Source organism: Puccinia triticina, chromosome 4A (genome assembly GCF_026914185.1).
Source record: "Puccinia triticina chromosome 4A, complete sequence".
Classification (NCBI taxonomy): domain Eukaryota; kingdom Fungi; phylum Basidiomycota; class Pucciniomycetes; order Pucciniales; family Pucciniaceae; genus Puccinia; species Puccinia triticina.
Genome location: NC_070561.1, coordinates 7,670,394 through 7,740,160, shown reverse-complemented (window position 1 = coordinate 7,740,160; position 69,767 = coordinate 7,670,394). Strand labels below are relative to the sequence as shown.

At 47.7% G+C, this 69,767-nt stretch overlaps 11 protein-coding genes across 11 annotated transcripts in view; 8 read left to right on the top strand and 3 right to left on the bottom strand.

Annotated features, from left to right (window-relative positions):
- Window positions 1-9,236: 9,236 nt before the first annotated feature.
- PtA15_4A820 (uncharacterized protein) lies at window positions 9,237-14,546 on the top strand (the record flags this gene model as incomplete). Its single annotated transcript, XM_053168744.1, has 3 exons — window positions 9,237-9,275; window positions 9,344-10,217; window positions 14,353-14,546. The coding sequence occupies 3 exons, from the start codon at window positions 9,237-9,239 to the stop codon at window positions 14,544-14,546; spliced, it is 1,107 nt and encodes a 368-aa protein (XP_053019922.1).
- Window positions 14,547-16,767: 2,221 nt separating this feature from the next.
- PtA15_4A819 (uncharacterized protein) lies at window positions 16,768-18,814 on the bottom strand (the record flags this gene model as incomplete). Its single annotated transcript, XM_053168742.1, has 11 exons — window positions 16,768-16,776; window positions 17,010-17,027; window positions 17,127-17,136; window positions 17,234-17,244; window positions 17,316-17,354; window positions 17,423-17,563; window positions 17,642-17,832; window positions 17,930-18,274; window positions 18,372-18,528; window positions 18,596-18,658; window positions 18,722-18,814. The coding sequence occupies 11 exons, from the start codon at window positions 18,812-18,814 to the stop codon at window positions 16,768-16,770; spliced, it is 1,077 nt and encodes a 358-aa protein (XP_053019921.1).
- A 4,661-nt stretch (window positions 18,815-23,475) lies between these two features.
- PtA15_4A818 (uncharacterized protein) lies at window positions 23,476-24,686 on the bottom strand (the record flags this gene model as incomplete). Its single annotated transcript, XM_053168741.1, has 5 exons — window positions 23,476-23,681; window positions 23,764-23,925; window positions 23,993-24,035; window positions 24,118-24,517; window positions 24,634-24,686. The coding sequence occupies 5 exons, from the start codon at window positions 24,684-24,686 to the stop codon at window positions 23,476-23,478; spliced, it is 864 nt and encodes a 287-aa protein (XP_053019920.1).
- Window positions 24,687-24,733: 47 nt separating this feature from the next.
- Window positions 24,734-25,621, top strand: PtA15_4A817 (uncharacterized protein; the record flags this gene model as incomplete). The annotated part of the gene is made up of 1 exon (XM_053168740.1): window positions 24,734-25,621. One exon carries the CDS (start codon window positions 24,734-24,736, stop codon window positions 25,619-25,621), a length of 888 nt encoding a protein of 295 aa, XP_053019919.1.
- Window positions 25,622-32,973: 7,352 nt separating this feature from the next.
- Window positions 32,974-35,878, top strand: PtA15_4A816 (uncharacterized protein; the record flags this gene model as incomplete). Its single annotated transcript, XM_053168739.1, has 10 exons — window positions 32,974-33,890; window positions 33,966-34,049; window positions 34,119-34,274; window positions 34,354-34,569; window positions 34,658-34,831; window positions 34,906-34,987; window positions 35,053-35,188; window positions 35,262-35,352; window positions 35,445-35,619; window positions 35,735-35,878. 10 exons carry the CDS (start codon window positions 32,974-32,976, stop codon window positions 35,876-35,878), a joined length of 2,175 nt encoding a protein of 724 aa, XP_053019918.1.
- Window positions 35,879-39,689: 3,811 nt separating this feature from the next.
- Window positions 39,690-40,919, top strand: PtA15_4A815 (uncharacterized protein; the record flags this gene model as incomplete). The annotated part of the gene is made up of 1 exon (XM_053168738.1): window positions 39,690-40,919. The coding sequence occupies one exon, from the start codon at window positions 39,690-39,692 to the stop codon at window positions 40,917-40,919; it is 1,230 nt and encodes a 409-aa protein (XP_053019917.1).
- Window positions 40,920-48,552: 7,633 nt separating this feature from the next.
- On the top strand, window positions 48,553-49,224 carry PtA15_4A814 (uncharacterized protein; the record flags this gene model as incomplete). Its single annotated transcript, XM_053168737.1, has 1 exon — window positions 48,553-49,224. One exon carries the CDS (start codon window positions 48,553-48,555, stop codon window positions 49,222-49,224), a length of 672 nt encoding a protein of 223 aa, XP_053019916.1.
- A 7,559-nt stretch (window positions 49,225-56,783) lies between these two features.
- Window positions 56,784-57,711, top strand: PtA15_4A813 (uncharacterized protein; the record flags this gene model as incomplete). The annotated part of the gene is made up of 4 exons (XM_053168736.1): window positions 56,784-56,849; window positions 57,073-57,208; window positions 57,302-57,425; window positions 57,513-57,711. The coding sequence occupies 4 exons, from the start codon at window positions 56,784-56,786 to the stop codon at window positions 57,709-57,711; spliced, it is 525 nt and encodes a 174-aa protein (XP_053019915.1).
- A 389-nt stretch (window positions 57,712-58,100) lies between these two features.
- On the top strand, window positions 58,101-58,763 carry PtA15_4A812 (uncharacterized protein; the record flags this gene model as incomplete). The annotated part of the gene is made up of 1 exon (XM_053168735.1): window positions 58,101-58,763. The coding sequence occupies one exon, from the start codon at window positions 58,101-58,103 to the stop codon at window positions 58,761-58,763; it is 663 nt and encodes a 220-aa protein (XP_053019914.1).
- A 6,959-nt stretch (window positions 58,764-65,722) lies between these two features.
- PtA15_4A811 (uncharacterized protein) lies at window positions 65,723-66,706 on the top strand (the record flags this gene model as incomplete). The annotated part of the gene is made up of 1 exon (XM_053168734.1): window positions 65,723-66,706. One exon carries the CDS (start codon window positions 65,723-65,725, stop codon window positions 66,704-66,706), a length of 984 nt encoding a protein of 327 aa, XP_053019913.1.
- Window positions 66,707-67,395: 689 nt separating this feature from the next.
- The window catches only part of PtA15_4A810 (uncharacterized protein), a gene marked incomplete at both ends in the record, with an annotated part of 2,402 nt that continues 30 nt past the window's right edge, over window positions 67,396-69,767 (bottom strand). Inside the window, 5 exons of the mRNA XM_053168733.1 lie at window positions 67,396-68,358; window positions 68,437-68,616; window positions 68,683-68,792; window positions 68,870-69,401; window positions 69,507-69,767. The exon at window positions 69,507-69,767 is cut by the window's right edge and continues 30 nt beyond it. Of these exons, the coding sequence (XP_053019912.1) occupies window positions 67,396-68,358; window positions 68,437-68,616; window positions 68,683-68,792; window positions 68,870-69,401; window positions 69,507-69,767 (2,046 nt within the window). The remainder of the gene's footprint in view (window positions 68,359-68,436; window positions 68,617-68,682; window positions 68,793-68,869; window positions 69,402-69,506) is intronic.

Below are 69,767 nucleotides of genomic sequence, written 5' to 3'. Positions count from 1 at the left end.
CTCTAGGGATACCCCCCATACACCCCGCCCCCGTCAGGGGGGCGGGCGGGGTGGCGGGGTATATGGGTTGGGGTGGCGGGTTGGAAATTGGATAGATATCAGCAATATCCCTTCCTTCCACCAACCTCCACTGACATATCAACCACCATGCAACCAACTTGCAGCCAACAGAGGCTCCAGAAATCAGGAACCAGTTTGAACTCATCATCTCAAAATCCCCTCAAAAACCTAGACGACAACAACCCAGCCACATCAGGAGGACTTTGCCCAACGATGGACAAGGAGGAGTTAAGTAAGTAGGCTGATTGATTCTTTTGAATATCAAACCCGTTCTGACTGTTCCCATTTCCCGATTCTGATAACTTAGATCAAGCCCGGAAAGTTGCCCAGAATAACGTCAGCGTATGCTACAAATCTTATGGAATACCTGAGCTTTCCAAACAAAAAGACAAGTCTGGCCGGCAGATGATTGCATACCCCTGCATTGTGTGAGTTTCTTCTCTCTTTACCTCTACAAGACTGGCAGATTCCTGATGGCTCAAATCAGGTGTGGAACTAAGATTAGCTGGCCAACCTCAGACTCCTCATGTAGTAATCTCATCAAACATGCATCCAATTGCATCCGCAAGCAAAGTGAAACACAAAAGAATCACACTTTGGGTGGACTTGGGATTACAGGTACTGGGTCAATTGACCCAAAGGAGGTATGTTTGTTCTGATCATTCCTTTTGAGATCGGACGCTAAATTTTTGATATCCCTCAGGTGCCACAACTGTGCCCAATTTGGTGCGCTGAAGCTGCTTGGCCCTTTTTGGCACTTGTTGACGCTAGCCATAAAAAGCTCCTCCATCCAACTGTTCTCAAGAATTTACCAACCAAAAAAGCAGTTTTGAAAGACATTCACTTGCTCTACTCAGCCATACAAGATAGCTACCAATTTACTTTGCAGGTCAGGGCCCCATCTTTCTCCATTTGAGTGCATCTGATTAGAAATATACTAATTTGTATATTTTATTAGGAGCACAAAGGTGCCTTATACTTAGGGGTCGATGCATGGCAGTCACCGAATGGTTTTGACATCTTGGGCATTGTTATATATCAATTAAAAGAAGAAACTGATAAGTCTGAACTAGAGGCAATGCCTCTGGACTTCATTCAACTTTCACAAAGGCACACTGGCAAGTACTTGGCCCAGACCATCCGACTACTTGTAGAGAAATTTGGCATTCAAAACCAGGTAAGAGTAGTAGTTTCTATCAGATTCACGTTTGGTTGCTTCCAAGCCTGAGGAAGCTGTTTGATTATTAGATTTGTGGGATTGTGAGCGACAATGCCTCAAACAATGAAGCAATGGTGAAGGAGCTCAAGCGGATGAAGTGGCCACGGCTCAAGGGCGATAGCAAATGGATTCGGTGCTTCGCTCATATCCTGAACTTGATTGTCCAGGGGATCCTTTGACCGTTTGGAACTCATAAGACAAAGGGGAAAACGGGGACCAATTCTTCAGTAGATCCTGATGCTTCATCTTCTGACGGGGACAATACCAAGGCACAAATTCAAATGTAAATCAATTGGTCTCTCAGTTCTCCAATTCTCTGTCAAAATCTTTACTGATTTAATCTTTTGTATTTGTTTACTGATTTAATCTGTCGTATTCAAGCCTTGCCTGTGGCAAAGTGGCCGCCAAACCATCTGATGAAGATTCCAGTGATGTTGATTCAATCCACAACGCAAAAAACGACAATTCTGAATCCCTCAGTGAGGAGGATATTGAAAATGGTAGTGATGAAGATGAAGAAGATCTCTATACAACCAAATTGTGTAAACAAAGTTAGGCAAAATTAAGTGAAGATCACCAAATTAAATGTGCAAAATTGTGGGACTGATCTTTCATGTGGCTGCAGCTCTGCGCCATAGCCAAGAAATTAAGATTCTCGCCCAACTCTCAAGCTGAGTTTGTCAAGATATGTCAAGAGAAAGGGTGTGATACCCCACATTCAATTGAAATAGATGTGCGTACAAGGTTGAATTCCACAAACGCCCAACTCAAGAGCATAATCAGGTGTGAAGCTGCAATGTGAGTTCCATTGCTGATCTCTGTAATCATCTCAAGGCCTTGAATGGCAGCGACTTAAAAGGTATTGTGTTGACCGCAAGTTTTACGTGGACGAGTCCGAATTTTGCTTGGCACACCATTTGGTCAAGGTCCTCAATCTCTTCCATGAGATCACTTTACAGGTATCTGTGTCTGGTTTGGCACGTTTGGCAAATACAGTTGTATTCATCAACCAAATCACTGAACACTTATCAACAACTATCAAGAACAACAAGGAATTTCCTCCAGCTTTGAGGAATGCATGCCAAATTGGATTGAAGATAACAAACAAGTATTACAGTTTGAGTCTGACTGACTCATCTCCTCTCTACAGAATCACGATTTGTAAGTCTCTTCTTCCTTGCTTATTTGAAGGTATAATATTTATTGACTTGCAGTTTTTTTTGGCGGGGTTCAGTCCTACACCCCTTGTTTTGGGACAAGTACTTCAAATTAGCAAACTGGGAGCCTGATTGGATCTCCAAGGCAATACGCCTTGCACAGGACATGTGGGTTTCTCATTACAAGCCACAAACATTACCGACTCCCTCTGCTACAATGGATCCCGCCTCCAAGGTAAGTCCCAAACTTCATTCTTAATTATTTGTTGAACAATTGATCTAACATCATCTAATACTTCGCAGCCTGGGACTGGTATGCTTTCTTACCTCAGTGAAGCTGCGGCGGCCTGAGGCGGCAATAGGTCATCCGACGCATTGGACATGTTGCTTGCTGGAGGACTTGTCTTGGGAGGTAACAAACCTGTAAATCCACTCCAGTGGTGGACCCAGAAGAAGCGTGCCGGCAACTTGCACGGTGGTCTTGTCCACATGGCACTGGATGTTTTAAGTTGCCCGGGTAAGTTTCTCTCTGTTCATTGTGGCTTTCATTAACTAATCTCGGCACTTCTCTCAACCTCTCAGGAAAATCTGTTGATGTCAAGAGGTCATTCAGCTTTGGAGCCAGTTATGTTACATCACGCAGGCACAGGCTTACAGCGAAGTCAGTCAGTCGCGGGATGACTGTTGCCTTCTACTCAAAGAACAACAAAATCAATCCAGGAGCTTTAGCCAATTGGAAAGGAGAAATCACTTTGAAGAAAAAGATGCAGCAGAAAGCAAAAAGAAAGGTGGTAGAGGTAGATGACAATTGACTGCCAATGTTTTTTTTTTTCATTTTTTTTCTATATATATGAAATTAAGTGCTCTTTATGCAGTAAAAAGTGGGGGGTACCCCCCAAATACACCCGCCGCACCCGCCAGGCGGTGCCGGATGTGGTGCCGGGTGTGGGGTTTGGGTCAAAAAACAACCAGGTACCCGTGTTCTCTGGGGCATTCCTTACTAGTTAAATATGTTTGCCTTTTGATGGCCAGAACTGACAGGCCATTGAGAGCTGTATTTTCTTCCCTGATCAAACAAGTACCTGCAGGTTGCTGGTGTCTGTTTTGGCCAAAAAAACAAGGCGGCACACTCACCAGCCGCAGATACCCAGGTTCACTTGGTGATCCTCAGTTCCAACTGGTCATCAAGAGAAAGTATAAAGTCTCTTGATTACTGGTTTTCCCTGTCATCAAGAGACCGTGTAAACACTCATTGAGGACTGTTCAACCCTCTCCATGACCGGTGGAGAGGGGCATTCAATGGCAGGTACCTGCAGGTACCTGCTCCAACTGCCTCAGTGGGTGTGGGTGTTCAATATTTTCCGGAAACGTTTGCAGTTACCGTGGCTCACAGCGGCCATCTCTAATATGGCCGCTCCTCCACACAACCCCCCCCCCCCTGCCCAATCAACCCAATGCTGCACATGACGTGACCATGCACTATTGTTTAGCCCAAAGACACAATTTCAATGTGTCTGCCTGACAGACCAAATGGTATACCACCCTCCTTGGTTTTCTTTGTTTTTCTGACCAACTACAGTTGAATGTGGCATTCTACTGTATTGAGCTGCCTGCAAAACTGGGGTTGCACAGGGGCTAAATAAAACACACACCAGGGGGCAATCTGTGGCACTTCCTACAGAGTGTCATACCGTAATTCCAACAGACCCAGTGACTGAATTCATGCTAGAGTTACCCATAACCCTTGTGTAACTTTTTACATTATCCCAAAAATAAATGTAGCCTAATGTATGAACAATGGATTTGTTGATCAGATGTTGAATTAGTGATAAGTTGGAGGGGACCATGTCTTTATGTCATGAAGATGCCCATTTCTATCCAATGATGAGATTTATTCTGGGCCAACTTTTGTAACATGTAAATGTGCTTGATTCATGATCAAACCAAAAAAAGGTGGATCAAAAACTTCTCTGGGAAATATGGTAGATACATTTGCAGATGGCATATACCTGTAAGGAATTTTGGGAGGTCTGGATTGATACAGCCTGATTCTTTTTCACAATTTTGTCTGGGTCCAAGGGTTTTTCTGATTTTTCCTGATTTTCTCCAGTGTAGATACTCCATATTTCTGTATTTCCAATCACCTCCAAAATCAAAATAATGTGTGGCCACAATTGGCTTTGGCCTCTTTTCCAGCAATCAGCTTGCCTACATACATAGTTATATTGCTCCAATCCCACCTGCCCATATTGTTGCCATTGCTGTATTCCTTTCCCTTCTGGTCTCCCTTCACCCCCTACTAAGCCCGCCACACTACATTTCATGTTATCATGACACACTATTGCCAAGAAATTTATGGCGCGGAGAATATCCACAATGAAAACATTTCTGAAATTTTGGGACTGTTTGGGTGTGTAACAAACAAGCTACACAGTTAGCAGTAATTTTCCTACTAAGCCTGCCGCGCACCCCTTATCTCTCATTTTATAATTACACACTATTGCTAGGAAGTTCAGGGAATTCATTTGAAGCATATTTCTCTGTGCTCTCAAATTTTGTGCCTTTGGTGTGTGTAACAAAAAAGTTATACATATACGCAAAATAATAAACGCAATACCTATTTGAGCTACAAGAAAGCTGGTCAAAATTCTGAAAATTATCAGGTTTTGAAATTTCACATGCATTATTGTACTGTTAAGTTTTTGTGGCTACTGGGTTGCAGGAAGTGGCTTTTTAAATGCTTGTTGCGTTAAAATATGATTTTTTCATGTCAATTTTCTCTAGGCTCAAGGAGACCCCTAAATGACTTGATTATTTTTTTGGGGGATCATAAAAAGCCATTCTATTGATTCATCAAAAAATATTTCAAGAAATGCAAGCCGATTTTTCAGGGGGAAATGCAGTGCGCAAAGAGCCATGGCAGAAGAGCGCTGTGGTGTTCCATATGCGTGACAATGCCAAAAGCCCATTGCAGAGGTATTATAGTAGAGGGAGTGTGTAATACGGTGTGGGGGAAGAAGGGAAGAAGGAGAAAGATGGGAGGAGAGGCTTTGACCCCCAACATTGGGGATGGGACAGGTTAGACAGTGGATGCAGAGTGTGTGGAAGAGGATGGAAGGTGGCTTGGTTGCATAGCAACACATGACATCATGTAGCACAGTACATGCATGAAAGTGCTGTGTAGCTCAAGCGCCTCATGCATCACATATCCCTCATTGTTTGTACATATAGTACAGCATATGCAGGTAGATAAGCTGTACAGGAAGTGTCTCCTGTAGCATAAATCCATCATTGTTTGTACATCTAGCACATCATGTGCAGGTAGATAGGATGTACAGGAGGTGTCTCCTGCAGCATAAATCCCTCATTGTTTGTAAGGCAGTGCAGCACACGCATGCAGATGCTGTGTAGTTGAGTGTCTCCTGCAGCATAAACCCCTCGTTGTTTGTACATGCAGCGCAGTACATGCATGAGAGGCTGGGTAGTTGAGATCCCCTGCAGCAATAATCCCTCATGAGGAGCTTTCCTGGAGCAAAAATCTCTCACCCTTCAATATATAAGGAGGCCCTTTCTCCCCTCATCAGACTTTTGGCCATCAGCCTACAGAGGTTTGGTCACAAGTGGTTAGTTAGTTTAGTTAGGATCAGCCTACAGAGGTTTGGTCACATACGGTAGTTTAGTCAGCAGTGTGGTTATTAGTGGTATTAGTGGTTAGTACAAGTAGTGTAGAAGTTTAGTAGCAGTATTAGTGTTTTGGCAGTAGTAGAACCAAGCATAACACAGCAACAAGTTCTCATTAAACAGCATATTAGTAACGTGTAGTACGAGTATAAAAAAGTAAATATATTGCCTGCGAGCAAAGAAGTTATAACAGATTTGCTAGCCTGTTGAATCAAGTGATCTAGGTCTGATAGAGATTACTATATGAAAGTAAGATCTATCTTGGAATCAGCCGTATCTTTATAAATATTGATTACAAGACTCTTAGATATTTGCATAGTATTATTAGAGGGGCAGGTCTTTCAAAACACCCGTAAGTTGTAATAGCCTTTCAACCTATTAAGCAATTTATTTCCCCCCCAGCGGATATTTCACCAAATTATATTTAGTGTCCCACACGAGTCCTACAGCGCACTGGGGGCTGGGGGCTGGACGTTGAGACGACAACCCCCACAGTGCGCAAAGAGTTTTCCGCAGTGTGCAAAGCAAGTCCAAGAAAATATTTGGAATTTCTGGGCAATGGGAACCTTGTTTTTAAGGCCCCCACATCCTACTTTTGTTCTAGTTTTTCATGATTTTTTTAACACAGAAGAATGCTTCAAAAAATTCAGAGAGGCCAATTAAAAGCCTGTCTATTGATTGGTCAAAAAAAATCTTGAAAAAGTTGTGAACTTCACCCGCAGTGCGCAAAGTAAGTCCAAAAAAATTATATCTTGTCACCGTTGTACCCAAACACCCTAAAGGTTTTACAGCAATATGAATACACTCTTTAGAGAATATTGTGAACTTCACAGCATTAATTGTAGCTGGGGGGTGGATTTGGCGGATTTCCTACTAAGGCAAACCCCCAAAACCTTATCTACAGTGCTCCAAACAGCCCCAATTTTTTTCTGTTATAATAATAAACTCTTTAAAACAATGTTAAGCTTCACAACACTAGTACTCCTTAGGGAGACCCTGTGTAGCCAGGGTGATAATTTGGCGGATTTCCTACTAAGGCAAACCCCCAAAACCTTATCTATGGTGCTCCAAACAGCCCTAAATTTTTTCTGCCATAAGAATACACTCTCTAGAAAAATTTTTAAGCTCCAAGGAGGTATTACACATCAGGAACACCTTCTATTGACCGTTGTGTAGCGTAGCGCAGTGCAAATGTGCTATATTTTAGTGTAGCGTCAGTGCAATTGCGCGTATCTGCGCTGACGCTAAGCTAAAAGATAAAATAGCTTTGCACAATGAACAGGGTCAACAAACCCCAGCAAGTCCGTTGAAGGGAGCAGGCAGGCATGCAGTACAAAGTTATCATTCTGTTCCAGCAGATCACTGCTTGGACGGATTCTGAGACGGAACTGAGGGAGTCCATTCAAACAATCACTGCTGCCGTGCTGATTCAGAGACGGAAGAGGGAGTCTAGGGGAGTCTGTTCAAAGTTGAAAGTTGATCAAGCAGTCTGGTTCAAACCAAACGGTGATGTCTCTCACCCAAAGCTGCATGAACAGGGTTGAACGGACTTGTCAGTACAAAAAGAACATCAACGCCGGTGCTACTTGCATGACAGAATTTGTACAGGATATTGAAGCCGGTGTTACTTGCATTGACAGAAATTTGTACTGGTTTTTTTGGCCCCCAGAGGCTATTTCTTTAGTTATATCTAGATTGAAAGCCTATTAACTGGTCCGGGGCGGGAGGTATGCTATACAGAACTATATTTATTGGATTTTCAAGTGTATTAGCAGAGGACAATAGGCTGATGGACTACGGATGTACAGACTCTCAACTCCAACGGGCAGGTCTCTGGGCCACTGAAGCCCTAAGTGGAAACATAATGGGATGATGCCCACGTCATTTTACTGGCAAGAAAAAAAAGTATCATGACCCGGGGCTTCAGGGTGCCGGCATATCCGGGGTCTGGGGGTTGGGTCCCGGGCTGACACTCATGCCCCGTCCCGAACCCCGGGTCACAGACTTAAGAGAAAAATGACAAGCCAACCAAACCAATCAAACATCGGAATCAACAAATTTGCAAACTGGCACCCTAAGAGCATCTCCACCCGGAGAGGTAAACTCAGGTTGCTAAAACACCGCAATGGCAACTCATGTTTTGCATATAGCAACCCGCGCGGCTCTGGCACGCACCCGTGGTTGCTATAATATTTACATACGGAAGCACCCCAACACACTCCTTCATGACCCATTAAAAGCCCTATATATGTAGATGGTCATTGATAGCTTGCAAAGCCATCCATGACTATTATAACCGGTCGTCGATAGCTTGCAAAGCTATTGATGATATGACCAATTGTTGAGTGAAAACTATTGACAACCATTATAATCGGTCCTCAATAGCTTGCAAAACTATTGATTACCGTTAAAACCAGTCGTCGATGGCTTGCAAACCTATCGATGACCTTTATATCCAGCCGTTGATAGCTTGCAAAGCTATGGAACCAGTATAACTGGTTGTCCATAGCTTTGCAAGCTCTCGATGACCGGTATAACTGGTCGTCCATAGCTTTGCAAGCTCTCAATGACCGGTATAACTGGTCGTCCATAGCTTTGCAAGCTCTTGATGACTGGTATAGCTGGTCGTCCATAGCTTTGCAAGCTCTCGAACCGGTCATCGATAGCTTGCAAAGCTATGGACAACCGGTTATACCGGTCATCAAGAGCTTTACAAAGCTCTTAGTGAGCGGTATAGCTGGCGAAGCTTTCGATGACCTGTAAAGCCAGTCGTCAATAGTCAAGCTCTCAATGACTGGAATACAGTCGTTGATAGCTCTCATAGGTTGATTTTTTTTTTTTTTACTTGTTGATGTAAAACTTACCTTATGGGTTGTTGTATGACATGTCTATGCACTTGAGTTGATGAGTGTTGAGGGGGGATGAGCCAGGAGGAGTTGCTATCGAGTTGCTATTGGGTTGCCATATGTAGCAACCCAATGCCGATTTTTACCTCCGGAGGCAAAATAGAAACTCATTTGCCACCCCGGGTGGGTGGTGTTTTTTGGGTTCGGGTTGGTAAACGCGGGATAGCAACCCGGTTTACCTCCCCGGGTGGAGATGCTCTAAACTCAAGTATCATGGACCCCGGCTTCTTCCAGCGCTCTAAGGACGGTAAAGTCAGGCCTGAAGTTGAGAACTTGCTGGTACAAAATATTAGTTAATTGAAAAAAATGGTTGTTGGCAGGTCTGCCTTGAGCTCATCGCCACCCCACTCAAACCGCCCAACCACAGCCGGTCCAGGGTTTGTAATGAACCGCAAACGTCCGCTGGCGAACCGGTCCATTCTCCGGCTGGCGGCCCCCCAATTGGTTCAGCCACAGCAGCGGGCGCCGCGGAAGTGGACACATTTCGCACCTGTGATTCCGCCGCAGTGCTTGAGGCGTCAGACGAGGAGCTTCAACTTGCCGGCGCCAAACCCGAGGAGGAGGGTCTCTTTCCCGCCCTCACCCCAGTCAAAGTGGCGGATTATGAGGAGATTGACAAGCAGATCTGGCTCGACAAGGTCAAGGGTTATCTACTCACGGAAGAAAGTCCATTTCCCCTCTTTGATTCCTCCTCGGTTATGGCGGTCCTTGACGCGCTAGCCGAGAAGCTTCAACTCGACGACTCCGAACCCAAAGAAGATAGTTCATTTCCAGACCTCACCCCAGCCGCAGTGGAGGATTACAAGGCCATCGACGAGCAGCTCCGGCTCAACGAGATTGAGGAGGATCTAATCACAGAAGAGGACACATTCACTACCGTTGACGGCGCCGAACCCGAGGAAGAGGGACTCTTTCCCGTGCTCACCTCAGCCGCAGTCGAGGATTATAAGGCAATCGACGAGCAGCTCCGGCTCAACGAGATCGAGGAGGATCTAATCACAAAAGAGGACACATTCCCCACCGTTGACGGCGCCGAACCCAAGGAAGAGGGACTCTTTCCCGTGCTCACCTCAGCCGCAGTCAAGGATTATAAGGCAATCGACGAGCAGCTGCAACTCAACCAGATCAAGGGAGATCAAATCGCAGAAGAGGACACACTCCCTACCATTGACAGCGCCAAACCCCAGGAAGTGGGTCTCTTTCCAGCGCTGTGGTGGTCAAACTGGTACAGGGCCTCAAGATCAAGATTTCAAGATTTTAGATCACTCATCAGAAAATCCTCAAGAGAAGAATTATCCAGCCTCTCAAGACCCTTCAGCCTCAAGATCCTCAAGATTCATCTTCAAGATGATCCCCTCCCTCACTTTCTCACTTCCTCAAGATTCTAAATCCCTCCCAGATTCTTTCTTTTCCTTTCTTGGTCCTAACACATGAGTCATGTGGGTTTTGTTTTGGTTGTTTGTGTTGTTTGTTTTTCTCCTTTGCTCTTTCTGTTCCTTTCCTTGGTTTCTTCCTTTCTTATTATGGTTTGTTTCTTGTTTGAGTGTTGTGGTGTTTCTTCCTTTTCCTCTTTTCTTGTTTGATGTTTGTAGTTAGGGATGTGATGACATGTCCTGTGACATGTCACTCCCCAGAGTCCAAGTTCGAGTTCGAACTTGGAGGATGGGACGGCATGGGACTTGCTCTGATCCAAGAGAAATTCCATCACCCTTTTCTGATCCGCTGGCAGTATCCCCAGCACTATTCTTGATCCTTTATCTCTGATCCTGATCCCTTATCATCATCTGATCCTTAACAAACCAACCACCGCCGACGGTATTCCATCCCCGTCGTCTCTCAAAAATCCCCCCCCAACGCTATCACTTTCTGATCCTCATTGCTCTTCATCCGGACCACCACGAGGGCAGCCTCAACAGCACCTTTCCCCTCGACGCTCTGCCTACCGCCTGGCATGGTAGGAGTTCCACATTTGGTCCCCCGAGCCGGGATCGAACCAGCGACCTCAAGATTTACAGTCTCGCCTCAGGATTTTGAGACGGACGGCGATCAATTAATTGAGGATCTCTTTACTTTTATTCGGGATTTTTCTTAGCTACCTTTTTGCTGAAGAGTCCTCTGTTCAGAACTTCCAGATCCCTTTCTTTGAAGATCAAGACTCAGTCTGCTCGCTATCTGTCAGGATTCTCGTTGAGTTGGACGCAAGACGACCAATCGGACAGCGCAAACGGCCTGTGTTGGTGGATATTCCGCGCGGACGTTCTCAGGATTTTCGTCTCATTGCTCGAGGATCAAGACCGTGGTTCACACAAGGAAGACGAGGTGTTCATCTGCATTAGTGGAGGAGTGTTTAGGTATTTTGCGAGGCAGGAAGGAACAAAAGTACGTTCCCTCCAGTTGTGTGCCTCCAGGGTCTCTCTACACCGTCAAAGCATCACTTCAGCCACATACGTGAACCTCGCCGTACTATCTTTCATCCTTGTCTAGGCTCCGGCTCTCCTTTTCCTCGTTGTTTCAGGATTGTTCCGAGATCGTTTCAGGACCCGAACAGCCTCAGAAGATCAAGCCCAGGCGGATTGTTCAAATTGTGTCTCTTTGTTTTCAATCTCGATCTCTAGCTGCTCTTCTGCGCGGCCGACCAATTGGAAAGCACGAATAGCCAGCCCGGAACAATCTTTTAGCTCTCCTCCCTCCGCCGATCTATACAAGTCCACTCGATTGCTCCCAGACGGATCGCTCGCCGGCTCACCTCTTGCCTTCCTTCTGGTAGCAGCAACCAGGGAGTCTGAAGACCTCCCCACCAACCTCGAGAGGCGACCGGACCATCCCAGATCATCTATCGAGCCCCAATTGGCCCTGCCGATCATCTAGACAGCCTACCAAGTCCCTCCCATCATTTGAAGAGCCCTCCAGCTTGTATACCTCTCTGGTGGGGGAATCTTGCTGTCAGACGTTTCGAAGTCGTCTACAAAGCCATCCGAGTCTTCATCCAATCCCCCAGGCTACGAGCTCTTGCGCAAGATCCCTCTTCCACCCACAAGCCAAGTCTCTCAGGATTCCCGAATTCATCAATTCAAGACTGCTGAGAATTCAATCCAGTTCAATCTTCTCAGGACCCGACTGCTCAGGATTTGTGTTACCAGCGGGGCACAGAGGTATAAAAGTAAGTCCCCTCCACTAGTAGCACCTCCGAGGCTCTTCTACGCATTATCAAAGCATTACATTTGCCACATACGTGAGCCGCTGTGGTGTGCCAAATCTGTTTCAAGTATCAAATTACATAAAGTGATGGTTGAATACATGAGAAGGAGATATATTCTTAGATTCATTATTGCATAATTAGATTCTGAAGGTCATTTAACCCCTAGTCACTCACTTGAACCACTAGGATAGCTCCACTCAGTCACAAGTTATTTTGGTTAAATGGTTTTTCATCCAACATAAGTACATAGTATAGTAGTACATTGGTAGTACATAATATGGTATTAGAGCCAACCACAACTGGGTCATATTTTTTGTGCATATTCAATTAGAGTTAGGGCTAGAACCACAAGTTGGCCATATTTTTATGCATATTCAATTAGACTTAGGGCTAGAACCACAAGTTGGCCGCCTTGTAGATAGACTATATAAGGAGCCCTTCCTCCCCCCTCATTTGAATTCAGCATGTGAATAGCAACCACCAACCAACCAGTCACTCATTCATTTAACAGTGTGATCTCAAACATCCACTCACCCAACACCTGTGATCATAATCAGGTTCTTAAATAGCTTGTGTCATTGCACATCATCTACATTGTTTGATCTAAGTCTGATAGAGACTACTGCACATAGTGATCTCTATCAAGGTTTTGCCACAACAATAAATAAATTTTTGTTGTCAGAATCCTTGTGTAGTACAATAGAGGGGCAGGTCCTTCAAACCACCCGTAACATAAATATTGCTTAACTGCAAATATCATATTTGTTATCTCCCCCTCACAGAACTGCCACCCGTCCCAAAGGAGTTCTCACACCGCGAGGAACGTTCCGATCTTTCTTTTAGTGTCATCGTCCCCGCATTCATCTCCCCCTCTGCAATTTTGAGGATCAGCCGGAGCTTCTCGGATTGAAGATGGTATCCTGGTGCGACCTGGACGCGGTGATCCAGTCTTGGGTGCGGAAAGGTGGAATCTCTGATGCCGTGGAATATGAAGCATTCCAGAGAGTTTGGGATCCGATTCAGTCTGGACTGCTGCGGAAAGGACTTATCAAGACGGTCGACGAGATCCGCTCGTGTTTTTATCAGGCTTTTTCATCAAAGTTTCAAGAGAAGATTCAGCTCATCCTGTTCAAGAGCAACAAGCTGATGTTTGTCAGCGAAAAGTTCTTCAAATTCCCGCCTTTCGAGGACATCCGCGCGGCAGCGGAGGAAGCTTTGCTAGAACAGACTACCCCAACTATCAAATCCCCTAGAAAATTTGATCCTGTCCCTGTGACCCCGCCGACTCGACTGTCGTCTATTGTAGATGAAGTTTCAAGGATGCTGCGGTTGTTGGACGACCGCCTAGAAAAGCTTGAGTCTTTGGAGCAGCGACTGAAGAGGGTTCTTTCCTCTCCCCCCGCCTCCGCCTCCGCCGGTAAAAAACGAGTGATTTGCTTTTATTGTCACGTGGAAGGCCATGGCACGGCCCGCTGCGATGCGCTTCAGAAGGACAAAGAAGGCGGCCTCATTGATCAGAAGGGGCACAACTACTTCCTTCCGAGTGGAGCTCTAATTCCTTTTGATCCAACTCGCCCGATCCGGAGCATAGTGGCGTTATTTCGAGCCTCGGGTCCGTCTGCTAGTCCTGATCACGCGACATATAGGAGTGGTTGTGGTGCTCTACAGATGCATTTTCCGCCAGCGGTTCCGGCGCAGTCTCTGTCTCAATCTCAGGCTTTTCTTTCTCGTTGCATAAACATGTTTTTATTCTCTCTCACAAATCACAAGCTTTTGAGAAATTTAAGTTTTATGTCAATGAAGTCTCAAATTTTCATCGCAAAAACATCATCAATGTTGTTACTGATGGGGGCGGGGAGTTCTGCTCCACTGAGTTCAAAGCATACTTCAAAGAAAAGGGCATCATTCATCACATCACCACTGTAGCGGCGCGCTAACACTAACAAAAAATTGGCGCGCTGTTAGCGCCGCTGAAACGTAGCGCAGCGTAGCGGCGCTAACAGCGCGCTAACGCTACTCAAAATGGGCGGGCGCTTTTTGCCGCTACGCTAACACTAAGTGGCCCTGTAGCGTAGTGTAGCTTGGCGGCCCACCCTTGCCAAGAGGGTCTCTTTCCCGCGCTCACTTCAGCCGCAGTAGAGGATTATAAGGCCATCGAAGAGCAGCTCCGCCTCAACCAGATTGAGGGGGATCTACTCACAGAAGAAGACACATTCCCTACCGTTGACGGTGTCGAACCCAAAGAAGAGGGATTCTTTCCCGCGCTCACCTCATCCGCAGTGGAGGATTATGAGGCCATCGACGCGCATCTCCGCCTCGACTAGATTGAGGGGGATCTAGTCACAGAAGATTACGAAATCCCTACCATTGATTCCTTCGCAGTGGCGCCCCTTGACACGTTAGGCAGGAGGCTTCAACTTGGCGGCGCCAAACCCAAGGAAGAGGGTCTTTTTCCCGCGCTCACCTCAGCCGCAGTGGCAGGTTATGAGGACCTAGACGAGCAGCTCAGTCTCAACGCAATTGAGAGGTATGTACCCCCATTGCCCACTACACATGCATCTGTCATCTACCCCCCGCCATCAAATACTCACGCAGATGGTCTTCTGCAGGGCTGGATTGTAGCTGGATTTATTGATTGAATTGGACATGCATGGTAGCCTTGTGTAGTCTTAAAACCCTGAGTAATAGTCTTTGTTGTCACCCTTCTTTAATCACTTATTTTTATTTAGTATTGTAGTTCAATCATTATATTTCATTCATTCATTGCCTGGTTCACTTTGTGGCACTTTAAGTCATTGACTAGAATCCCAAGGTAACTTAGAATAGGTCTTGGAATTGAGTTTTTAAGCTCAAGTGATAGTCAATAAACCTAAAGCGGTGGGGATTGAATTGGGATGCTATTTTTGAGCTATGATGTGTGGCGGTGTAGTGCACTGTGTAGTGTAGTGTAGTGTATGGGTTTCACAGAAGGAACACAATAGTTCTGATAGCATCTGGCTGCTAGATATGGCAACTCAGTGAACAGTAGAAAGATGGGACAACTTGCATGGTCCTGAGAATGAAAACTAGACAGGAATTGGTTCAGACATTCATGTGTGTGAATGATTGTAAAAAAATGTTGATGAAATTGCTGAATTCTGTGCTCCTGTGGGGTGGAAATGGCCCACAGCCTGGGCTAAGCCTCTAAACCTAATCTTCAAGTTAGGTTTGGAGGCTCAGCTGAGGCTGTAACAGGGCCTTCTCAAGTGAGGGACCTGTGTTAAGTGAGGGTTCCCTGCAAACTTAACTAAGTCCCTCCTCCAAAGGACTTATGAAGCAATGGTATTGTTTGGCGTGAGAGGTATGCAGAAGTACACCTTCTTTGTTTGGCCATATCTTTGCCAAAACTCATCCAAAAAAAATTGTAGCCAAGAAGCTCAGCTACATTGTAGAATTTTTCTTTTGTTTTTTAACCAATTTGTTGCCACCAAACAACCCAAGGAATTTGAGTTTCAGTCTTTTCCCATGCGGAGGTATGCATTTTGCGGCCCCATGCGGCCAGACAAAAATGCTAAATGATGGACTTGGGATGCCGGCCATTTTGGAGGGAAGATGGAAAAGGATGGTCCCAAAATTGGTGAGGAGAAAGGCAAGATGAAGGCCTTTGCTCTCATCTTTTCCATGCCACTCTACCTAGTGTGGTTAAAAAGTCATTCAAGTTTTCAATTTTTCCCTGCCAAATTCAAAAAACTTGTCAGGCCAAAAAAACTTCAATAATTCCCAAGTCCCTCCTTTGGAGGTGGTTGCTTTGCGCCCAGGAGGGACTTAGCTAAGTATGGGTTCCCTGCTAGTCATTGAGGTTCCATAACTTTGCTAGTTCAAAGTTGAGCTTTTTTTGGTCCTGGCACTAGTAGCTTTTTTTTTTTTTTGTACTAAAACTTGCATTTTTTTTTCACTGAGAAGATGGGCTTGAGATGCCCTGAACATTTTCTGGGATGGTCATCAGGACCCCTTCAGAATTGAGCTTACAAATTTGTGTGTACACTGCCAAAATAACTGGGTCAACTGTAAGCAGTTGACATGCAGGGACTTGAGGGAGGCTTGTGGTGTGACTCCAACCTTTCTCAAAGGGTTTAATTGACCAAGCTTCAATGCCCAGTGACTGCACAGATTGTACAGTGACTGTGCCTAAAAGACAATTATGAAATTACAAGTGTTTTTTTTTGCAGTGTCACTAAGTTGCCTTTTTGTTCAGTGGAAGCAGAGAAAAAAGAGCACATGCCAGTAGGACTGATGACTTGTTACAATTTCTTGTCTAATGATAGCCAACAATCCATCTCCAGCCAGATGGATGCGTTGATAGATAAACTTGCAAGTCACACAATCCATGAAACAATCACAACAATCAAACACAACAAACATTCAACCAAATCAAATGAGCCAAGATACATGCACGCAGCGAATATGTACATTTTCTTTTTCTTTTTGCATATATATACTTTCATCAATTATTTATTAGTGTAGGTCTTTTTTTGTTTGTATGGAGAAGGGTGGGTGGATGTGTGTTCAAGAAAACTGTCGCCCAGACCATCCCCCAAGCACGATAGAGCACATTGATAAGAAGAGACGACGCCAAACAAAACAATCCAGAAACAACGGGGTGGTTGTGTGTTTTTGTGGATGGGAAGAACAACGTGGTTAGGAAAATGATGTGAGAGGAATAAATAGAAGTGCCAAACGAGGGGAAAAAAGAACGTTAGTATGCGTAAACGCCCCCAGAAACACCCGCAAAAAAACAGAAAACAGACCTTCCAGCGACAATTACACTGTGCCCAAAGAAGCCCCCGATAAAGAAAGAAAATGAAGATCAGTCATCTTTGATCCATCTTGGTTTCCAAAAGAAAAAAAAAGTAGAAGAAGCGCACATTAACACAGCTGTATCAACGTTTCCAATCGCATACCGCCATCGATTTTTTTGTTAGAAAACGTCAGTTTTTTTATTGGATTATAGAGGATAAAAAAGGGACTCAACGTGACGAAAGTCTAGAAAACAGCCAGGAAAGCGTCAGCAACCACGGCCCGATACCAACAAGAAGGAAGAAGGGGGAGCTTACAGTCATAGGTTCATCAGCCGACCGGGTCTGCATTTGATACTAGAACTCGCGATGCGCCACATCAGCACACATACACGACCGAACAAGGCGGAGAAAGAAGGGCATACGTAGGTGCATTTCCTCTGGCCACACCGGGCACATCTGAATGCGTCTGTTTCCGCCTGCTGAGGCCCGGCTCCTCGGGCTTTGAAGAGGTTCTCCTCGGCCAACTTGCGGTCCTGGGCTTTGCGTTCCTCGCTCGCCATATCCTACAAACACCCACAAAAACATCACATTTTCTTTCCCCTAATTTATCGAGAGTGTGTATGGACATATAAGGGCTTCACCTGTGGGCCCATGACACATAGTCTGCTGGCCGAGATCTCGCCCGAAACAACGGATTCGCGGAGCCCCGGGTTGTTCTTGTCACGCAGGTTGAAGATCAACGAGCGCATTTTGTTCTTGTAGCCGGCCGAGTCGTGGGATTTGTTGACCTCGAATTCGATCGCCTTGGCTCTATCGTGTATCAGATCGGCGGCTACATCGATCCAGAGGGGGAAAGTCAGTTATCTGGGTGTGTGTGTGTGTGTGGGGGGGGGGGGGGGGGGGGAGGGGGGAGGGGGGAAGGAACTGACGCGCATCGGAGTCGAAGATCAAGGCATCGAAGACGGCTTTGAGACTCCCGTTCCGGACCTTCTCGTCCTTATACAGCTCGAAGTTCAACCCAGGGTCCTCCGTCTTCGAGCTCCGAGGGCCCGTCCTCTTGACCTTATTCGCAGAGAATTGGGGGGTGGGTTTCGGCTGAGAGGAGCCCGTTGCCGGCTGTGAGGAGGCGTTCTGGGCGGTGCTCGAGGTCGTCGTGGAGGAGCTCGTCGGGGGTGGCGGCTTGGCGGGGCTCGTGAGGGCTGTTGGTTTGGCGGAGGACTGGTCTGGACGAGGCGACTTGAGAGTAGAATGCTGCGAACTCGAAAGACTCGGGCCTGTTACACGGAACCAAAACCGTCAGCTCAATTGCATTTTTCTCATGGGAGGGGGGACTCGTTCGCAGGGTGTAGATCGTATGGGAGGTGACTGAACTTCCGGCGGGGTTGTTGTTTTTGGAAGAGGATTGGGATGCGGAGGGCTCTTTCTTCATGTGACTCTTCCAATGGATGATGATCGATTTCGCCAGCTTAGCAATCTCTGGATTCGCGTTCTGTCTCTGTTTTCCGACGGTGATTCCGATCTTGGTTGCCTGATGGGAAAGGCGGCAAAGGATCAGACGCGATTGATGAAAATAATATGTAAAAGGGTGACTCAACTCGGATAATATCTTCGCTGGGGATGACCTCCTTTTTGATGCGCTCGAGACATTCTTTGATTTCCTGATAAAGCACCGATCAAGATCAGCATTTCGTGTGGTGTGGGTTGACTTGGGTTGTTCGCACCTTCTCGTTTGATGCGCTGATTGCTGCCGTGAGCTGTTTCTTGAGTGCGTTTGCGGTTTCGAGGTTCGATCTGTTCGGCTGGCTGCTCGTCATCGTCGTCGTTCTCGGTGGTTCTCGTTGGTTTTTCTTTTTTTTTCTTTTTTTTTCTTTTTTTTTCTCCTTGGCGAAACTTTGGCTGCGGGATGTCACAGAGACCAGGGGCCGGTGTCTCAGAGATAAGGATGGATGTCACAGACCTCCCTTTATAAAGCAAGACTTGTTGGCGCAAGATATGCAAAACACCATCTTTCGATCGGGTCATTGGTTTGCCAAAGATCATTCAAATGCTTCGTTAGATATCCAACAGGCAGGGCTGCCCCTGCCAAACAACATCCACTCGCGTGGGTTCTCCTGAATTGATCCTCCGCTCAAGAGGCTTTCTCGAGCTCAACAATCACTAGTCTACTCATGGCCAACCAGTGCAATCCAACAGAGACAACGAAACTTCGGGTTGCTAAAGCTTTTTGGGAAGTCAACGGACGACTTCCCATCACATCTGGGACCCTCAAAGTTGGGGATGTAAAGTTATAGACCCAAAAAGTCTAGATTCTCACAGGTAAATCTAGCTGTGGGGGCTCCAGATCACTTCTGGGAGGCCTTCAGATCTTGAAGGGAAGTCACCCGCTATTTTGAGATTTTAGAAACCACTGCGCAGATACTCTAAAATGCAAAGCAGAGCAAGAAGTTATAGCCTGCCACTGGCCAAAGGTTACAAATTAAACAGGGCAGGTGTTCTCTTTGTCCCCCACAAACCCCAAAATGTTTTGAGCAAGAAAAGGTAAAAGTTGAATCTATCTGATGCCTTCTCAATCCATCCCTATCATCCACCCAAAGCAACCTCCTCATTTTTTTTAGCATTGTTTTTCCAAAAAAAAAATGGAGCTCCCCCTCCCTTCATCTGATTCTGTGGGAAAACTAAAAGTGGAAGACTTCCCGTGGGCTCTACGCCCTCTCACAGACTGAAATTCTACAGATCTGCACCCAAAAGATGCCTTGACAGATCTGTCCTCCTGTAGTTAAACAACATGTAAACAGGTTTAAACCTGTATTAGATCCAGTTGCTTGCTCCAATGCCACTTCAATGATTGTCCAACAGAATAACACTGGAATTACTGGGTGTGTGTATGTGTGTCACAGGTCAGAGCAGTTTGATGGTGCTGCCTGGTAGACGTCTGATCTACCAGGCCCTGGTAGATCTGTTGGTGACAAATCTGTGAAATTTTATTCTGTTAGGGGGGTGTAGATCCTGTGGTAAGTCTTCCAGTGTCTATTTCAATACCACCACCAACAAAAACAGAAGACTGATTTTTTCAGAAGCACAAGAAATCTTAATATGTACTAGTTTTAAGCCACCATCATTAAAGAATCAAAGAGAAAAAATGACCTTGAATATAGACCACACACTCCAGTTTTTTGAACATTGTGTTGTAACTAATAGCAATGCATGTCTCTAATTATATCTGTATCTGTTTTTTGTTGCCAGTCCTGGAGTCCAACTTTATTCTGTACTATATGGCTGTGCCTTGTACATTCCATCACCACCTCTCTCTTCCACTGACTTTCACAATCCACTGGTACAAAATTCTCTGCTCAAAAAATTCATTCTCAAATTCAAATTCAATCAAAGTCATGCTGATGAAGAAATTCTACTTTATGAATACTAATAGTGATGGCACCTTGTAACCAGGCAGGTACCAACCTGTAATTCACTGGGTTTGGACACCCTCCCAGCCCCGGCCTCACCATTGGGTGCTGGACGGGTTTACCGCCTGCTGGGTACCTGCAAGCAGGTATCCAAGTGCCATCTCTACATGCAGGGTCAAGTTTGGAAACAAGATCATACTTCAAACTGAATGAATAAAAAGAAAAAAAAGTGTGGCATCCAATTTGGCTATGATCACTGAGTTCCAAAAGATGAAAACTAAAAAAAAAAGAGACATATGTATTCCTTCAAATCAAAACTGATGGTTTTTTGAGTGGAAAGAAAAACTGTGTATGAGATGCACTAGGAGAGTGAGAATTTAGGCCCCATTTGAAGCCAATATAATTGTGTGATATAATGTGGAAACGTGTGACATCTGATCAAGTTTTGGCAGACCTGATCAGATGTCACATAGGATGTCATACAAAAAAAGCCATATATTGCCTGGATTATATCGGCTCCAAATGGGGCCTTATGATTTTAGAGGTTTCTTTTTTCATAAAAACAAGTTTGAAATACCCTAAATTCTATTTAACATGGATAAAAGGGACAATACCAGTGTTTTAACTCAAAGCTAGAAGCAATACTAAGTTGAAAGCTAGCCTTCAAGAATATGATACAATTTCAGAAGATCAACTTTAGTCACAGAACAAAAGTCTTCTTCAACTTTTTCCACCTTTTAAAATAAAAATCCAGTTAAGCAGCTCTACCAAGTGATTTATTGATCAAACTCTGAAGTGAATTGGAGCTCTCCGTATTCAAGTTTTGAAGCCAAAAGGCTTTTGGATTTCTTTCCTCAAATGCTCAAAGTTTGTATGAACAATCTAAGTACTCCAAAAGTTCCAAAACATCTTCTTTGGTTTTGGTATCTTTCAAAGTAGAAATGAAATTCTTGAGTATTTCTTGGAGATCCCAATTTTCATATAATTTTGATTTCCATTCTATGCGCATATCCACGTCTTCTTCCAGGGACTTCACATTCTTTATCCTATCCAACAGTTCTTGAGGATACTCAAGATTAATCTTATCTAAATTTTGAATTTTGAATTCACCTGGTTGTTTTATGGTATTGGTATTAAAATTTACATGGGAAATTTCACAATTTCCCTTTGAAAGCTCTAGCTTTTGGTTGTTGGAAGATATCCAATCTTCTCTATGATTCCCCAAACCATTGATTCTTGTAAGTCATTCAACTTCTCAATGAATATATATTGATACCTTTGAGGATGGATATGTCTATAGACTATGCCTGCAAAATCATCTTTGATTGAAATATATTTCAGCTCCCCTAACAATTCCAATAGAATCTCCCTTTGTTTTAGAGTCAAAGCTTCCAGGAAAATCTTAAATCTTGAAATGAAAGCTGCTTCTGCATCTGCATTTGAATTGTGAGATGAAATAAATCCAATGTCTCCAATTTTATCAAAATACTGCCAATTATCATGGCAAGTTCCTAGTAAACTCATAAATTTTCCAATGTAATGATCTTCATATGATCCTGAAGTGTTTATGTGGATTTTTTTCAATTTATCTTTTTACATTGTAATCAGTCAAACTGATTCAGCTACATTTGGTCTCAGTGTAAGGGGAAAAGGAAAGTATCTCACCACTTAAATTTTCATCAGGATGCAATTCCTCAATCTGAGATGTTCCACAAACTGCTGAGGAAACTGAATCAAAATTCAGGACTTTCCTTGTATCAGAGACATTTGTATGTAATTTGGTTTTTATTGAACTCAAAGCACTGACCTGCTGATTCTTCCTTCTTTTGGGCTGCAAAGGAATCTCCAATCTTGAATTTCAGCATACAAAAGATAAAAAAGGGAGCATTTAAATCTTGCCCTGCATACCTGCTTGTCCAACTTCTATTGTAGCTGCAGAAGAATAAATATCAAATTTTGGAGTTTAGAATATAAGTTTTGCTTTCTGTGATCTGTGATCTCAAAAAACTGCAAGATGGAAAGAGTGACACACAATCCAACTTTGCTCCTTCTGCCTCATCTTTAATGGTGCCGCAGGCAACTGCTGGCACAAGGTGTTCTGATCTCTTAACCAACTGTTTTGAGCAAGAAGTTGGGTGTGTCAAAATGCTATGATAATGCAAGATTTGTAATGAAACTAGGATCTTGGTTAAAAGCATGGCTATCTTGGCTGGTCTCTAGTAGAAATTTAGACAAATGATGATGAGGGGCGAGCTGGGATGGTAGAATTGAGCAACCAAGCAGTGGATGACTTCCCGTCGAGATCTGGGAGTCTCCCAGAAACAATCTAGAGCCCCAAAAGCTAGATTTCCCTGCAAAAATCTAGACTTTTCGAGTCTAAAGCGGCATCTGGGAGGGTGCCAGATCCCACGGGAAGTCATCCAGTAGCAGCAATTTATAGCCTAACTGGCCTCCCTTTTTCTCAGATGAAATACTGTAGGCAGCAGGGCGAAATTATATGCTCCAAAACCCAGTTGAGACCAACAGGCGTCTCTTTTTCAGTAGCTACTGAAAGCTGTACAATTTCAAAAAATTTATCTTCATCACAACACCATGGCATAGCTACCTCGGTCCTCCATCCATCAATGTTGGTTTGTGACGGGGTACATTCTTTGCCAAGCTTGTCCTCCTGCTGAGTCACATTTTTTGATTCCCGCTCGTCAGCCTCAATGTGGGGCAATGAGCGCAGGCCAGTGGCGACCTGCCCTCTTGATCTGACACGACAGGCGATCTGGCAGCAAGCCTCGGTCCGACCGACCATCACGTGTCTTGTTCGACCGGGAGTCAGCCCGACCGACGGTGGTACACAAGCCTTGCTCGACTGGGAGGTCACGCTAATCGCCCGACTCTTCTTCTCTAGGGTGCTCCAGGCTAAGCCTGCTCATAGTGCTCTGCAACTTCGTTTCCTTGTTCGTTGTTATTGGTGTCAAAAATTTACAAGTGAAGCAACCGTTGGAGGAGCCCCTCAATGGTTGAGACAAGCACAGTGTGTTGAGATCGGTGGTTTTCGTCAAATCGCACATTTTCGAGGCTCAGTTTTGGTACATTTGCAAGACCCTACTCTCGATGTCGTCCAACTGCAGATTGGGGATCGGGTCACAGACGTACTGATGGTCGATCAGCTTGAGGTTCTCGATCTCGGTCTGAAAGAGTTTCTTGTAGTCCATCTGTTGTCCTGGCATCACTGCCCCCATATTCGATGCTCCTCCCATCGCTAAAGAAGCCGTACCATCGGCCGCTAATCAGAGAGAGCAAACACCCGAACGAAGTCACCAATTAACTTTCCGAATCGCACAAGTATCGATATGTATCTGACTTACCGTTGCCGTCTCCCAAGATGAGTCTGTACAGAGAGTTGAGCCCGAACAGGTTGAGAAAGTACCACGATAGTGACGAGACCCAACTGATATCCATGTCTCGGGTTTCAATTCCTCGTTGGAGCATCTGCTTGAATCCATTGGGTAATGGGAATGGTAGTTTAACTTGGATAGATCAAGATGGCGGATCATCAGCCAGGATTAATAATTTGTGCGACTTGAGAGTTCTTACCACAAACAAAACCGAAAAAGAAAGCGTTGATCCAACCCATGATCTTCAAGGAACAAGTAAGAAAAAGTCATTTAATCTATGTACTGAGTGACCAACAGCCCAACATCCAAGAAGATGAAACCAACCACAGTCTGTGGGATCATCATCACCATCTGCTTTTTCATCCCATCCATCATTCCTTCCATGTTTGCAGGATCGAGAGGGTTGGGAGGATTAGCAGGAAGCTCGTTGTTATTCCCGGCAGTTTTCAGCGTGCCATCGGTTCCCGTCTTCGAGTTGGTGCCGCTGCTGTCGCTCAAGTAATGGCCCTCTGCAAAAGCGTCGATCAGTCGGTTCCGGCGCTCTTCGAAGCGTGCAGGCGATAGAAAGTTGCAGTTGTTCCTGAAACATGCAGAGCGCATCAATGCCCGTTGTTCGCGTAGCTGCCGCAGGCCGAGTGGCTTCGGATCCGTGTGCAGCAGTTGCATCGCATAGTGGCGTAGAATTCCGACTAGTAACATCACAAATGTAATCGGTAGTAGGACCCTTTGCTTCCCGAATTGGATTTTTTTTTCGTTGGCAATCAAACAGAACAGACGGAAGGTCAATAAGCTGGCAAGAGAGGGTGTTTTTCGCAGCGGAGATGTGTTTCGTTTACTCACCAGTTTCGGATGGCGGGGTCCAGCCGGATATCTTGTTCAGCCCAGGTAGACATGCTCGGTCGATTGGAGTGGTTGGATATCGAGAAGAAGGTCTTTGCGAATGGACAATGTACAAACACCCGAAGGACCCCCCGCCCCCCGATCCACCCGAACCGCTCCCTGCTCCGGGGTGTTTGCTGGGTTTCGTCTTGCCCAAAATTCACCACCAAAGCAAGACGACGACATCCAGATCAACAACATGAAGCCTGCTGACTTCCATAAGCTACTCGAATCCTCGTCGCTGATCAAACAGGGAGCCGAAGCCAAAGTATACACAGTCGAGCTCGTCAAAGCAACCGAAGGCCGCGCGGCGATCACGGTTCTACTGAAGTACCGGTTCCCGAAGACCTACCGACATCCGAGCCTAGACAGCCAACTAACGAAGAACAGACTGACGTTCGAAGCCCGATCCTTGACGCGCGCGCTGAAGACAGGCGTCCGGGTGCCGGTTCTGAAAGGGCTCGACCTGGAGCAAGGCTGGCTGATGCTCGAATGGATCGAGGGGATCAGTCTTCGGGAATGGCTCCACGTCCACCAACAGCACGCGCAATCGCGGGAGGAAATGAACGGTCTGTTGGCCGACGTCGGCGCGCAGATCGCCAAGCTACATTCCGCCGACATCATCCACGGCGACCTGACGACCTCGAACATGATGCTGCGGAAGGCCAAGACGGACACTGCTGGCCAAGAGGTGGTGATGATCGACTTCGGCCTCTCCTCGGTAACCGCGTTGGTCGAAGACAAGGCCGTCGATCTTTACGTACTCGAACGCGCCTTCCTCTCCACCCACTCCGACCCAAACAACACTCTCCTCAAACACTCCTCCCCCCTCTTCGAGATCGTCCTCCAGGCTTATGCTAGCTGCTTGCCACAACACGTTTGGAAGGCCGTCCAAGCACGGCTGGCTAACGTCCGCATGCGTGGTCGAAAACGCAGCATGGTCGGCTGAACAGCGAGCCTGAATGCATAGCCTAAACAATGTTAAATGAATATGGTTGCCAATTTGCAAGAAAGGCTAAAAATTAACGAATGTACAACTAAAAAAAACCCAACCCAATGTGAAAAAGTAGGTATAATTGGATGAGCCATTACATTACCACCCTTTCAGCGCCGAGCGAGTACGCGCTGGGATTTCTCACTGGCGTGCTGAGAACGCATCATCTGTGGCTGCCCAGTGAGGAAAAAGCAAACATGAGACAATTGGGTATGTATGCATCAGCTCACCAGGGAGCATTGAGTTGCAGAATTTCTCCGTGTTCTGGAGGAGAATCCTCCTCGGTAAGTGGGAATGTGGAATCTTATGCGGCGAGCTGCTTGCTGGGGAAGGGGATCACCAAGCAGGAAGCCGCCCCGGGAAGCGGAAGCAGGCGCACTTTTGCTTGCAGAAACCTTGCCCAGAATCACCGCCCGGCAAGCGGAAGAAGCCTCAAGTTATATAAGTAGGGGGTTTCAAAGTTGGCCAGATGCAACTTGCATGCACTTTTGCAAGTCGGTGCTCAAGTTCAGTCTTGAACACCAACTGGCAAAAGTGCTGCAAGCCACACTGTACTACATCCCCTAAGCCTGCTTGAAGGTTTTTTTGAAATTTGGTGTTCAATAAAAGCCTTGAACACCAACTTTTAAAAGTGCCTGCAAGTTGTGCGTTAGAGATGGTCACTTTGAACCCGCTGCGGGTATCCGCTATTTGCCAGAGTAGGTGGATACCCGCCAGCGGATGCGGATGTCTGAGATTCCGACAGAATCCAGCGGGTACCCATGTATTCTGGCGGGTATCTGCTCTCCCTAGGGTATGGGAGCTGCGGCGGTTGGCAGCCATGAAGCCGTTCTATGTTGCTGTCAATCGGGGGGAGTCCCTCCCGGTCAACAGCAACATACAATAGCCAACCGGGATGAGTCCTTCCCGGTCAACAGGCATATGTATTGAGCAGTTGACCGGGAGAAATCCCTCCCGGTTGACAACTAGACATACCAGTCAACCAGGAGGGACAACTATACACACCAGTCAACCATCCCTCCCGGTCAACAACTATCCACACCAGTCAACTGGGAGGAATCCCTCCCGGTTGACAACTAGACATAACAGTTGACTGGGAGGAATCCCTCCCGGTTGACAACTAGACATACCAGTTGACTGGGAGGAATCCCTCCCGGTCAACAACTATACACACCAGTCAACCGGGAGGAATCCCTCCCGGTCAACAGTCATATTGAGCAGTTGACCGGGAGGAGTCCCTCCCCAAATCCAGCAGTCAACCGGGAGGAGTCCCTCCTGGTCAACAATTGACAACTAGACATACCAGTCAACCAGGAGGAATCCCTCCCGGTCAACAACTATACACACTAGTCAACCGGGAGGAATCCCTCCTGGTCAACACCTATACACAAGTCAACCGGGAGGAATCCCTCCCGGTCAACAGTCATATTGAGCAGCCGACCAGGAGGAGTCCCTCCTGGTCAACAGCCATATTGAGCAGTCGACCAGGAGGTGTCCCTCCTGGACAACAGCATTATGCAGCAGTTGACCAAGAGAAGTCCCTCCTGGTCAACAGCCATATAGAGCAGTCGGCCAGGAGAAGTGCCTCCCGGTTGACTGACATATGCAGCAGTCAACCGGTAAGCACATTTTGAGGGGCAGGTATCCGCCCCAGAGAGCGGGTACCTGCTGTCGGATGCAGATGCAGATGTGGATGTTGAGATATGGGTTAAAAACGCCGCGGGTATCCAAACACGTGCGGGTACCCGGATGCAAAGTGACCATCTCTAGTTGTGCATGGCCAACTTTGAATCCACCTATGTCTGTCTTTTGCAGAACTGCTGGAATCTTTGCAATTTTTCCGGTTTTGCCATGCAACTAAATATATAAGTTTAAACTTCACACCAAACTTTAGGCAAACCTTGCATTCAAGCTCTTTTAAGCACATGTACACAAAAATCCACACCTAGCTTTAAAACCAAACCTTCATATTGACTTCCACCAGATGTACTTCTGTAACAACCGAGTGGTTGGTTGCCTTCCACCCCCCCAATACTGTTGAGGGGAACTTGGGTGACATGAAGCCTAAGTGAGAGATGACAAGATGTCAAGGACATAGTCCAGGAGCATTGAGTCAATATAATAATCATTCAGTGAAGTGGAAGAGAAAACAACTGAGACAGGGACTGGACCACATAAGACGGTACATGATATGGGCCAGCTTGTGGGTGTATGGAGTAGAAGCATACAACTCTATAAGAATATGATACCCTATCTTAACAAATACTGGCAGAGGGCACCAATGGCCATGGGCAGTGGCTGGCAGTAGGGATGGCCTCTGGTACCCGTTTGCGGGTGCCCGCGGCTGTGTCCTAGTTAGGGTTGAGAATTGGGCTGGGTTGGCCCATGGGCAACCTGCGCCAGAGCTCTTGGGTTGGTGCGGGTTGTGTTTTTTTTAGGTCCCACACCTAAATGGGCTTGCCCAATGGGCACCTGAGTTTGAAGAGCGGGTTTTGGGAAGCCCGTGGGCACCCATGGAATTTCAGTGTCGTTGAATCAAGATTCAACACTCAATTACAAGTCAACACCCAAAAAGCTATGTCCAACTCTATTGCCCCTACCCCGTCTTCAACTCAGCAGCCTTGTAATGAAAACAGTATCATGCAGGTCACCAAGAAACGCCGACATACCAGCAATGTTTGGGAACATTTCAATGTGGAAGGTGCTTATTTCACTTTGAAACGTTCATGAGCTTCATGACGGCCTAGTGCCTACTGATGTGTCTTCCTTTGTTTTTTTAGGTTTGGGTGACCACACACAAGCAATCTGTAGATACTGTACGACTGACCTTTCTGCGCGTACATCTCTGGGAACAAGTCACCTCCAACGTCACCTTCTCAATTGCAAGCAGAGTCCGTTGTTCCAAGGAAACAGCGAATCTAGCAAGACAAAATGGAAATTCTCCCAAGAAATTTCTTTTGAACTTCTGGCAAAAATGATAATTTTGCATGAGTATCCTTTCCGGCTGGTAGAACGCAACTTCTTTGTCAAATTTGTTTGCTCTTTGAACCCTGAATTCAAGATGCTCAGTCGACACACGGTGCACAATGATTGCTTAAAGATTTACAATCAGATTAAACAATCCATTGTGGAGGAACTCTCATCCATCCAACAAGTTGGACTGACAACTGATTTGTGGACGTCTCGGGATCAAACTGGATACATGGTGGTCACGGCTCACTTCATCAACAACAAGTGGGAGCTGAAAAAGCGAATCATTGGATTCAAGCCCCTTGCTTCACCTCACACTGGCGTGGCAATAGCCGATTGCATGCACAAAACAATGTTAGAGTGGAATCTGCTGGAAAAATGCAGTTTCATCACTCTTGATAACGCTTCAACCAATGATGCTGCAGTCCAAAGGCTCCAGAAGATAATTTCCGATCAATTTCCTGGGGGACTGGATGCTCAAGGTGCTTACTTCCATGTTTGATGTGTTGGACATGTCATAAACCTAGTGGTGAAAGACGGACTACAATCTGTCCATCAAGGGCTACTTAAACTTTGTCCTTTGGTGAAATACATCCAAAGTTCTCCTGCTAGAAAACAGGCCTTTGAAGAAGCTGTTGATTTGTGTGGTATAATTGTGACAAGACGCCCTACACTTGATGTCGCTATGCAATGGAACTCCACATTTTTCATGATTGACTCAGCTCTGCCATTTAAGCTAGCTTTTGAAAGGCTTTCTGTGACTGAATCCTCCTACAATTCATATCCAACCCCCGCTGAGTGGGTGAAATTGATGCATATGCAAGACTTCTTGGAGATATTTCACAAGGGTAAGCTCTATTTCAAGCAATACCATTACGAGCAAATTGTAACTTTTCTTGTTTTCTTTTTTTCTGCAAAAGCTACGGTGGATCTCTCTGGTACTCAGTACCCAACCTCAAATCTTATTTTCAAGATAATGACAAAGCTCAATAAATGTATTATCAAAGCTCAGAATGTTCTTAACACTCCGAATGTTCTGCACACTCCAAACAATCATCACTCTCCAAACAATCTTAACGCTCCAAACGATCTTAACGCTCCAAACATTCTTAACGCTCCGAACGGTCTTACTGCTCCGAACGGTCTTACTGCTCCGAATGATCTTAGCCCTCTGAATGATAGGAATAGCTCATTGATTGGAATTGCTGCAGAATCAATGCATCAAAAGTTCAACAAGTATTGGAAGCCGTTGCAAACTTTTGCTTCCCTAGCAATCAGTTTTGATCCACGATACAAACTGGATTTTCTCTGGTTTTACTTTTCAAACGATCTCGGACTCGGAGAAGATGCAAGCAAAGTGCAATTAATTTGCATCAGAGAGCTCCTCACCAAATATTTTTCCAGCTACGCACCCAAACCAGAAAGTATTCTCCCTAGAGAGAATGTTTCTGCAAATTCACAAAATCTTCTCAACAATGATGAAGATGATAAATTCCTTCAGTTTTTTGCTACCACTAAAGGCACCCCAAACCCAACGTCTCTCACCTCCGAGCTCAATCTTTACCTCAAGCAACCCAATGTTGTAGTCACAAAGGGGCAGCACTTTCACATCCTCGAGTGGTGGAAAGTCCATCAGTCTGAACTCCCTCACCTCTCCGAACTCGCCAAAACAGTGCTGACGGCACCGATGACCTCTGTAGCTTTGGAATCAGCCTTCTCAACTGGTGGTCACATTCTGGATGAGTATAGAAGTCAGCTTCATATAACCATGGTTGAAGCCTTGATCTGTGCCCAAGACTGGTTGAGACACAAGTCCAACACAGCAAATATTGTTGATATTCTCAGTGAGGAGGATTGAGTTCATTGTATTCCAAGCATTTTCTGGTTTTTGTTCAACCAATCCTTCTTTGTGAAATTTTGTTTTTTATTTGTATGTATTTACATTCTTCGGCAGAGACCTGATTAGATCCGAAGACATCCACAGAATGATGGCTTGGTTGATTTGATGTTGTCCTCACTCGCGATGTACTGAAGAGACACAGAGAAGTGGAAGATGTCGTGGCAGGTGATATCAGGGGGAGTAGCCGCTCGACAAGCTGGTGTGTTTCTCAAAAACCATACATGACAACGCTCTGAGGCACACATTGCAAAGGACAAGCTTCGCGTCAAGTGGACACTTGCTATAGACTTTTCATACGCTCGGTTTCTTTGGCTGGTAATTCGCCATGCGTCGGGACTCGGATCTGGTAGGCTAATCCGGGTGTCAGATAAAGTGATAGTGAGACTCGGAAAGGCAATAAAACATCTGCAACTCAAATATATATCGAGAGAGAGAAAAGCCACCATCAGATCTTGCTTTCTCTCTTTCTATAACGGGGGTTTTTTTTTTTGGAAGGGCAGGAGGTGAAGGGGTACTTGCCTTGAGTCGAAGTGGGAATCCTGGATCTTGGCTGAGCTCACAACTACAAGTGCTTGTTTGTGGGTCTGACCCGAGTCTAACCCGAGTCCGAGTCCGACCCAATGAAATCAGTAACCCGGCCCAGCCCAACCCGTTTTGGGTTGGGCCATTCCAAGAGTCCCACGGATCTTGGCCCATCCAATTATGTTCGGACAGTTCGGACCCTTGTGGGGGCCAAACAAAAACCGAGTGGGCTAGTATGGGCCGGCCCAATTCTCAACCCTAGTCCTAGTACCCGTTGGCGGGTGCCGGGTGCGGGTGCGGGTGTCTCCTTTCGCAGAAAAAAAAGGGCGGGTACCCTGAACCCGGGTACCCGCCATTTGCGCCTAGCACTTCAATGACCGGTGCCGGTCATTGCGAGGGAATCGCCTCTTGATGACCCACCGGGCATCAAGGAGAACGCCACCCTCCCTGGATGACCGGCATACACCGGTAATGTAGAGAATGGCCCGCGCAGGCTGGTCACCGGGGGGAATACCACCTCCCCTCGATGGCTGCAGACTCATTGGAGGGGGTACCGACTCCCCTCGATGGCCGGCGCAGACAGGTCATCGGGGGGAATACCATATCGAGGGGAAGAAGCCATCCCCCAATTCTTTGTGCTCTTGCGCAGCGCGCTCCTTTAAATACGCAGAGGGTTTGTGAGGTGCTGCGCTGTCCGTACTAGCAGCCAGAGCGGCGGCGCTCACGGCAAATGGCGGCAGGTCCAAACTTGCTTTCCTGGCCGACTCCCAGGTGCAATGTCGAACTTCGAATGTGAATTAGTCGGCATCCGACTAGGGCTCAAAATAGGCAGGGAGGCTCAGTCTTCAACAAAATTTGCACGCATCATCATTACTACTGACAGTGACAGCCAGGCTGCAATCAAAATGTGGAGATGCTCCTATATTGCTACATTCCGGTATGCAAACCAGCTGGAAGCCATCTCAGGTATGATTTAGCGTGATTGATTGGTTGCGGTGCTACAAGTGTCCAAGAGATCTTCGAATACATTTTAAGGGTAATTGATACTTAAAGGCTTAGTACATTGTCCTTGTTCCATTACCGCAGGGGTCACTTCCACGTGTGGTGTACTCTCGGTGACCGGGGGCTAGAGGGATTTGAAGTTCAAGAGGCATTTTTTTAACATTCAGCGATTTTTCTCATTGCAGCCGGTTTAAAATCGGAGCCAAGAATAGAATGACATACACCGACACCCATATCCTTTAGGCAGCACCAGTTGTCTACGGTATTTCCGCCTACTTGATGAAAAGCACAGGTCAAACGATGGTCTGGGAGGACGCCCACGTAAGTCACTAGTGTATAGCGGGAAGCCAATAATAATCATTCAGAGTCAGAAATAACATTACATGGGTGAAATATAAGCTCATTCGAGCTCTCTCTGGTCTTGATCATGAGAAGACTTACGATTAGCCCTGGTTGCAGAGGGGGCTAGGACAGCACAGTAGCCCCTTCCTTGTGCACATTCAAAGATAGAGTAGTCGGCCAAGGCAACTCCGACGTGAACAAAGATTACCAAGAGAAGCTTCGGCATTAGCAGAATACTGGATCAAAAAGATGTGATGGATTTACTATAACTTTGTGCGGTTAGATGATGTTTCGCGGTTACTCTTGTTGTGGCAACTGACACTCAGAAGCCGACTCATGGGATCTCATATATAGACGGACGCCGTCAGAAGCTGGAGACATTCCGACCCTGGGGTCCTGGTGAAGTTGGGTTATCTCTTCACACATACAAGTTGCTGTGCCACAAAATCAGGCCAATTTCAATTGTACCGCAGCCTGCTGTCTCCCCAGTCCACGACCGCAGTCTGCGCCATAGTGGCGCCGTTGGTGGTATCCAGGGGCGCCGGTTGGCCAGCCAGAGTTAAGGTTGGCCATGAGCCAGTACGAGGCTGGAAGGGCTCCTGTCGGCTGCTACCGTATCCAGGGGCCAGGGGGTCCTTCTCTAGCCCCTGTTGCCGCGGGAGGGGTCTCCCTCTTGCGTAGCCCCCCCTGTGGTTCGCTGGGGAGGGGGGGCTGGCGACTTTCTGCTTCCATCCGTCAACGTTCCGGGAAACAGCCCATCGACATCCTCGGAAAGACTCAGTCAGTCGAACTCACTCAAGCCGAAAAAAACCAAACACTTGCCCTCATGAAACCACTGGAAGAAGCCGCGCCCGCCCCAGCCGACACCGAGAGCGTGGCCAAGACCGGGGTCGACAACGGAGCCGAGAGCGAGGAGATCAGGACTCCGACTGGGCATGCCGACGGGGTAGACGGCGAGGGGAAGAACGAGACAGGCAGCGCTCCGAGGAGCCACCGCTCCAAGAAACTGCCCGATCGCTCTCCTGGAAAGGACTCAGATATCCGAAGTCATAGTAGTCGGAGCCATAGGAAACACCGCTCTCGCTCTCGTGAGACCACTGAAAGAAGCCATACTGATCGTAGCAGACACCGAGAGCGTGATAGGCGTGACAGAGACCGCGAGCGAGACAGGAACCGAGACCGGCACCGAGAGCGGGGAGATAGGGATTCGCGAGGAGATAGGGATTCACGAGGAGATAGGGATTCGCGAGGAGATAGGGACTCTGAACGGGACCGCGAGCGGGATAGGGAGCGAGAGAAAGATCGAGCGCGGGAGCGGGACCCGAAACGCAGTCATCGGTCCCGCGACCTCGACGAGGACAGGGACCGCCATCGCAAGAGGCAGCGTAGCAGGAGTAGGGAGCGATCTAAAGAGCCACGCTCGCGGGATGTGGATGACAGAGAATCTGAGCGACAGAGGAGATTTGAAGAGGCTGAGGGCGAAGACAGGTGGGTTCATATCCACGAAATAAATACATCACTTTATTCCTGCCGCTAACTCACTCCTCACGCAATCCTTCTCAGACGTCGCCGCCCAGATCGCCGAAGTCCTCGCTATCGGCCCTATGAGCCCACTGGCTCACCCCCACGGAGGTCCTCGAGTCCTCAGTGAGTGACTACCCTCAGCATGGCCAAGATCACCACTAACTTCCTACATACCATCCGACCACCCTCCAGTCTAACAGAGGAAGAACATGAGATGCGTTCTGTTTTTGTCTCTCAACTTTCTGCTCGTGTGGGCGATCGCGAACTCTTTCAATTCTTCGAGCAACAGGCCGGGAAAGTTCGCGATGCCAGATTGATCACTGATCGTATCTCCCGTCGATCCAAAGGGTCAGTCAGATCCAGCTTTATCCATCAATCTAACCATTCATTTGACTCACACAAGTTCTGTGCACACATCTCCACTTAGAGTCGGATACGTAGAATTTCGTGAATTGGAAAGTGTTCAGAAAGCACTGGCACTAACTGGAACTAAATTGCTTGGTCTGCCAGTCATGGTCCAATATACCGAAGCAGAAAAAAACCGTCAAGCCATGGCCAATACTCAGCCCAATGTGCCGCCTGGATTTGTGGCCACGGCTCCAGCCCCACCTGTTCTCCGGCCCTTCGTTGCCCCCAAAGCCAGGTGAGTCTGAGATCTGGATCGTCTATCTACACTTGGAAGAAGAAGAAAAAAATCTTGCTCAGATGGAGTGTGCTCGTGATATCAACAGGGGACCGGGTCCGAACGATCCCAACAGCTACGCCAGACTTTATGTGGGCTCACTGAATTTCAATCTTACAGATGACGATATTCGACAGGTCTTCCAACCCTTTGGTGATATCGAATACGTCGACCTTCACAGAGATCAGATCACTGGCAAGAGTAAAGGATATGCCTTTGTTCAGTAAGTGTCAAAATTAATAGCACTCGTCTCTCAGTCGAGCGAGATCTCTTATTGTTTTTATTCCTTGCTTCTAGGTTCAAAAACATGCATGATGCAAAAAATGCAACCGAAAAAATGAATGGGTTCCAGTTGGCTGGTCGTGCCTTGCGAGTTGAGGTTCGTTTCTGGATTACTTCCTTGCATGTCGGATGTTATTGCTGACGCCCACTTTAATTACTCAGATCAAAGCTCAGCCCCCAGCTGCCCTGCTGAATGCCACCGCACCCGGTGTAGCCAATCCAGCCATGGTTACCCCTGCGGTAGGCAACTTTGCCGCCCCTGCACCTAGCAATTTCGAAGAGCGCTTGGAAGACCCAAGTACGTTTTTGATACTCTCTTTTTTCGATCTTGGCTTTACCCACTGCTGATGCCGCCTCTTCTCATCCCTTAGTTGGTGGTAACTTGAATCAAATCTCCCGCGTCGAGTTGATGCACAAGCTCGCGAGGACAGAACAGCCGACCAATGTCCCAGTCACCGACATGTGAGTCATCCCTCAAATTCCATCTACTTTTCCACGCATGTCTCGAGTTGCAGAAAAAACTCAGTTTTGGGGTGATTGGCTACAATCCGCAGGTTCCGCCCGAATATTCCCACGGCTACGTCGCGCTCAGTGCTCTTGAAAAACATGTTCAATCCGGAGGAAGAGACCGAGCAAGGATGGGACATCGAGCTCCGCGACGATGTCAAGGGTGAATGCGAGGAGAAATACGGGCCAGTCTTGGCCATCGCGATCGAGAAAGAATCCACCGTCAGTCTTCACTCCCCTCTCTCCATCATGTCGACTGTGCACACGGATTTGCCTGCTGATCCCCCCCTCCCCGTTGGCACTTTTTTTCCTGGTGGTCTGTCGTCCTCTTTGAAAGGCTGGCGATATCTATATCACCTTCGATTCCGTGCCTTCCGCCCAAAAGGCAATCACTGGGCTCAATAATCGCTGGTTCGGCGGCCGCCAAATCACCGCCGCTTTTATATCTGATGCACTCGTCGCTGCTCATGGAGGAAAGTAAACTCTTCCCTCCCACCAAAAAAAAAAAAACAGAAAACAGAGCGGGATATATGAAAAAACCACCTTTTTATGGGTGGTGGAGAAGGGAGTAATATGGTCCTCCTTTCATCTTGGTCTCAAAAGATTATTCCCTCTATCTCTCGCGCCTACAGCTGCTTTGTAGGGCACACACATCCACTCATTGTCTTTGTCTCTCTTGAAATCTCAGTACATGTGATGGCCCTTATCCATTTTTCCTTTTAGTGTGTTGAGAGCAGGTGACCCACGATTCTACCGAGTATCGGGATAAATAATCATGCTTCTGAGACGTAAGAAAAACGCGGGGTTCGTGGGTCGCGTACATGAGCTTGTGTGGGGCAAGTCTCGCTAAGACACATACCAGACTGTTTCAATGTGAAGAGAAAAAAAACGAAGTTAGGTCGCTGCGTGCACGGTCTCGATCTGTTGATGGGTTTTAGAGAGTTGCGTTATTATCTGAATTATGGAAAAGAAAGCCCCGATGCATGGTCCATCAGACATCTTTCAAAGTTTGCCTCCACACTCCTGAGGATCTTGTACGTTTTTGGCCGCTGCCAACCGTGTTGGTATCTATTGCCAACTCAGTTCATTGAGCCAAGGGTAAGCAAGCTTGCAGCAGTGCTGTTTTTTATATGAAACAGCTGGGCTTGCCTTAGCTCAGCGCAACAACGACCCCAGATTAACAGTATGTACTCAAGAGTTGATGCAAACTAAGCATTAACGTCGGTCGTTGGTTCAAGTGTGGTTAGAGTTTCAAAATGAGTCAAACGCGGCGGGGAAACTCGACCATTACATACATATTTATATAAGGTCTCGAGGGCTCTAACTCCCTCAATCGAGATCGTCATGAGCGATAAACTTCCTAGCGCATATATCCATCACCCACAGTGGCTCAACAGCGTTTGGCAATGCTGGTCGTTTTCAAAGCGCTAATTAAAAGAAAGGACTCCACTGTGACAAGCGCTGTAGCTACCCCCTCCTCAATAACGCCGTAGAACCCGTAATCATTGCACATAACTCAATAACTACTTATCTAAATAACTTTTACAACCACATCTCATCTTTTTCAAGGAAAGCTTCCCATCTGAAGATTGTTTGCGCAAGCCTAGCTGACAAGTTGACATTTGAAGTCTATCCAAGTCCTTAGTTCCTGCTCTTTATTAAGGTAAGTACGCAAAAGGAATGCATCATATGGCAAGAGTATTTGCTTCTTGAAAGTGTTTTCTGATTGATGGTATACTTCACAATTTGATATCACAGAATACACACACATTATGAAGCTCTTCAAAATGTTCCTCTTGATTTTTACTCTGCCCCCAAGCTCAACAAACCCAGGTGTATATATTCATACAAAGAAGAAGTGCACGACAACAGTGTTATTCATGGAACGGATTAAGCCCCTTTGTGCATTTCCGGGATGCTCAAATCACTGTCCGAATCCCGTAACGTTTGTACACTGCAAGACTTGTGGAATTCTCAGTCCTAAAACGCCCGTGCAAGAGCTATGTGTGCCACACGAGCACACGATGATGATGGAGTATGTCGTACTTTCATATCCATGCTTTTGAAATAAAATACTCAGTGACCTCTTAGTTTCCAAATGGGATTGATCATTTGATATATATTCTCTTACACCTTATATGTTTTGAAAACAAACAAATAAATTCTGAAGGCGTCTCAGGACCAAGAAAAGAGATGCCAGTGGCGACTTGGAAGAAAGTGAGCCGGATCCAAAGAAATTAGGACACGAGGAGGCCTATGAACGTTCCCATCCCCCAATTATGGTGTATGTAGTATTTTCATCCCCGTGCTTCTGAGGGAATCTCTCTCAGTGACCGCTTAAGTTTACAAATGGGATTAATCATTCAATATATAATACCCCTCATATGTTTTGAAAACAAACAAATAACTTTCTAAGGCGTCAACTTACCAAGAAAAGATATGTTGGGGGCAGCTAAGAAAATGAACCGGATCCAAAGAAATCAAGACAAGAGGCATGTGAACTTTGCCATCCTTTGACTCTCAGGTATTCAAGGCAGCCTTTTCAGCATCTCAAGTTATCAGATTCTTCAAGCTCAAGCTCTAAATAAAGAAAAAAAAAACACTTATCTTGAACTAATCAATACAGTAATCTCCTAATCTATCCTGCTATCCAGACCTTCAGTCCTGCCAAAGACTATACTTCCAAATTCCAAGCCTCCAATATTCCCTATTTTCTGTAAACCAATCAAACATCTAGACCTCTCTCTATATGAGGAAACCAAGTTGTTAAGGAAATTATGGTTGAATTTAAATTTGAAGCTTTCATGGAAGCAAGATACTCTTTTTTTTGAGATGTTGAAAGCTTTGATTGTTCGAGATTTTTGCAACTGGGGTTCTTAGCTGCTTCATTGTGCAAGTGTGCCGCTTTGCTTCCTGAGTGCTCAAGTTCATCGAGAGAATAGGAGACCTGTAATCTGCATTTTCACATTATCATTCATCCAAGTCCAAGAGATAGCTATCTATTGGGAGCATCACATTCAGAGATGTTTTCCATTTTTAAGCGTAAAGTCAGACTCATATTCAATGAAATGTGTAAGCAGGTGTCACGATACTTTACTAGCGGAGGGGTTGAAAGGGCTTATTCACAGTGTCCCCGCAGCAGCTTTCACGACCCGCAGCGGTGATCACTGATCAGTGTTGACTTCTACAGAGATAGATGAACTGCAACTTGATCATTCCAGAAATTTACTGGCTGCCTTGTTCGATATAGCCTCTGAGGCTCAAAATACGGAGCTTGTAAGCTTGGTGCCCAATGCTAAAGCGAAACGGGACGTCAGAAAAAACATGCCTAATCATTAGCCTTCGGTAATACATCTGTTGCGTTCAGGGAGCGTCCCACATGGTGAGGTTGTCCCCCCAAGCCTCACTCGAGTCCCGGACTCAGCGGGGCACGGGCCGACCTGCCCAATTTTTACCACGGCCTCACACAGCACTACGAATGATCATTGGATTGTCCTCAGGCATGATAACATCGCCCGCTTTACATTGCAGCTTCTGTGCAATAACATCTGTAACCCTGGTAGCTGGCAGTCTCGAATTGCACCAGGTTGTGCGTCGTGGATTCAACATCGTCAGCCCTCATCTTGCATCCAAGGAGCGACACAAAGCTGAGTACAACCTCATTGAGCCCCAGCACGAGGTAGCACCGGGAAAACATTGTCGCTTTGGGTGGGAGAGATCACCGGGCCGTAGCCTGTAGGCATGGCTTCATCAGTGCTTGATGAGCACTAAGATGAGCTTGGCCATCCGCTAGTACCCTAATGGCTCAGATCCAGTGATCGAGACACCTCTGCCATTGGTACTACTATAAAATGGAAGGCTCTTTGTTTGTCTAGCCCTATCCACAGCATCCTTCGTACATACATTTCTTCGAGATCTCTGCAGTCCAGTACTGTTTTTCCTTAGATTATCTTCATTGTCAATATCTTTTGTTTGTTTGCTAGCCATCAACTGGGATTGTCTGTTGCCCCTCTTACTAAGCGTGAACCTTTCAAAGTCGGCTCGAAACAAGGGATCTTCCAGAAATAAGCTCGGCAAACTCTTCAATCTCACTGACTTTGACAGTCTTTGTTCATACAAATCACATCTGCCCACCCCAAACCCACTTTTAGCAAGGCCGCGTCACCTCTGCTCACCTTTTGTTTGTTCTTGCCACTTTTCCCCCTCATTTTACCACTCTCTGAAGCTATGTTTGGAACTTCGTGCTGACGAATTACAGTGATTGCACAGAACACAACAGTTACTCGACCATAATGTTACAGATGAACGTCAGCTTGATTGTTGCTATCAGCGTCCTCGTGCTCAGCAACGGTTTCTCCGCCTCACCGACAAACCTAGACACTCGGGCGGTGAATGATGGTCTTTATTTGACGAGCAAGGCCCGCCGGTCCATTGGCAAAGAGGTTCACAGACGCGACGACGAAGGCTACGGAAGCAAGAAGGATTCCGGATCCGACCCTGAAGATACCCCGGCAGGCCCTGATGACCTGCCCCCGGCCAACGGTACTGTTCAAGACGCAGAAAGCAAGTTGCCAAAACACGAAGGTTACTCGTCTGGTCCCCCCAATGCTACAGTCCAAGACCCAACAAGCCAGTCTCCAACATATGGCCAGCCCATGAATGGCACACTGCAAGACGCAGCAAGCAAGTCGCCACAACACGCGCCCTACTCGTCTGGTCCCCTGAATGCCACAGTCCAAGACCCAACAGCCCAGTACCCGACATCAGGCCAGCCCATGAATGGCACACTTCAAGACCCAACACGCAAGTCGCCCAAATGTAGCCAGCCCAATGGCACTGTCCAAGACTCGACCAGCCAAGCCCCTGTAAATGGAAGCCAGCCTTTCGGAAGCAACCCTACCCTCTCCGCTCCTGGCAATCAACCGGACGGCACCGCTCAAGACCCGACCAGCCGTGCCCCGGACAAGCAGGGTTACTCATTGGCACCCGTCGACCCATCTCAAGCCGGCATTAACCCGCTGAATGGTACCGCACAGGATCCAGCAAGCCGTTCTCCTCAAAAGGAAGGGTACTCATCTGCAGCCGCCTCTGGAGCTCAGGCTGACCGCGAACCCTCATCTGGCGTCCCCACCCCCGCCGCAGCGCTTGCCAACAGTACAGCTCCTGCAGCTGGCGCTCCCACCCTCGCCGGAGCCCAGTCCACTAGTGACTCTGCAGCTGGCGTCCCCACTGCCCCCGGAGCATTGGCCAACAGTAGTGCTCCCACCGCTGGCCTTCCCACCCCCGCTGGAGCTCAGGCGAATGACGTTTCTCTTGCTGGTGTCCCTACCCCCGTTGGAGCCCAGGCTGATAGCGCTTCTGCAGCTGGTGCCCCCGTACTCGCCGGATCTCAGGCCGCTAGCACTGTAGGTGGCGCTCCTGCTCCCGCCGGCCTTGCTAAAGCCTCTCCCGGAGCCAACACCGCAGCTGAAGGTCAGGCCGCTGCCGCGCTGAATGGACAATCGAACGGTGCTTCTCCTTAGGCCCTCCACAACCTTGTTGATCCTTTCTTTTCATTGTGATGTATATACTCAAAAATTTTATTACCTATGACCTCAGCCGGTGTATCCCGATACTTCCTGACGAACTATTTAACTGTTGTACACTTGGGGATGATAAGTTGAATGAGATGTGTAGTCACATTCCCGTGTTGCTTGTCACTTTGTTTCACATGTTTACCAGGCCGCCTCTGTTGTTCGTTTAAGCCAATGCCCTTCATTCTCTCTTGCACTTGGTCACATCTGCATATCCAACCTCATGTATTTGTGTCTTCGTTTAATCGGCAGAGCTTCAGTGAGCTTTTGCAGTGTTCATACTTCAAAGTGCCACATTAATGCTCTTTCCCGCAGAAGTTACATGCAGAACATTTACCGAGTGTTAATTGAGGGGATATTTTGGCAAACTGAACTCAAAGATAAAGTTAGATCAACCAAGCCTCGATCACAAGGCGACAGATGGTATCACATATGTTGCTTGCTTCAATTTTGCAAATTTATCATCTTGAACGTCCCTTCTAGTATTTACGACCCTCGCTGTAGGAACAATATCTTTATCAAATGTCTTGTAGTTATCACAGCTAGTTTTTTTTTTGTAATCTTGAGCATGTTTTCACATGTTCATTTCACGGGCGGGAGGTGCGATGGAAAAGGACATGGTGATAAGAAAGCAGCTTTCCGGTTATAACTGCCTTCTCTTCGCGCCAATGAACAGTCGGGCACAGTCGCTTGAGTCGCAGGCAAGTACAGAAAGCTTTCGTTCCCTCCGGCGCTACATCTCACAAAACGAAGATCTGAGTGCACTGCTAGCCTTAAGCCGACCAATGGTACATTATTGATCTTCAATGAAGGATCAATGGAAATTGAGGCGACTCAGCTGCCAGCCTTGCTCAACTGTACCACCGTTATCAAAAACCTCATCGGCACCCCTACAGAAAAGACATTACAGCATTGATTGACTCCAGGCAGGCCACTTAATGTGGACGATGTGTTTCTAGATCTGACCGACGAATTTGTCAACTCCTCGGCGGTGTTAAACAAATACCGGGACTCACTCCTGCCCAGTCCTGATTATCGTCCGCCAGAGGAGCGACAGATGATACAGGACGCTCAGAACTGGCTCAAAGATTGGAGCGCGGCCTTCGCTTTGGCCGTTAAGAATGTGGCAGAAAAGGAAAGAAGCCTCGAAGACCCCGCAGATGGACCAAATTTACGACAAAGGCGAGTTTGGTGAGCACGACTCGCGAGGATGGAGGCAAAAACCAAGAACGTAAAACCCCGACCCCGCGAACCGCAGCCCACGGTACCATGGCTTTGGACCAGAACCTTCCAGACTGGTATTTCCTTTTTGTTGTAGCTAGAATCCTTGAGTATCCATTGCTCCATCCCGCCCGCCTCTTGAACTCTCCACACTCCAAATGTGGAGTTTGCACACCCCGTACCACTACACCCCCCCTCAAACTCCACACCTCTAAATACAAAGTTGATAAGGAGAAGAAGAAAGAAAAAAATAATGAGGAAAACATGAAATGTTGAGGGATTTTTTGAGAGAGAGTAGAAACATGACATATAGGAAAGAGAAGAAGAAAAAATAACAACTAGATGAGGGAATTAAGATTGTTGTAGTTATACTAATATTTTGCCCAATGATGTCGCATGTAGATTCGCCCTGAGTGTTTTGGTGAAGAAATCCGCCAAATTTTCCGATGTTGATACCCATTCGAGTTGGATGTTGTGTTCCCGGACTGCATCATTGACAAAGAAAAAATTACGTTCCAAGCTCTTCATACGTCCCTTGGAAGCATTATTGTCAGAAACCAGAACCGCCGCACGGTTATTGCATAAGATTTTGAGTGTCGGATTTATGTCGAGTGATTTAATAATAGGAATGAGGAACAGAAGAAAATTGACCAATGAACCTAGTGATATAAATTCCGCCGCACAAGTTGATGTCGCAACCACTTTTTGACGTTGTGAACCCCAAGCCACAGGGCTACCAAAAAGAGTGATTATGAAGCCTGAAGTCAAACGTTGGAATTCTCCGCCCCAGTTCGCATCTACCCACGTGGTCAAGTCGTTGCCTAGTGGGTTTAAACGGAGACGCTTGGACCGAGTCGTATGTATGTATTGTACTAGATGAGACAGAGAATTCCAATGGGACTCGTTCGGATTAGAACTGAACCGAGCCAGATAGTTTACCGCAAAGCTTATGTCGGGCCTAGTTCCGAGGGCGAGGTAGTTGATTGAGCCTATGAGAGACTGAAACAATGTAGCTGATACCGGTTCCCCCCACGATGTCGTGAGATTCTCGCCAGGTAACGGAGTGTTCATGGGAACCAAGTTCGGATTAACTTCGTCCCGGTACTTATTGACAAGTTGGTCGATGAGTAAATGTTGACTTAGAAAAATACAGTCATCTTCATATTCTAGCCGAATGCCAACTAGTTTGTTGGGCTTGGAATCCCACTTCACACGTAGACTGCCTTCCATTTTCTCGCGGAATAAGTTGATATCTTGCTGACAATTCCCAAAGACAATCCCATTGTCGACGTGAATCCACACAATAATGACCGAGTCGCCTCTCTTGTACCTGTAGAGACATTCTTCCACTTCATCACAATCAAAACCCCAACCGTGGAGCAACCCTTTGAAGTGTTTCCACCAGCAACGGCTGGCTTGTCGAGTGCCGTATAGCGCTTTTTTTAATCAAAGAACTTTTCCCGCAAGGTTTGGAAATAACTCTACTGGCGGGTCAACGTAAATTGTTTCGTCAATAGGGCTGTGAACAAAAGCTCCGGTGATGTCAAAGGAGTTAATGTTCCATTTGTTCCTGATCGCCAGATTGAGTAGCACACACAGAGTGGACAGCGACGCCGTTGGAGCAAATGTTGACCGCACGTCCCTTCCGAGTCGCTGTTTGAGCCCACGCACCACAAAAAGCGCTTTCAGTTTGTTTATTGAACCATCCGGATTCCGCTTGATGTCGAAAACAAATTGGGTCCCAATTGAGTGTTTCTTTTCCTTTTCTTCTATCTCAAATGTGTTGATTTCTTCCAGTTGAGCCCACTCAGATAGGTACGCCTTGCGCCATTTGGCGGAGTTCAGAGCTTTAAGTGCGGCTTTTAATGTTGTCGGTATGTCTGCGTCGGAGATGGCTTGTAGATGTTCCACCTGGTTGTCTTGATCATCACAAATTTCTTTGGTCCGTTCTTGTCCAAGTGTCAAGACTCTACGAACATTAGGATTGTTAGCAAGTGTGGCAGGGACCGGAAATAAGGGTTTGCCTTGGAAATCAAGGCACGTGGCACACTCTGAATTGACCACCTTTTGCAAAAGAGGATTCCAAAAAAACCACCCGCGCTCATCATCTTGATATCCCACCAGGTATCCTGTCCATCCCCGTTGGTCCAATTTTTGACGCCGTTCCTTTGGGATGTGTATCGTTGCACGAGCACCAAATGGGTAGAAAGTTGTAGCATCGGGTTGTCGTCCAGACCACAATTCGAGGGGAGTTGTTTTGCAGCGCTGGTTTGATATCCGGTTAATGAGAAAGCATGCACATCTGTATGCATAAGACCATAATTTCGACGGCAATTCAGAGTGGGCGAGCGTCGACCAAGCAATGTTGCCAAGGGTCCTGTTGAGTCGTTCGGCTTCGCCTTTCTGTTCCGGAGTGTAAGGTGAGGTAAAAATGAGATTGCTGCCGATGGATTCAAGGTAATTTATCAAGGGTTGGACTGTGTATTCCTTGGCGTTATTGCAGCAAATAAACTTTGGAGCTGAGCCAAAATGAAGTACAATCTTCTTCACGAGAGCAATTATTATGTGTGGTACTTAAGATCGTGACTTTAATGGAAAAACAAATGAATATGTGGTCGCATGGTCCCGCACCGTGAGGAGGAATCTGTTACCGGAGTTGTCTGGATCAAACGGGCCCATGACATCAGAGACTAAAAGGTCTAGGCGGTTTTCTTGCGGGATGATTTCAGGTAGAGATTGTCTTCGACGTTCACTTTTCGTTTGCTTGCATGTTTCGCAAATGGAGGGTTGCCAAGATTTTAGGTCGAAGGTTGGAACAAAACGCCGGAGAAACTCTTTCACCACCGAATCGGATACATGGCCTAATCAGCAGTGCCAATAGTATGATGGCGAAATGATTTTGGACGAGGATTGAGTGGAAACTTGATAGACAGAAGGATGAAAAAACTTGAAAGAGTCGGCATTAACAATCCAAGATCGGTTGAGATAATGTGCGGTAATCGAAGCAAATAAGGAAGTTAAAAGAATGTCATGATTTGGCAAGAATGCCCGTCGAAATCCCGAGTCAATAAGTTGTCCTAAGCTAAGAAGCGTGCCCGACATCTCCGGACTGAACAGCACTCTCGGGATGGTTAGGGTACCAGCCCCATTGGCCATCTTCAGGTGACCACTGTGGGTTGCCGTCATCGAACCAGAAGAAGAGGCCAGATTTAGTTTGATGGTCGGTTGAAGAGGACGAAGAGACGAAAATAAATGGAAAGATCCGCTCACGTGGTGGGTCGCCCCAGAATCCAAAACCGTGCCTGCGCCGGCGGCACCATTTGCATCCGCGCCCACCGCTGATCGAGCTGCCGCATTCTGATCAATGCCAGTGGGTGGGTCGTTTGGTGGTGCGGCCTGACGGGCATAACCGGAAGCGGGGCGACCAATGACCGTGTTGGGTGGCGGCAGCTTGGCATCGCTGTGGAGGGTTGGACAAGAAGAACGCCAATGACCCATTGCCTTGCAGTAAGAACACGGCCTGACATTGTAGATGTTGGGGTCGCTTGGGCCTTGGTTGCCTTTACGAATGTTATTGAGCGCAGCCAAGATGTCATTGACTGTGGGATTGCCCGGTGTGCCCACGTTAGGGTGTCGGGGTTGCTGGTTTGGATGCGGACTTTGTCGGGTTTGACTCGCAGTACCGCCATGATTGACAGGTCGGCTTGTTGATTGTTGTTGGGACTGATTCCAGGGCGGTTGTGGGGTATTGTTCCACATTGGAACATTAGGGCCGGACGGAGCAGGATAAGATCGGAAGACAGATACGTTCGTTTGACTGTTGGAATCAAAACAAATGCTTTCGCCATAGGCCAAGGTGATGATGGTTTGAACATCTCTTGCTGTGATACCCTCTTTTGAACCGAGTTGTAGTGAGATGTTTTGGAACATTTGCGAACGTGACATTGAAGGAGTTACCGGGGAAACGGCCTGGAGAATGAGGCTCTCAACCAAGGGGGATATAGGAGCCCCCACCTTTTTGAGGTCCGCAAATGTGTCAAAGAGTTTGTTGAAAAAACCTTGGACCTGAGACGGATCAGTATTTGGACCAGTGACTCAAAACTCAAGCAGTTTGTTGATGAGCTCCATTTGCCGGAATTGTACCGTTCCTTGAAAGTTGGTCTGAAGGGCATCAAAAGCTTCGGTGCCGGTAACGAAGCGGTCCATGATTGATTGAAGTTCATCGTGAATGGTGATCTGAATAAGTTATAAGATGCTGGTGTTTTCCTGACTCTTGACTTTGGTGTAATTGGCTGGATCGTTGAAAAGATTTGGGATGTTGAGCGTGAGGAGCAGAACGCGGTTGAGGCTTTGCTTCCATTTGGTAAAGTTTGACCCATCAGCGGCCAGGGGTTCAACGTCTTGCTTGTAAATTCCCGGTTGTTGCAGAAATTTTGTTTTCGGAGATACCTCGGATGTTGATTGTGACATGGAAGCAATTGGGGATCCTGAATCTAACAAAAATTCAGATACTCTTGACAGACTTTCCGTTGACGATGTATCCGAGGGTGAATAGGATGGTGACGTATTTCGGGGTGCGTTTATATTTGGTCGATACTCAGCCACAGGAATGAGGACGGTTATCGGTAATCCAAATGGACTTGGTACGGTGCGATGGTTTAGGGGAGCCGGAGCCAAAGTCAAAGTCGAGAGCCCTTTGTTGATGTGCCGAGTTACTGTTTTGGAGAAGATGTATGATATAGCCGATAGAAACGGAGACGGAGGACGTTCAATGTCTAAAGGATCTGCCTTCTCTTCGATTGGAGATGGAGGTAATGGAGGTAGCTTCAAAAGCGCCTTGTATGCCTTTGTCTGTTTCGGACGTTTCGCTCTCGTCGGTGGAGGTAGAGGTCCCAATAATTCCGGTTGGTCTCGACGGGTTTTTACCATGAACCGGGTCGTATGCTGCTGGAAGTCAATCAATAGAGGCTAGCCCGTTGGTAGATCGGGGACTCTTAATCTGTTGTAGCTAGAATCCTTGAGTATCCATTGCTCCATCCCGCCCGCCTCTTGAACTCTCCACACTCCAAATGTGGAGTTTGCACACCCCACACCACTACACTTTTGTGTGCGGCCCTCGGCCGGTTTCATGCCCATTGTTCTTCTTGCTTCGCCTTACCTGTCAGGTATATACACCGTTGATCTCTTCCATGTCGTGTGCTCTACAGTTTAATTTGTTCTCAATGCTTTAATTCCTTGTTAAGCTTTGCTTTAATGTGGGCGCAATCATCTGGCTGCCTGTATCTAGAAGATTTCTTCGTTCTCACAGTCTCAGCAAGGGTTTGCGTCAGGTTGTGTTGCCTTCCTTACCAAATTGAGCCTAATGCTGCCTATTTACGTATCTCCTTATTCATATCACCTTGATTTGATTTGATTTCCCTGGCCAGGGAAGAGTGGACAAAATAGTGGTCTTGATAAGGCCGAAGAGATATCAGCGGGATTCAAAGTAGACCCGCGCGTGCCACTTGCAAGGCAAGGCAAGCCGGCGTTCAACTCAAATGTTGAACATCAACTTGTAGTCTCCCCGCAAAACTGGGTTATGCAAAGTGACCTGCATGCACGCGCGGGTCCACTTTGAAACCCCCTATTTATTCAGCCATCAAGTTGGCGCAAGACTGCATTACATACCTTGGATGGATGAATCAAGATGGAAAGTCGGCACCAAGCCCTCGTGCAAGTCGCCATGTTTCCCCGGGAAGACGAGGTCCCGAGTGCGTGCCAGTCGCCATCTTTTCCGGGAGGACGATGACGGTTCGGGTCCGTTGGAGGGGCGGTTGGCGTGGTGTCGCCAACGTTCAATGAGCACTTGTGCTTGCGAAGAGGATGAGCTGATTCGTGAAAATGAAGAGGAGCATTTGGCGACCCTCACGTTGGACTTTGATTTCATCGCTCACGGTGCTCTTGTCGGCCACCAATCAACCAGCATCTTCCCACACCATCATTATCATCTTCCGGCTGCAACAAACATTCAAGAGCTCTTAGAGAACGCCTTATAACCGCCCCTTTTTCGTTCTCTTCACACTTCTCATCCCCCATCCAAACCCTACTTCCTGTATACATTCAAGTACCTCTTTTCACCCCTGTCTATTATCGTCTGCCTCGTCCGCTAGCGGCCGACTCTTACGCGTCTTGTTTATTTTCTGTTATCATCATCAATCCTCGGAACTTCGAAAGTCCACGCGCTTGTTAGAAACAAGCTTGCATCAGCGGAACCTCCCGAACCTTGCTGTCAGTCCTTCACTTTTTTCCACTCGCTCCCCCGTCTCGTTTTTTGGCCTGACACTAACAAGTGGCCACTACGATTTCAGAAATTCTTACCACGATGTTGAAGATGAACGTTAGCTCGATGGTGATAATCGGCTTTGCAATCATGGCCTTTGGAGTTCTCGCCTCACCACTCAACGAGGATACACGCAGCACTACTTCCATAGGCCGTCGAACGAGCGGCAATCGAGTGGACAGACGGATGGTCCCCGGGCCTGGTGCAGGCGTCGGCGCAGGTCTCAATGTGGCTGCAGGTCTCGTTGGAGCCGTTCTGGGTGGACCCGGTCCCGGTCCCGTCGGTATTGGTCCTCCTGGCCCGCTCGTTGGCCCGCCTCCGGTTGGTACAGTCGTGGTTCCGGGTGGCCCTCCGGGTCCGATGCTCGCTGGCAGTATCGGAGGAGGAGCGGATGCCAATGCTGACGCTGCTGCTGCTGCCGCCGCTCGAGGCCCCGGCCAGCCCGGCCCAAGCACAGGCAACTCGGCCGCAACTGCAGACGCTGCTGCTCGCGCTCAAGTAAACGGTCCAAGTCCAACAGGTTCGGTGGACGCTCAAGGGTCAGCTGATGCCGTTGCCGGAAGCTCTGTACCCAGCGCCGGCGATTCAGCCGCAAGTTCAGCTGCGGATGCCCGCGCCAAGGCAAATACCCAAGGCGCTGTCGATGCAAACAGCTCCTCGGCCAGCAAATCTTCCTCCTCTTCCAACTGGGAGCAACGATCCTCTCAGTCTTAGCATCTTTCTTTGGCAGGACTTGTATGCCTTATATCTTTTTCATGTCATCCCTTGTCCTCGCCCAAGTATGTAACAAGATCTGTATTTATCTGTAAATAAAATCCTCAGAATCAGATGCTTGTCATCTCCATTATTTTTTTGATCCGTGTCCAGCTTATCAAAATTGTCCGCAATCTCAGCGCCATTGCGTTGGCCCTGCAAACACCAATCCACGGCCCCCATCATAAATCCAAGATTTTTGAGTCGCAACTTTCCTCCATTTTCTGCAGATCCATACAGCCCAATTAAGTCTACCACTGACTATAAGACAGATACTTGATTTGATTGCACATTGATTTTATCTGAGACCCTCCGAGGGGGGCCGGAAGGGTCCTCCGCAGGAGGAACTTACACCTAAGAGCATGCAAAACCCCCGCGCCGCGGGCGCCGTGGATTTCACAAGCCATTCACAAGGATTCAATTCAACCCCATGTAGTCTCAATATCCCCGCTCCCCCTCCTAGCTCAGTAGAGACCTCAACCCTTCTGACTGTCTCCCCTGAGCTGGGTGAGCCTTTTCTTCCTTTTCTGTTCCCCTTCTCCTTGATAATCATGTGTACAGAGGAGAGACCTCGACCCTTCTGACTGTCTCCCCTGAGCTAGCTCCCTTTGCAATCAAGCCAACGTTGGTATCAGAACTCCAGGAGACCGGTGTCTCCCCCGTGCCAACGCCTTAGCTCAGTGAAGAGCTTCAGCTCTTACAGAGCATCTCCACCCGGGGAGGTAAAAGCGAGTTGCTAAAACCCCGGGATGGCAACTCAGTTTTTGCATATAGCAACCTGTGCGTCTCTGGCACCTAACTTAACTAAGTCCCTCTCTGTGTGGAGGGGACGCCGTTGTGGACCTCTCACGCAGGGCGTAAGCAGAGCTTGGAGGGGATATGCAAAATATCACGTCACGGGAAATGATAAAATACACGGGTGCTTGAAGGGCTGCCCTCCTGTAATTAAGCTCTAGGAGATACACTATTAATTTAGTGTGGCGCAATCTTCCTGAATTCAAGCTATTTAAATCTGATTGCTATTTATAAACCTTGTAATATATATGTAATTTTGATGTAAGTTGCATTTTAGAAGATTTTTGGCATGATGGATACTCTGGGAGATTCCTGAACTTAAATTAATAAGTCAGATTTTCAAGTCAAGGTGAGATGTGAGGCAATTTTTTGATAAGGGGCAATCTTTATAAGACAATGTTGGATGGGGGCAATTTTTGAAGTGATGTCTGCTGAATAATATCAATTATCATTCACTAGTGTAAGCATGAGGGGGAAAGAAAACAAGAAGGGGCAAGATAGGCCTCCTTTTATAGGAAAAATCACGTCTGAGAGTGATTTACAATGTAGTGAAATAAATGTACTAATGGAGAAAGCTATTAAATATAATTAAAAATCCTTAATTACATCGGCAACTAATTTTTTTGTGCAGCATTTCCCCTTGATCGGGTCTGTGAAAGCTGAGCAAAAAAAGGAGTTATTGATGTAATTAATGATTTTCAATGTAAGGCACTGACTGGGAGGACGACAATTACGGCAGAGCCAATCAATACCTCCCAGTGGCCTGACCATCTCACACCTCCTTCACCGGCTCCTTTTATATTTGGTGCGCCCCAAGTTTTCCTCCTGGAGCCAGACAAATATCCAGCTGAACGCGCCATCATTTCCAAATGCAGGTTGCTAAAAGTCGTCCAGACATTTTGACAAAACCATGGTAAAGCGCAACATTTACGTATATCACATTTCCAAAATCATCATCAGAAATGTGAATTTACTTCAAAAGCAGGGCAAAGCTTGGGTCCGTTAGCAGCAGTAGAGACCAGTCCGTTTTCAAATCTGGCCAAACAAAATCCAAAACCATCATTTTTATATTCTCCAGATTTTACAAAGCCCTCACATTCTCGACCATACCCCAACTTCACCATTACTGACACCAAAATAGGATACACCCGTCTGCAACCCATTGGAAAAGGAATCATCATCTAACTTTCGGCCAACACATCTCCCAAAGTCCCAGTCAATACATCCCAGCGGCCTTACCAGTTCCTTCGTCAAATAGGGAGCTCTTTTCCATTTGGGGGGCGGCAACTCATGATTGGAGCAGGACTTTGCCTTATGCTCTTTGTGAAAATCAATTTCGTTGCATAGTCACATATGCAAGTTACCACCGCGCTTAATTGCACCTGTCAAACAGGTAGTCTGTTTTGGCTTGCTCTGCTTTTACAAAAGTGCATTTGGAAAAGTAAATGTTGTCCAAAAATTTAAGTGAAGCTGTTCACGTTAAACCAAATGCAACTTTTGCACCGCTTTGAAATAAACATCTACAACATGCTGCAGAGCTTCCACTCCCTCTCCTCCCACCATCCTTCAACCCGTGTAATTGACTCAAGCTTTGTCTATCAATCCAAACCCATGTATGTCACCAACCAACCTGAGCTCCTCAACACGGCTTGTAACGTTTGTCTATCCATATCATCTCCTTAAGAGCGAGAGAAAGTGAAAAAAGAGTGCGTACCCTGATTTGATCATTTGTCTCCCTTTAGATATCCATTATACTATTGCTGCACAAACTCTTAATACTCATCAAAGGAATTGAGGCTGATTAAGGCAGGATCCTCAAAAATATGCCGCAAACGGCTCGCGTCTGATTGTCATTAACATCATATTGTACAACTCTGACATTGCCCGGCAAGAAAACCTGACAATCCCTCACATTGGCATTGTCAAACGGAAATTTGTATTAGACCCTCTCACTGATACTGTAAATCCATCCTTTCCATCACCACCACCACCACCACCATCATCATCATCATCATTTTTCTTCCTCATCTAACTAATGATCTTGTCAATCAACTCGACTCAGGTTGTAAAGTTGTTTTGTTCATTTCAGTGGGGCCAGGAAAATGATCCATCCAGAGACTCAGAAGCTAATCAAAACACGCGCTCATTTTGGGCTTTTTTAAGCAAAATGTTAGCACATTGACAGAGATGGCCAGCGGGGGTAGGAAGACAAATCTGACCGCGGCGGGCTGTTGGCCCTTGGATCTGAGCAGCCACACTCATCTGATCTCAATTTTGAACTGCACAACGGACTCATTCTCGGGTGCAGGGGACTCCTTGATGTAGAGGATGCGGTGCGGAACTTTCTAAAGCACGCTTGCGCAGGGGTGCACCCAACCAGGCGCGACGGAGGTTGATGTGGATGAATAGCTATATTGGATGAGGAAAAAGCTCTGCAGCTTGTTCCCCGACTCAAATATGGTCTCAAGGGCTGGCGAGTGTCACAGACTGTAACCTGACATGTCAGGTTACAACAGCCACCCCCTCGCCCAGACTTGAGACCCTACATACAAACTAGTCTACGCATCTGAAAGATAGAGCAGGAAAAAATAAGAGACAATGAGATAAAAAAAATAAAAAAAAGAGAAGAAAAAAAATCCAACCAGGCCGCAAAAGATGGCTCCTCATCTTCCTAAACAATTCAGGCGGCAGGCTTTTAGTGAAAACATCCGCTTTCTGATCTGTGGTGGGAACCCAAGTCAAAGTCGTCAGTTTCTTGTAAAGTGCCTCATTAGTAATATAAAAATCCCTGTCCATGTGTTGTGTCCTTTTGTTAGATGAATCATCTGTACCTACCCTCACAGCCAACTGGTTGTCACAGTAAAGATTCCCTACAAAATCAGCCTTCAGGACATCTTGAAGCAGGTGTCAAATCCATAGTGTGTTTTGTGTCGCAGCTCCAAGCGCCATGTATTCTGCATGGCATGTAGAAGCTGCAACAGTTGTTTGTTGGCGGGCTACCCATAAGACCGGACAACCTAGAAACAGAATCAAGACCTTGTAGGATGATCGTGAGAACTCTCCGCCCCAAGACGTGTTGCAGTAAGTCTTCAGCGCCTTTGGATCTCTGTCTGGAAAGAGGCATAAACATTGTTCAGCACTACCCGCTATATAATTGACCAGATGTTGAACACCATTCCAGTGTTGAGCACCTGGCTTAGCCAAAAAACGCGCTAGGTAATTGACTGAAAAAGCAATGTCCGGCCAAGTACCTACAGCTAGGTAGCTCATCATCCCAAGGATGTGCAGGTATTTTGATGAACCAGAGGCATCACCATCCTCTGTGACTGCGTTGAAATTCAGAGGCAGTGGTGTCTTTGCCGTTTGAACCCCATCCCATTCCTCCTCTAGCAAAGCGTTGATAAGCTTTGGCTGAGAGAGGACAAAGCCTTCTGGCGCACGCTGGATACTTACACCAACAATTGAGTCCAATTGATTGGACCACTTAATCTTCAGGACATCCTTAAGATCTAACTCCAATTTTTGCAGGAGGTTCTTGTTGGATGCCGTCATAACCTCATTGTCTACATGGACCCATATTACTCCCGTCTCAGTTTCATGACGCAAGATATATAGGCTGTTATCATACTGAGACGGAGAGTACCCCAGTTTGTCTAGGATACCCCGTAAGTGAAGCCACCAGCACCGAGCCGCCTGTTGTGTTCCATACAATGCCTTTTTAAGCTTGAAAGCATGCCCCGCTGGCAGATCAACTCCCTCTGGAGGCTTGACCCAGACTTCTTTGTCTATGGGGGAGTTTAAATAAGGTGCAGCAAAATCAAAACTGTGAACATGCCAATTGAAACACGCCACAATAGTCAGGAGCAACCGTAGAGCCACAAAAGTCGCTGTTGGAGCAAAATTTTCATTGAAGTCATGCCCAGCAACCTGGCGGAAACCTTTTGCAACATATCGTGCTTTATATCGCGGTGTACCCCCATCTGCCCTGGACTTTTTTGCGAATACCCATCTTCCCTTCTGGCATGAGTTGTGACACCCAGACATCCATCTGCAACAGTTTGGATAGCTCCTCCAAGATGGCATTAGTCCAATAGGCCTTTTCTGACGACTTCATTGCCTGCTTGTAAGTCTTTGGAATATCTACACCATAAGAGGAGCACGTCTGAAGGATAGCGTCAACCAAAAACTCCTGGTTGTCAAACTCAATCTCATTGACAAAGTTCCCAAGGCTTATTTGACGCGCAATAAACTCTGTAGCTATTGAGCTAGCCAAAGTGTCCGAATTAGTCGGAGCTAGAATTGCCTTCTTCTGTATTGTGACGCATGGGATGCTGTCTACAAACCGCACCATTGCCGAAGAGAAAAAAGTGTTTGTCAATGGTAGATAGAACAGCCATCCTTTACTGGCTTCCAAATGCGCAACAATGTAGGCCTCCGCCGCCCTATCATCAAGCTTATTGCGCTTCTCAACAGGTATATGGATAAATGCTTTTGAACCAAAAATCCTGAAGGTGTCAAAATTTGGTGGCCGATTAAACAGCGCCTTGTACGGCGTCTTCCCTTTGCTAGACTTGTTTGGAACGCGGTTTAATACATGGTTTGCCCACAAGAAGGCGTACACCCAGAAATTGCGCGGTAATTGGCTATCACTAAGGACAGTGCGCCCCATATCTGCAACAGTCCGGTTAAATCTCTCCACCACCCTGTTCTGATAGTGGTGATAGGGTAGAGAACGCTCAGCAATAATGCCTTTTTCTTTCAAGAAAGTGTTGAAAGCCTTTTTTGCAAATTCCCCACCATTGTCACTACAAAGTATCTTAACAAAATCACCCGTCTGCTTCTCGAGCTTCCGGATAATCTCCATAAGGATCACATTGGCATCTGATTCAACCTTTAGACCTTTGACATATGAGTAGCCTGATGCAACATCCCTCAAAGTGAGCAGATATTTGGATCCATCAATAGCTTCCTTGGGAAATGGCCCCATTAGATCAGTGCAGAGTATCTCTAGTTGAGCAGGACTGCGCATTGTGCTTGTTAGAGGATTCAGGCTAGTGCTCTTTGTGATTGCGCAGATAGGACAGTGAATTTTTCCAGGTGGCAGATCGGAAGGAAGTCCAAAACCCAAACGTTGTTTTATCAGAGACTGTATTTTCCTGAGGCTCACATGCCCAAATATGCGGTGCCAGAATAATAACACTTTCTCAGACTCCGTAAGAGATTCCGGCCTCCACAAAGAGGGATAGATCCTCTCAAAAGGTGTGATGAACGGATCATTGGGGCAGTCACTAGGGAAGTGATCTCAGCAGGTACGTCCAAGGATAAGTGAGATTCATTGACATTTGTATCAGGAAGATGAGAAACTGATGACAGTGTGCGAGAAAAAGAATTGGGAACATGATTCATAGGAGAAGAGGAAACCATGTGGACTGAAGATGGTGCAATTGAAACAGCCTTCAAAGCAATGGATTTTGATTTGCTTGGGGGACTCGACCAAACCATGGGAAACGGGATACACCACCGGTTTTGTTCACAATCAAACATGCAGCAGAAGACGTGTTGAGCTGTAACATCAAAAATATTGAAACAGTCCGTTGTCTGGTCATATGCGAAAGACCAGTCAGCCTTTCTGAGCCCGGCTAGTGAGATGAGAGTAGACGACGCTCGCTCACAGTACAACACCGTTTTTACGGCTATTCACTCGCCACCGTGTCCTCTGAAAAGGAGGTCTCCTGCGCCTGATATAGTGGCTCCAGCTCCTGCAGTTGCTACATTCAGTGCAATTGGAACTTTGAGTTTGCAAAAGTTATGCAGGAGTCTTAAATCTCCTGTGAGATTTTGGGTTGCCCCAGAGTCAAGAATGGCGGGAGTACTTACATCAATCTCCATGGTCAATGCCGCAAAATCTCCCTCAGCGAGGCCATCAGGGAAACCTGCCACTTCCGCTTCCTTCGCCGAAGCCCCACCCCCCCGTTGTTGGTCTGACCTTGATCTTGGTTCAAACTGAGATTGGCGGGTAGCTTGCTGTGATCAGGGTCAATAACTGTTGGCCAGTCAATAGTTCTGTCGTTGAGCCAGCGGCTGGTACTGCGGGGGAACGGAGGGGTAGGATTGGTGTCCTTGCTGAAAGTACTGATGCGGTTTGAAGAAAGGACGAGATTGGAATTGCTGAGGAGCCACGGGAAATGATTGCTGGCCAAAGGGAACCCCCAGTGGTGGGTACACCACGCTGATCATTGGCAAAAACGGTGCCTGTTGGAATTGTTGCCAAGGCGCAACCGCAGGGCAATAGGACAAAGCACCGGGTCCTCTTTGACGTCAAAAGACCAGTGTCAACCTTGCTCTGGTCGGACAGTCTCTCAAGTAGTGAGAACTGTCACCACAGTTCCAGCAGCGGTTTGCTGTCACATGGTAGAATTCAAGTGCTTCCGTCCATTCAGTTTCAGGAATATCAGCTAAGAAGGCCTCTTGATCAAAAGGAGGCAAGTTCGAGGACGCCTGCAGAAGAGCCAGGGAGTGCCTTTCGGCCGGAACCGCTCTTGAAGATGGCCCTGTATGATTTTCCTGGAGCTTGCAGGCTGCCAGCAGTTGAACCAGTGGGAAGATACAGCCGCAGAACGGGCTGTCGAAGTTGATATCCTGATCCCTGGGTAAACTTTGAGGATGGTCAGCAAACACTGCGCCGGGTGACGTCACTTTTGTCGCAGGCAGCCAACCTGCCTGGCATGAGACCCCTGAGCACCCCTCTCGGCCCCGTGAACGGCCAGGGCTCCCCGGTTCGTCCACCGGCCGTAAGCTCAGCCTTCAACATCTTCATCGTCCACCTCCATGCTGTTTTAAGGAGAAGCTGGAAGAGAGGATTAGTCGGCAGCTGCCCGTTCACAATTAAATTGGATACGTTGTGAGACAACCCTCCCAAAGAAACACTTTCGGGCTGTTTTTATATGCCCCTACACTTGATTGGACTTGATCTCGTCGGGGAGAGCGAACAGCATATTGGCCTTGGTGATCTAGCCCCAGGTGGCCCAAGAAGCCCATCACCCTCATCCGCATCAAGAAGCTCCTTCTAACTATCGCCAGCTCGTTTCTGAGCTGCTCATGGGCGGCGGCCCTTTCTCGATTCAGAATCATTCACTTGTGGAATACCCGGGTCTCGACTCTCAAAACCAACAAAAGCCAGATTAATAAATTCAAGTCGAACAAAATCCACACCTGGATGGCAACATCAATAAAGAATGTTTAGCGGGCGGTGGTGAGCTCGGTAATGAACTGGCGGGCACACGAAAGCGCACCCAGTCCATCATGATGGATGATCTTGTGTTGATGGGTTCGGATGGAAAGTTGGCACCTAGCTCTCCCGAGAACGCGTAAGTCGCGACGTTTCCCCGGGAAGGCAAGGCCGGTTCAGGGCAGTTAGAGGGGTGGTCGGCATGGTCTTGCTAGCTTTTGATGAGCACTTATGCTTACGAGGAGGATGAGCTGGTTCGTGAAGATGAAGAGGTTCACTTGGCGACCTTCACGCTGGACTTTTACTTCATCGCACACGGTGCTCCTGTCCGCCTCTCAATCAACAAACATCTTCCCACACCATCGTTATCATCGTCCGGCTGCAACAAATTCAGCATCCAAGAGCACTTGGAGAATGCCTTATAACCGCTTCCTTTTTCCTTTGAAGGCCCTCATCCCCTATCCAAAGCTTGCTTCCTGTACACATTCAACTTCCTCATTCCTCCTTCGTCCATCTTCTGGTTCCTCCGCTAGCGGTCTGCTCTTATCCATCTCGTATATCACCGTCTGAAACTTTGAAAGTTAACCTGCTTGTTAGAAACAAGCTTGTATCCAGCGGAACTTTTCAACCACACTGACTTCGACAGTCATTGTTCAAAAATATTTGTACATTCCGCACGCAGCCGCAACAAGACTGAGATTACGTGGACAATTCTCTTGTTAGTCCTTTTGTTTTGCTGTTCACCCGTATCCCGTTTCATTTCGTGACTTTTCGCTAACCAATGTCCGCTACGATTTCAGATATTTCCAGCACGATGTTGAAGATGAACGTTAGCTCGATGGTGATAATCGGCTTTGCAATCATGGCCTTTGGAGTTCTCGCCTCACCACTCAACGAGGATACACGCAGCACTACTTCCATAGGCCGTCGAACGAGCGGCAATCGAGTGGACAGACGGATGGTCCCCGGGCCTGGTGCAGGCGTCGGCGCAGGTCTCAATGTGGCTGCAGGTCTCGTTGGAGCCGCTCTGGGTGGACCCGGTCCCGGTCCCGTCGGTATCGGTCCTTCTGGCCCGCTCGTTGGCCCGCCTCCGGTTGGTGCAGTCGTGGTTCCGGGTGGCCCTCCGGGTCCGATGGTCGCTGGCAGTATCGGAGGAGGAGCGGATGCCAATGCTGACGCTGATGCTGCTACCGCCGCTCGAGGCCCCGGCCAGCCCGGCCCAAGCACAGGCAACTCGGCCGCAACTGCAGGCGCTGCTGCTCGCGCTCAGGCAAACGGCCCACGTCCAACAGGCTCGGTGGACGCTCAAGGTTCAGCTGATGGCGCCGCCGGAAGCTCTGGACCCAGCGCCGGCGATTCAGCCGCAAGTTCAGCTGCGGATGCCCGCGCCAAGGCAAATACCCAAGGCGCTGTCGATGCAAACAGCTCCTCGGCCAGCAAATCTTCCTCTTCTTCCAACTGGGAGCAACGATCATGAAAACTCTCTGGTGCCACCCAATCCTCTCAGTCTTAGCATCTTTCTTTGGTAGGACTTGTATGCCTTATATCTTTTTCATGTCATCCCTTCTCCTTGCCCAAGTATGTAACAAGATCTGTATCTATCTGTAAATAAAATCCTCAGAATCAGATGCTTGTCATCTCCATTATTTTCTTGATCGGTGTCCAGCGTATTAAACGTGCCCGCAATCTTAGCGCCAGTGTGTTGGCCCTGCAAACACCAATCCACAGCTCCCATCATAAATACAAGATTTTCAAGTCGCAACTTCCCTCCATTTTTTGCTGATTCATACAGCCCACTTGGGTCAGACTTACCAAAGTCCAAATCCTAAATATGACTTGAGCACAGAGACTTGATTTGATTGCATACACCACCATCACTGGTGCTTTGGCCCAGAGTCGCATGTAGCCCCTCAGTGTGTACACAACCTTACTCATATCTTGAAGGGACAAGATGCACACCCGACATGGCCACACATCCCATGTTAGTTTGGATCTGACACACTTGGAAGAAAAAATATATATATAGCTGTTAAGGGGAATGTGAGCAAGTGAAGGTTGGGAGAGAGCCAAGTACGTTAGAAACAGATGGATGAAATGGCATTGCTGGTTTCTTTCCTCCAAGGAAGCAGTAGTAGTAGTCTCAAGCAATATGTGATTGATCATGCGCAACTCCACCCCGGTCACCACGCCAAACCAGATGCACAACCCTGCCACCACAGCCATACACACACAGACAAAATTCTACAATCCACAAAATTCGCAGAAATGCAAGCCAAACAGCAAGTAAGAGCATCTCCACTACGGGCTGTGATGGCATTTTACAGAGCTGCGCTCAAAACTCGTCCCCCCATTTGGGGTGAGGGGGGTAAATCGGGCGCTAGTTGAAGGCAGGGCGGTAAAATTCCCATCTGGGGCTCCAGATCTAGCACCTTGCTACGGCCCAACAACTACCCATCAAAGCACACCACACCATAGAATTTCCATTGCCAAACATACTCCCTGCCCTTGATACCAACACCAATCATCATTTTCACCACCTTTCCAACAACAATCCCAGCAAAACCCAGTGCTAAATCCACCCCCGCTGTGGTGACCATACTTGTGCGCCGCGGCGCGCAGGGATATCCAGCGGGACTTCAAGATCACCAAGACCTCAAGATCTCATCAAGGCGTATCAGGATCAAGAATTTCCCCCCCTCAAGGCGTCAAGATCCTCAAGATTCAGACTCTCTATCCCTGCTCATTCCTCCAACTCTCCCTTCCTCAAAACCCCTTTTTCTTTTTTTTCTTTTCTTTCCCCCTCTTCTATTTCTTGGTCCTAACACAGAACCTGCTGTGGGTTTTTTTTCCTTGTTTGGTTTCTGATTTCTGTTTCTTTCTTGTTTGTCATTGCCTGCCCTAAGTGTTTTCTGTCTTTTCCCTTTTCTCTTTTTCTGTTTTGTTTCACTTTTGGTTCTTTTCTTTTTCCTATCACTGTGTTTTCCTTCTTTCTGTGTTTGTTTTCTTTTCCTTCTGTTTCTCCTGGTTGTTGTTGCGCGCTTGTGCGCGCGGGTGTATGATGACTTGTCCGCAGCATGTCGCAGTCCCCGGAGTCTGAGTTCAGTTTGAACTCAGATGATGGGGGCGGGGGGGCATGGACTTCTTCTGAACCATAAAATTTTATCTCAGATCATCCATTGACCTCAGAATCCCAAATCCAAAGTTTATTGATCCAATTGTTTGCCGATATACTCGTGGAGCTTCTGAGTTCATCCTCTCAGCCCCGCGCCGATCCTCTTCTAGATCCCTTTAATTTTTTTTTATAGATCACTTTCCTCTGGCTCAACTCGCCGGCTTTTCTTTGTCTCAGATCCTTAACATCAAAACCACCTCCGACGGAAATCAACCTTCCGTCGTCTCTCATAAAAATCCCCATCCCAAAACGCTATTCCCTCAAATCCCAGAATCCTCAATCTACCTGGACCACCGCGAAGGCAGCGTTTAGGCGCACTCATCCCTTCCAGTAACTGCCAAAGGCCCAGCACCGGTCAGAGTTCCACACCGCTCTTTCAACTGCATTGAAAAAGAGCGGTTCAAAGACAAAGAAACCAAGTATGTAAAAATGTTCCGCCCATCAACTGTCATTCTACATCACACCAGGTGAGTTTTCTTGGCACTTGCATGCAAGTGCCACTGGTCAATACTATCCAGCAACCCTGCTAGGTGTCTCCTGGAAAATTAACCTCAGTTGATGCTGAATTTATGATGAATGTTTTGTAGCTGAAGTCATTGGAACGCAGTTGGATTCAACTAAACACCAGATTTAAATTGACTTGTTGCATTACTGGAAGTATTATAGAAAACATAAACAACTAAATTACAAAGTGTTGAAATTACTGTTGAACTTGCATCTCTTACTCATCCCAAATTCCCAGTTCCCTCTTTACCCATGTTTTCTCCCTCTTGTTGAACCTCTTCATTATAGCCTGTTTGCATCTCAGATATGTATGTCTGACCGACATCTTGTAGTCATGAACCCTGACACTATCGGCTTATCAACTCTCCAAGTGTAACTTGTCTTCCTGTGTGTGTTATTCATTATGGCGCTGTTTTTTATTCATAACCCTATTTTCTCTCAACCACAGTTTGATCACATGTACATAGTCTACTTATACCGTGCTAGTTACATGTGAATCAAATCATTGGTTCTCATAGGTTCTCATCCTTCATTTTTTGGGCTGCATCCTGAGCCGCATCCGGTGAGCCCTGTCATCTTGACTGCCCCCATTCCTGAGCCTTCTCAGCCTTGATATTGCTTCATCTTATCCACTCAAAGTCGTAGTTTCAACAATTACTCAGGTGAAAAGAATTGTGTGTTGTGGGATTTGAACCCACAACCTTCTCCATTCATGAGAGCTGCTCTCACTGCGGGCATCTCGATGTCACTGCGGACCGCAGCAACATCTGACAATTCAGTGGGGATTCGAACCCTGCGCAACAAGTATTGCAGCAACACTTGGCCGGCTGTCCATCAGCCGGCCACCGGGGTATGTACACACAACGCACCTCTTGATGGCCAGCACAATGATTGGTCACCGAGAGGAGTATGCACTCCTCTCAATGGCTGGCCCAAGGACCGGCCATCAGGAGGAGTCCTTGTGCCGGCCGTTGAGAGTTGTCCACACTCCTCTCAATGACCAGCATAACAACTGGTCATTGGGAGGAGGAGTCCACACTCCTCTCGATGACCAGCACAGGGACCGGTCATTGGGAGGAGGAATCCATACTCCTCTCAATGCCAACACAGGCCGGCGTCAAGAGGAGTACATGCACCTCAATGTCAAGTCTGTGCCGTCCATTGAGGGAAGTGTGTATGTACTCCTCCCAATGACCGGGCCTTGGGCCAGCCATTGAGAGGAGTGCGTACTCCTCTTGGTGACCGGTTGTTGTGCCGGCCATCAAGAGGTGTCTGTACTCCTCTTGACGCCGGTGTGTGCTGGCATCAAGAGGAGTGTGGACTCCTCCCAATGACCGGTCCATGAGCTGGTCACTGAGAGGAGTGAGAGGAGTGTAATCCTCTCAATGGCCGGCACAAGGACCGGTCATTGAGAGGTTGTTATGTATGTACTGTGGTGGCCGGCTGTCCAAAGGCAAATCAGCCAGCCAGATGTCGCTGCAGCTGACGCTGCATTCTGATATGCAGCGTCATGATTTCGCTGCAGCCCACAGCAACAGCGAGATGCCCTCAGTGTCTTATACCACTGAGCTAAACACACAGTTGGTCTTACTGGTGATTTTTGGATATTAGATCATATAGCTTGGCCACTCAAATGGGGCTTGAAGCATATATTCCAACACAAAGAAATATTGACTTCCTGCCAGAAACAAGGTATTTGCTATACATACCCCTGTTTGAGAGCATCCATTCCACCAATCCTGGATGGCTGAATATTTTTGAGATTTGACTTCAGGAAAAAAGACAAATCTGAGAAGGAGCTTTGGGAACACTTGAGAGAGAGGGGAGTAAGACTCTCTCACAAGATGCAGTCTCAGGAAATGGCGGGGACAGGATAGTAGAAAAACAATGAGGCTTGATTGCTTGGACTTAGGTTAAGTATATATAGATTCTGTACAACCATCAAGTTGTGGTTGGATTGAAAATGAGTCAAAGGTGCTTGAGACTCAGAGAGATTTCACTAGGTACTACAACTGTCACCAGCATAGAGCGTGCACACATATATTAGTAGTGGGCTTCAAAATTGCCCCAGGAAGCTTGGACCTGCACCATGTTTGAAACCCCCTTGTAGGGGATTTCAAACATGGTGCAGGTCCTGTTTCAGGAACCCCCAATTCACAAAATCAGGGCACCTGCAACACACCCACCCAATTTTACCCAAAAAAACATACAGAAATAATTTGAAAATTTATTTTGCAGGAAGTTTGTTTTCCTGAATTGGGGTTCCTGAACTGGGACCTGCACCATGTTTGAAACCCCCTGACACAAGCTACAACCACCAGCCACTCACTTTTGGCCTCCCTGTCACGCCCGGACTTATCACCGGTCCCTTGCTTTGGAGGGCAATGGTAGCCCTACCCACCTCAACTGCTGGGCAAGGGCAAGACTTGCCCTCTGGGGTACCTTCTATCATTTGCAGAGTACATTGAAGCTGAGATGCTCAGCTATCCTCTGCACTTCAGCTTGCTGACTCACAATGAGTGTGCGCTGTGTAATTTCACTTTGATTCAAAAAGTTGGCCAAAAGCCATAAATTTGCTGAAGCTCTCACGCAGAAAAATACCTATACATAACTCATAAGCCTCCCATTGGGAATGGGAGATGCTTTTCATTGGGGTGCTTTGCACCCAAACTTAACACAAGTCCCTCCCTCACACCTACGCTCGGGGGGCCTCCCGGAGGGAGGGACTTGCATCTAAAGCTGTCTTACAAGGGGGAGAGCTACCAGCCAAATGGCTTGGAGGTGATCTCACCCCCTGATTTCTCCACTAATCCTTCCCACAACATCCCGCCGTTGGCACCATTAGAAGCGCAAGATTCCATGAACACTGAATCCAGCTTGAAATTCCGAAGTAGCTTCATCCCTTCTGAAAAAACATTCTGTGAATAAAATTACACTGTAAACAATCCGACATCTTCAATCCCACATCTGGTACTTATGTCAATAAACAAGTATCACACGATTTTGACAGCTAACAATTATAATGATCAGGTACTATGTATTTAAGACTCAGACTTGGCTGCATCAAGTCAAAAAAACATGAGAGGGTCCATGGTCTGATGATCCAAACGGTTCCCCCCCTGTCAAACATTACTTCACAAAATGAAAGGACAAGACCAACTGCAACTTGCAAGCAACCAGCTATTTTGCATCAATTTTTTCTAAAAAACAAGCAAAAGATGCCCAAGAAGTAAAGCTATAACTCTGCCAATTCAGAATTGCTCTGAAGGGCTTGGTTTTTGCTTGAATGACTCTTGAGCTTAAAAATTGTGAAAAATGTTTCATTTTCTCAAAGTGCTCAGGCCACGCGGGTGACTGTTGAGGTAAGCCTCTCCTACGGAGAGTCCCTTTGGGACCCCCGTTCGAGAGGCTTTGTACATTAAGCTCGCTCCGCACCCCAGTCCCGGGAGGCTTGTAAGTCAGGTCACGCCCGTCTCGCTATGCTTGCCCATGGCACACACTCCTGCAACGCTTCCAGCTTCCCTTTTTTCACAACCATTTTCCGCTCCCAGAGCGAGCCTTCCAGCTCTTTCTCCTTCTGCACCTACGGTGTCTCCCGCTTTGGTCCCATCCTCTCCGTTCCTCGGCCCGTTGGCGCATTTCTTGCTCCGCTTTATTCAGCCATGGCCCGGCGGAGCGCTTTGTCGGCCAGACATGAGAGGGTGAGCTCGCCAGGATCAGATGGCCCGGTGGCCATGACTCTCAATATCCGTCTCCAGTAGCTCCTTACAACTACGTACCACACTTCCGGTGATCATAAGCTTGCGCCGTTTTCTTGTCTGCTCATGATGTGCGGCGACCCTGTTTGCATTCAAACCCAGCTTCATTAACTATGAAATACGCACTCAGGTGTCTCCTCTCAAAACCAACAAAAGCCAGATTGTAAATTGAGTTCAAGTCAAACAAAATCCACATCTGGCAACAACAATAACGAATGTTTGGCAGGCGGAGGTGAGCTCGGAAACGGGCACATGAAACCGCACCCGGTGCATGGTGGATGATCTTGTGTTGACGGGTTCGGATGGCCCGAAGCCCTCCCTCGAGAGCGTGTAGTCGCGACGTTTCCCCGGGAAGGCAAGGCCGGTTCGGGCCAGTGAGAGTGGTCGGCGTGGTCTCACCAACTTTTAATGAGCACTTCTACTTACGAAGAGGATGAGCTGGTTCGTGAAGATGAAGAGGTTCATTTGGCGACCTTCACGCTGGACTTTTACTTCATCGCTCACGGTGCTCCTGTCCGCCTCTCAAACAACAAACATCTTCCCACACCATCGCTATCATCGTCCGGCTGCAACAAGCATCTAAGAGCACTTGGAGAATGCCTTATAACCGCCCCCTTTTTCCTCCTCTCTATCATCCTCATCCCTCATCCAAAGCCCGCTGCCTGTACACATTCAAGCCCATTCTCCCTCTCCTGCCTATTATCTTTTTGTTCGTCCGCTAGCGGCCGACTCTTATCCAGCTTGTATATTTCGTGCTATCATCAACCCTCGGAACTTGAAAGTTAAACCGTTTGTTTGAAACAAGCTTGTAACATCCAGCGGGCCACTGACTTTGACAGTCATTCTCCGTGAATCTTATCATACCACCCAACCAGTCGCAACAAGATCCGCGCTCTTCGAACCAGCTTTTGTTAGTCATTTTCTTTTGCATCCACTTCTCGTTTCATTTTTTGACTTCATGCTAACTAGTATCTACTGCGACTTCAGAAATTTTAGCCCAAGATGTTGAAGATGAACGTCAGCTTGATGATGATCATCAGTCTTTCAGTTATGACCGTCGAGGTTTCCGCTTCCCCACTAAGCCAGGATACTCAACCGACGACAAGCACCCCTTACACCCCCAGGAACGGCCGACAAGCGGGTGCGAATCGGATGGTCAGACGCATGGTTCCCGGGCCTGGCGCAGGTTTCAATGCGGCGACTGATCTCGTTGGGAGTGCTCTTGGAGGACCCGGTCCCGGACCGGTTGGTGCTTTTGACGTCGCCCCCCCGCCTCCGATGGGCGCAGTCATGGTTCCCGGTGGCCCTCCGGGTCCGATGATTGGCGGCAGTGCTGAAGGAGGAGTAGCCGGGAGCGCGGCCAACGCTCATGCTGACGCTGCCGCCGCCGCCGCCGCTAGAGGCCAAGGCCAGCCCGGTCCCACCACTGGTAACTCGGCAGCAAGTGCAGAGGCCGCTGCTCACGCCAAGGCCAGTGCTCCACGTCCAACAGCTCCGGCCGACTCCAACGGCTCAGATGATTTCACCGAAGAAGGCTCCGATCCCGGCCCTCGCAACTCTGGCCCAAACGCAGACGCGGCTGTTGGCGCCGGGACAAACAGTTCACGTGAATCAGGCCCAGCCAGCGCAAACGGCCCAGCTAAGTCCGCTGCCAGAGGCTCCGGACGCGGGGACGGCAAGTCGGCCGCAAGCGCAGCCGCCGCTGCTCATGCCAAGGCAAACACTCAACCCGGCACAGGCCATTCGGCCGCAAATGCAGACGCTGCTGCCCGCGCCCAGGCAAACGGTCGACGTCCAGCAGGTTCGGTGGGCGCTCAAGGTTCAGCTAATGCCGCTGCCGGGGGCTCTGGATCCAGCGCCGGCGATTCAGCCGCAAATTCAGCCGCATCTGCCCGCGACAAGGCAAACACCCAAGGGAATGGTCATGCAGACAGCTCCTCGGCAAGCAAAGCTTCTTCCTCTTCCAACTGGAAACGTCAATCATGAAAGTCCTCTCCGCCAACTCAGCCCAATCCAACCCTTGTCGCCTTGACATCTTCCTTCGGCCCCAAAAAACTATTATCATTTTTTTTTTTTTTTTCTCCCTTTTTTGACCTAAGCATGTAACCAATAGCTGTATTTATCTGTAAATAACACCCGCAGATGCCTGCCATCCTCCCTATGTTTTGTGTGATCCTTGTGCAGCGTCCGAAATGTCAGTGGCAGGGTGTTGGCCCTGTGGATACTAATCCACATAACACGAAGCATGATTTCAACACAACTTTTCTCCATGCTCTGCTGATGCGCACTTCCCCCTTGAGATAGCCCCCCAGTGTCCAAACCCTCCCAAAGGTGCACACCAATGCAAAATGTGATCGACACATCCACCTCCGAAAACAGACAGGGCTGAAGTGTTCGGACTCAAAGCCCGCCGGTGCAGGGCCTTCTCCTTCTTACCAAGGCTCATGATGCAAACCTAATGCTGCCCTGTGTTAGGTTGGATCCGATAGAGTTGGGTAAAAGGAAGTTGATTCAAGTCATGCAAAAGGGAGCAAGCGGCAGAGCGCCGATTTTTTGAACACATGAGGTATATGCAATGTTATTACTGGTTCTCTCCTACAAGCATGTACTCAATTCCACGACCGACAAGATGTCCAGAAACATGCGAGCGAACAGAAGACAAGGGAAGCTGTGAGTCATCTAAGTCGCGCTTCGGCGGCTCGCGCTCTCCGCTCGCGTTCCAAACGGGCCCGTTGCTCCTCCGACAACCCCGCCACCGCATTAGCCGACACGACATTAGACTTGCGAGCGACCGAGCCGCCGTCCAAGCGATTAGCAGTCGCAGACGAAACTTTCGGGGCTCTTGCTTTCGTCTCCTCTTGTTTAGCGGCGGCGGCCTGGGCCTGCAGAAGCTTCTCGTTCTCGGCGCGCACCCGGTCGCGTTCCTTAAGCTTTTCCTTAAGCTTCCTATTCCACTCCTTATTCTTACTGTTCTGGGTCGCCTCGAGCTCCTCGGTGAGCGGGGAAGGCACCTTAGCTTTCGCGAGCCAGTCGTATTGGGTGGGGTTAGTGGCCATAGCGCGCCGGAAGACGTTACGGACCAGCCGGGAGGCCGCGAGTTCGTAGGGCGTGAGATGGGCCTTCGACGTGCCCGTCCGTTCGGGAGCGACCATCGTCGGGTCGCTCGTCGTGGTCGAGAGCAACCATTCCACTAGGCCCGGATGGTCGGACATCGACGCCAGCTGCAAAAGACTCACCACCCCGCCGCTCACTTCCGCCCGCCCCGTCACCCGCGCCGGAAGCTGCCCAAACCAGTCCGTCTCGCTATGCTTGCCTACAAACTCCTGCAGCGCTTCCAGCTTCCCCTTTTTCACCATCTCGATCACCCGCTCCCAGCGCGAATCTTCCAGCTCTTGCGCCTTCTCTGCATCCGTCTTCTCCCGCTTCTGCTCCATCCTCTCCGCCCGCTTCCGCTCCTCCTCAGCGCGTTGTCGAGCCTCTTGCTCCGCTTTCTTGGCCGCTTGCTGCTCCCGTCGCGCTTTCTCTCGCTCATATATCTCCCGCATCGTCTGCTCCTTCATCTTCATCTCGCCGCGCGTCGTCTTGAAGATCTTGACACGTGTGAGCTCGTTGAAACATCGCTTCAACTCATTAAATGTCTATCATCAAACATCCTCATCATTAATTATCTCTTCTATGATCCCACAAAAAGAGGGGAAAGAAAGAAAGATGCTGACAGGACGCTTTGTTACAAACGGCAGGCTCCTGACCCGCGGATCCCCGCGCGTAAGTTTACATCCACCCGTCTCGTCTTTACTCTTGAAGAGCGTCTTCAGGTTCGATTTGCTAGAGCGAATGAAGACGAGATCGGAGTGGCTGATGGGCTCGTCCCAGGCCTTCAGAAGATCTTGGATATCCTATGTGCCCATCAAAATCGTCAGCACCGATTGTGAGGGGAATGGTAGAGGATGAGGGGTATTCACTTGGGAGAGTGCTTGTTCGTTGTATCTTCTTAGACTTGCTCCTGCTGATTTGGCCGCGCCTTTTCCGCCCGCATCGTGACTTGCTTGCCCCCCGCCTTGCTTTCTTCTGGCTTTTTGGTGTGTTTGTGTATGGGTGTCAGTTAATAAGAAAGAGAGAAAGGGGGAAGATCTGGAACAGAGACTCAACTGGTATAGCGATGGAATGTTTTATGATGCAAGATTACGGGCTCGATTTCTGGGGCTTTATTTTTGCTTACATGTCTCAGTTTGGGGATGGTAGAGACGACCATAGCGGCGAAGTGTCCGCCCCCGATCATGATGATCGTCCACGTTGGCGGCAGCGAGGGTTCCGAGGTGATATCAGGTGAAAAGTTGGGGGGCAGGAATGGGCGTTGGAGGGCGGCGAGTTCGGTTCGGTATGTGGTACCTAGTTCGTCCTGGTTTGGGGCCAGGGAACGGTCTCGTGGGAAGCTGTTGGGGAAGATGGCGCGGTAGAACCCCAGCTGGACGATCTGTTCCTCTTCTGATACTGTGGCAGCAGAAGGCTCTTGGCCGGCTGATAGCGTAAACCAGAGCAGGGGGCTTGCTGCTGGTGAGAGCAGTCTGATCGGTTCTGATGAGTCTGGCTGTGTTGATGATGAGAGCATCTCTTGGAAGCGATCTTCGAGACTAGTGGATGCAGACTGCTTGAAGTTCTTCGATGACTTGAAGCCTAGTCGCTGGTGTTCTGAGTCTGACGAGTCTGCTGAGTCTGAGTCAGAGGATGATGAGTCTGAGCCGCTGAGTGAGTCTTGGTAGTCTTCGAGCATGCTGGTGAATCGGGCATGGTCGATCGGCTTCTTGTGGCTGGCTGCTGTGGTCAGCTTGAGGTTGAATCTGTGCCAGTCTGATCTGAAATGTTCTCGCTGTAGGTCGTTTGAGTCGAAGCTGGTGTTACAGACCGTGCAGCTGAAGCTTGACAGGTTCTCGTTGGCTGTTTCTTTTCTTTCTGTTTCTGGTTCTGTTGTTTCTGGTTGGTCGGTGTAGTTGTTGTTGTTGGTGTACTGGAGTGAGTTGATGGTTTGTTCTGGCAGACAGAATGCGTG